At 58.2% G+C, this 72,089-nt stretch overlaps 1 long non-coding RNA gene across 1 annotated transcript; it reads right to left on the minus strand.

Moving 5' to 3' along the window:
- Nucleotides 1–21,526: 21,526 nt before the first annotated feature.
- On the minus strand, nt 21,527–49,113 carry LOC138296918 (uncharacterized). The gene is made up of 2 exons (XR_011203920.1): nt 48,903–49,113; nt 21,527–23,908 (listed from the first exon to the last, which is right to left on the minus strand). It is a non-coding gene; the product is annotated as an uncharacterized lncRNA (long non-coding RNA).
- Nucleotides 49,114–72,089: the final 22,976 nt, after the last annotated feature.

Genomic DNA, 72,089 nt, shown 5'->3' on the forward strand with positions numbered 1-72,089 from the left:
GTAAAAGTGGGATTATTTGGGTAACCCTCCCTTCTCACTACCTAATGTGCTCCAAACAAGGCTGTGGTGTACCCCAGGTTCCACCTGACCCTCCTCATTGTAGCCTAAATTTACCCTGTCTAGGATTGGAGGGTGAGTTTCTACTTGTAAGAGAGGTATGGGAGTCCGAAGTGGAGTCCCACGTCTCTGGGCTGCACAGAGCCTGAAGATCCCTTGGAGTAGGAGCAAACAAGCCTTGGTAGCTGCAAGAGTCACGGTGCTCAGGGGTACTGTCCTGCAAGGAGAGGCAAGGACTCCCTTTCTCCCAAGTTGGAAAGCTGGCAGAGAGGACCACTCCAGACCACCACCATTGATGCAGGATCCATGTAGCTCAGGATGAGAGGAGATCCACGCAGCCAGTCGTCGTTGCAGAAGGTGCCTGCAGATGCAGGTGCGTGACTCCTTCACTTCAAGGGAGATTCCTTTTTCCTTCTTGTGCGGACTGAAGACTTGCCACCCCCAGAGGATGCACAGTTGGGGAAATGTTGCAGTTGCTGGAAGGAGCTGGAGTAACAATGTTGCAAAGCGGAGTCATTGCCGAAGTTGCAGATTGTCGGTTCCTGAAGAGTCTAGTTGCGGTTCCAGTTGCTAGAAGATGAAGTAAACGATGCAGAGGACCCCTGGTGAACTCTTGCATGTCAAATCTGGGGACCCATCCTCAAGGGAGTCCCTAAATACCCCTAAAAGAGGGTTTTGTCACCTAGTAAGGTGGCCACCTATCAGGAGGGGTCTGTGACGTCAGCTGCCTAAACTGGCCACTCAGATGCTCCCAGGGGCTTCTACCCACCTTGGATTCAAAATGGCAGAATCAAGGGACCCTCTGGAGCAGCTCTGGGCACCACCTCTGGGGTGGTGATGGACAGGGGAGTGGTCACTCCCCTTTCCTTTGTCCAGTTTTGCACCAGAGCATGGACCGGGGATGGAGGTCCCTGGACTGATGCCCACCGGTTTATGCAAGGAGGGCACCAAATGTGCCCTCCAAAGCAAACCGTTGGCTTGGGGAGGCTACCCCTCCCAAGACAAGTAACACCTATTTCCAAGGGGAAGGGTGTTACCTCCCTCTCCCACAGGAAATCTTTGTTCTGCCTTCCCCTGCCTGAGCTGGCCAAGAAGCAGGAGGGCAGCAATCCATCTGAGGGGTGGCAGCAGCACAGGCTGCACAGAAAACCCCAGAAGACTGGTAGGAGCAATACAGTTGGTCCTCTAAGGAAACCCCAGAGTGCATGGAATCATACAACCAATACTGGCAACAGTATTGGGGTATATGATTCCAGCATGTTTGATACCAAACATGCCTAGGTTTGGAGTTACCATTATGTAGCTGGACACAGGTAGTGACCGGTGTCCAGTACACAGGTAAAATGGCTTCCCCACACTTACAAAGTCCTGTGTAATGTTGCTGGAGTTCGTAGGGGCACTTCTGCTCATGCAGGGGTGCCCTCACACACAGGTACCTGCACTCTGCCCTCTGGACTAGGAGGGCCTACCACAGGGGTGACTTACAATGACCTGGTGCTGTGACCTGTAGTGAAAGGGTGCATGCACCTTTTCACACAGGCTGCAGTGGCAGGCCCGCAGACACATTTTGCATGGGCTCCCATAGGTGGCACAATACATACTGCAGCCCATGGGGAACCCCAGGTGCACCAATGCCCTGGATACTGGACTACCATATACATATACTACATATACATATGCAGTGCACAAAAGTCTTAGGCAAGCAAATTTAGCGGGAGAGGGCACAACCACTGCGGTCCTGGTTAGCAGGATCCCAGTGAAAGCAGTCTAAGATACTGATAGGCAAAAAGTGGGTACAACCTCCCATCCTCTAGTCGCACACAGTTATTGTGTACAGGCTGAGTATCGCCCCAGTGGGGAGTTAGGCATCTAGGACAGAGACTCCCCGACAGATTTTTCATTCACCATTGCCTGTGGAACATGGTCAGCATTGACAAAAAGCTTGGACGACGTACTACTCCCTCCGCAGGTGTAAAAGACATCTCACAGATTCAGCTATCCTCTGTGCTGACAGGTCAGTTGACGCTAGCACTGAATCTGGCACCAAACCACCCTGAGGTCAGAAACATCAACTACTATAAAACCCCAGATCGGCACTGACAAACAACAAGAGTCCTTGGACGTTGTGTCGGTCTCACCTGAGAGCCGTGTCACTGGTTGCTTCTGAGGATTTGGACCAGCTTATACCCTTAGCATCAGAAACGCTTGACACACATCAAAGGAGTTTCTATCAACCCACAAACAGAAGGTCTCAATGAAGCAGCCACCAAAGGCACAGGACACTCTTCCAAAGAAGGAGCTGACTTTCAAGAAGCAGCTTGCCTTGGAGCCTACATCTCTTCTCTAGCATAAGAAACTCTGTTCAGGAACCCTAGCCCACTCTTAGCTCATCCTCTCTACCACCTCCGCCTTCTCCAGAGTGTTCGCTGGCAATCACTCAGGCCACATCCCAATCCATCATTTTTCACTCCCCAGGCCACCTCAGTGGCCCTGAGAGATTGCCAGTGGCTGAAATTAGTTCAAGCGTTCTTCCATCACCTTGTTCTTTTTGCATTTGCCACCCTACATGTACCGGGTATGCCCAAACGTGGGTTTTGGGCTCACTGTCCCACTGGAACCAAGCTATACCTGGCCGAAGAGCCCTAACTAGTGCAAAACTGGTCGTGGGTTGCTTGTGTTCCAGTTCAGAGAGGATCTGGCCTGGCAGTCCAAGCAGAACTGTTCCCATGAAGATCTGACTGATATGCATATGGCGGGGTCCAAACTATGAAGGCTTGGTGGGCAAAAGACCGATGAGTGGGGATGTGGCCTGAGCGATTGCCAGTGGCTGAGATTAATTCAAGTATTTCATCGATCACCTTGTTCTTTTTTGCTTTTAGAAAGTTTGCATTGTTATGTACTAACCATTTAGTGCCTGAGGCCAGTCCCTGAGCAACTTGACTAGGTGTAACTGGCAGTTGATCTTTGTGTATTTCTCTCAGACAGTAAGCCAAAGGGAGGCTAGGTGTTCACAAGATGGGCCACACTGACTTAACAAGGGAGAGGAGCCGTCTCCTACCACAATTGTACATCACAAGGACTTTGCCTGAACACAGTTACAAAGGTTTCTCACTAGTCTTTTTGTGTCTGCAGACAATCTGAGATCTGGGCAGGGAGAAAGGAGATTCCGGACACTTCAGGAGGGTTGGAATCCTACAGAATTCTCTTCTACTTCAAAATGGGCACCAGGTACAAATATTGGACCCTCTTCAGCACACATCTGGACCTGTGGAAGACTCGGAAGGAGGACTGCTGTGCCGCTTTGCTGCAGGAAGGACTGTGTAAGGAAATGCCTCCTTGGCATGGTCACCCCCCTGACTTTTTGCCTTTGCTGATGCTAAGTTATGATTTGAAAGTGTGCTGGGACCCTGCTAACCAGGCCCCAGCACCAGTGTTCTTTCCCTAAACTGTACCTTTGCTTTCACAATTGGCACAGCCCTGGCACTCAGATAAGCCGCTTGTAACTGGTACTCCTGGTACCAAGGGCCCTGATGCCAGGGAAGGTCTCTAAGGGCTACATGTCTTATGCCACCCTGGGGACCCCTCACTCAGCATATGCACACTGCCTCACAGCTTGTGTGTGCTGGTGGGGAGAAAATGACTAAGTCAACATGGCACTCCCCTCAGGGTGCCATGCCAACCTCACACTGCCTGTGGCATAGGTAAGTCACCCCTCTAGCAGGCCTTACAGCCCTAAGGCAGGGTGCACCATACCACAGATGAGGGCATATGTGCATGAGCACTATGCCCCTACATTATCTAAGCAAAACCTTAGACATTGTAAGTGCAGGGTAGCCATAAGAGTATATGGTCTGGGAGTTTGTCATACAAAGACTCCACAGTTCCATAGTGGCTACACTGAAATCTGGGAAGTTTGGTATCAAACTTCTCAGCACAATAAATGCACTGATGCCAGTCTGCAATTTATTGTAACATACACCCAGAGGGCATCTTAGAGATGCCCCCTGAATACCAACCCGACTTCTAGTGTAGGGCTGACCAGTTTTTGCCAGCCTGCCACAACCAGACGAGTTGCCGGCCACATGGGGAGAGTGCCTTTGTCACTCTGTGGCCAGGAACAAAGCCTGTACTGGGTGGAGGTGCTTCTCACCTCCCCCTGCAGGAACTGTAACACCTGGCGGTGAGCCTCAAAACTCACCCCTTTTGTTACAGTGCCCCAGGGCATCCCAGCTAGAAGAGATGCCCATCCCTCCAGCCACTGCCCCCACTTTTGGCTGCAAGGCTGGAGGAGATCATTAGAAAAACAAGGAGTCACCACCCACCAGTCACGACAGCCCCTAAGGTGCCCTGAGCTGAGGTGACCCCTGCCTTTAGAAATCCTCCATCTTAATTTTGGAGGATTCCCCCCAATAGGATTAGGGATGTGCCCCCCTCCCCACAGGGATGAGGCACAAAGAGGGTGTAGCCATCCTCCGGGACCGTAGCCATTGGCTACTGCCCTCCCAGACTTAAACACACCCCTAAATCTAGTATTTAGGGGCACCCCTGAACCCAGGAAATCAGATTCCTGCAACCTGAACTACAAAGAAGGACTGCTGACCTAAAAGCCTGCAGAGACGACGGACGACGACAACTGCTTTGGGCCCAGCCCTACCGGCCTGTCTCCAGAGTCGAAAACCTGCAACCAGCGACGCATCCAACAGGGACCAGCAACCTCTGAAGCCTCAGAGGACTGCCCTGACCCCCAGGACCAAGAAACTCCAGTGAGCAGCGGCTCTGCTCAACAACAGCTACATCTTTGCAACAAAGAAGCAGCTTCCAAAGAACACACTCTTCCCGCTGGAAGCGTGAGACTTCACACTCTGCATCCGACACCCCCGGCTCGAGATCCAGAGAACAAACACCACAGGGAGGGCTCCCTGGTGACTACGACCCCGTGAGTAGCCCGAGACGACCCCCCTGGACCACCACAGTGACGTCTGCATAGAGAATCCAGAGGCTCCCCCTGACCGCGACTGCCTGTAACAAGGGACCTGACGCCTGGACCAAGCACTGCACCCGCAGCCCCCAGGACCAGAAGGAACAAAACTTCAGTGCAGGAGTGACCCCCAGGTGACCTTCTGCCTAGCCCAGGTGGTGGCTGTCCCGAGAAGCCCCCCCTGTGCCTGCCTGCACCGCTAGAGTGACCCCTGGGTCCCTCCATTGAATCCTATCTAAAACCCGACGCCTGCATTGCACACTGCACCCAGCCACCCCTGTGCCACTGAGGGTGTGTTTTGTGTGCCTACTTGTGTCCCCCCCAGTGCTCTACAAACCCCCTGGTCTGCCCCCCGAGGACACGGGTACTTACCTGCTGGCAGACTGGAACTGGAGCACCCCTGTTGTCTATAGGCACCTATGTGTTTTGGGCACCTCTTTGACCTCTGCACCTGACCAGCCCTGAGCTGCTGGTGTGGTAACTTTGGGGTTGTCCTGAACCCCCAACGGTGGGCTGCCTATGCCCAGGAACTGAGACTTGTAAGTGTCTTACTTACCTCACAAGCTAACCTTTACTTACTTCCCCCAGGAACTGTTGATTTTTGCAGTGTCCACTTTTAAAATAGCTTATTGCCATTTAACCCCTTCGCTGCCAGGCCTTTTCCCCCTCCTGAACCAGGCCTTTTTTTGCCTATTTCGAATAGTTCTTGCTTAGGCCCTCATAACTTTTTGCCCACATAAGCTACCCACGCCAAATTTGCGTACCCAGACTTTGTGGGTTCCCCTGGAGGAGGTCAAGAAATTAGCCAAATTACAGTGAAAATTTCGTTTTTTTCAAAAAAATGGGGAAAAGGGGCTGTAGAAGAAGACTTGTGGTTTTTCCCCTGAAAATGGCATCAACAAAGGGTTTGCGGTGCTAAAATCACCAGCTTCCCAGCTTTCAGGAACAGGCAAACATGAATCAGAAAACCCAACTTTTCAACACAATTTTGGCATTTTACTGGGACATACCCCATTTTTACGATTTTTTGTGCTTTCAGCCTCCTTCCAGTCAGTGACAGAAATGGGCATGAAACCAATGCTGGATCCCAGAAACCTACACATTTCTGAAAAGTAGACACAATTCTGAATTCAGCAATGGGTAATTTGTGTAGTTCCTACAAGGGTTTCCTACAGAAAATAACAACTGAAAAAAAGAAATATTGAAATTGAGGTGAAAAAAACAGCAATTCTTCTCTACGTTTTACTCTGTAACTTTTCCCTGCAATGTCAGATTTTTGAAAGCAATATACCGTTATGTCTGCTGGACTCTTCTGGTTGTGGGGATATATAGGGCTTGTAGGTTCATCAAGAACCCTAGGTACCCAGAGCCAATAAATGAGCTGCACCCTGCAGTGGGTTTTCATTCTATACCGGGTATACAGCAATTCATTTGCTGAAATATAAAGAGTGAAAAATAGTTATCAGGAAAACCTTTGTATTTCCAAAATGGGCACAAGATAAGGTGTTGAGGAGCAGTGGTTATTTGCACATCTCTGAATTCCAGGGTGCCCATAGTAGCCTATGAATTACAGGGCATTTCTCAAATAGACGTCTTTTTTACACACAGTCTTACATTTGGAAGGAAAAAATGTAGAGAAAGACAAGGGACAATAACACTTGTTTTGCTATTCTATGTTCCCCCAAGTCTCCCGATAAAAATGATACCTCACTTGTGTGGGTAGGCCTAGCCCCTGCGACAGGAAATGCCCCAAAATACAACGTGGACTCATCCCATTTTTTGACAGAAAACAGAGGTGTTTTTTGCAAAGTGCCTACCTGTAGATTTTGGCCTCTAGCTCAGCCGGCACCTAGAGAAACCTACCAAACCTGTGCATTTTTGAAAACTAGAGACCTAGGGGAATCCAAGATGGGGTGACTTGTGGGGCTCTGGCCAGGTTCTGTTACCCAGAATCCTTTGCAAACCTCAAAATTTGGCTAAAAAAAAAAACACATTTTCCTCACATTTCGGTGACAGAAAGTTCTGGAATCTGAGAGGAGCCACAAATTTCCTTCCACCCTGCCTTCCCCCAAGTCTCCCGATAAAAATGATACCTCACTTGTGTGGGTAGGCCTAGCGCCCGCGAAAGGAAATGGCTCAAAACACAACATGGACACATCAAAATTATCAAATACAAAATGACCTGTTTTTGCAGGGGGGCGCCTGCGTTTTTGGTCCTGGGCTCAGCAGCCTTCTAGGGAAACCTCCAAACCCAGACATTTCTGAAAACTAGACACTGAGGGAGTCCAGTGAGGTGTGACATGCGTGGATCCCCCAATGTTTTCTTACCCAGAATCCTCAGCAAACCTCAAATTTAGCTGGAAAAAAAAAATCAAATTTTTCACACATTTCTGTGTGGGATCACTGCACTGGGACACATTTCCTACCACCCAATGTTCCCCTCAGTCTCCTGGTAAAAATGATACCTCATTTGTGTAGGTGGGCCAAGTGCCTGTGACAGGGAAGAGCCAAAAACATGTTGATACTGAGGGGGAACAAAGGGGGTCCAAAAGGGCAGTTTGCAAAAAAAACATTTTTAGGCTGACAAGTGCAGCAGAATTTTTATCGGTATAGATGAGACAATGCTGGGTGGTAGGAATTTTGTGGATTTCTACAGATTCCGGAAGGTTCCATCACAAAAACGTGGGAAAAATGTGTGATTTCCAGCAAAGTTTGAGGTTTGCAGGGGATTGTGGGTACAAAAATGGTGCGGGGTGCATGTGAAACACACCAGTCTGGAATCACCCAGATGCCTAGTTTTCAGATGTGTCTAGGTCTTGTGGATTTTTCTACATGGCAGCATCCCAAAGTACATAAAGTGCAGCCCTCACCATTCCAAGTGGGACGATTTTGAGAGTAAGCCAAGTTCTCATGGCCCAAATGTAAAACTAAAACCCAAAATAATCAAATGCCTTCTTGCTTGCTGTGGGATGTGTGCGCTTTGTTGTGATGCCGCATTCAACAGCATTGTTTGTCTGGCCCAGTCGTGCTTGCCTTTGAGATTTATTACTCATGCTGCAAGTACACAACTACTGGATGCAAGTGGTAAATCATTTGGCCTGCTTGTGCCCCCCTACCGTTGGCGTGCCTTCTAGGGGTGAGGAGGGACCACTTCCCTGTGGATTCTCAGGCCTACTGAGGAGTACTGCATAGCATATTTTGAATGTGTTCCCCGTCACCCCGAGAACACAGTCAGAACGCGGCCTGGTCTTCCTTGGATATGGGCGCTCAGAATGAGGACATGAAATCTCTCCTTAAGGCCATGCAAGGGAGCCTAGCCTCCATCAATAACAAGATGGATGCTCTTATGGCATGGCTGGATTCTGTTATGCACAAGATAGACTGGCAATCATGACAGTAGACTAAAGGAGGCTGAACATAAAATTTCTACTGCTGAAAAACATGGAGAAAGTACACAAGGTCATCGCTGCCAAAAATGAAGATATGAAGGCAAGATCTTGTCTCAGAAATCCCTGCATCCTGGGAATGCTGGAAACTGCCAACACCGGCAGGCTGGTGGACTATGTTGAGGGACTATTAGTGACACTGTTTAGAACTGATACCTTCTCCCACTTGCTAGTGGTGAGGACAGCCCATAGATCTCTGATTAATAGGCTACCACGGGGGGACCCCAGCTTTACCCATTACAGCGTGCTTGCTGAATTTCTGTGACAGGCATATGGCCCCCAGGATGGCGAGGGAAAAAGACTCAACTTTGAAGCCAACAAGGTCTTGCTCTCCCAGACGTCACGATTGCTGTACAGGTAGTGCAGTATAGATTCATACCGGTGAAGCAAAAACTCATCCAGGCAGGGCTGCCATATGCAATGCTGTATCTGGCATGTCTGCAGATCACACAGAGGGGAAAACAACACATTTTCCAGACGTTGCAGCACGGTCTGGAGTATCTGCTAAAGATGTGGGGGGGCCCTGGCCGGATTCTGCTTGCGATCACCTGGGTGCACACCTGGGTGGTGGATATGTGAGCAGTGTGCCCTTTAAACTGCTTTACCTTGCTCTGGCAGCCAGTACTGAATGTACTGAATGTCCTTGTTGTTTCCTCTTTCTATTTATGCCGGATTGATAGAAAGAGGAAAACGCCTCTCAGGATTGCTTTTGTGCAAGAAGGTGCCCTTTCCGGCACAAAAACAATCCTGCTGACAACGCAGCACCCTTGCATCGTAGTGCAAGGGTGCTGCATTGGCGCTAGCCAGCAATCTGTGCACCAGCGCAGGGGGACAGGACAAGTGCACCTTATCTTGTAAAACAGTGTATTTTTGCCCTTTCGAATTGGCGTAGGGCAACGCAGCAGAAAGGCTTGCGGTGCTGCCCTACAACAACTAAGGCCCATATCTGTGGGTTTTGTGGCGCAGGGGCCGTGCAGCAAGTCACCATGCTGTGCTGCCCTGCATCTCAGGGAAAGGGCAGGACTGTACCGTATTTATCCAATATGGCTCATTACTGTCCTTCCCCCCTGCGCTGGTGCCCCTTGGCAGTCAAGCACCAAAGCAGACACCCTTGCACCACGGTGCCTGCGTTGCATGCAGGATTGGTTTTGTGCAGGAAGGGAGACCTTCCTGCACAAAACCAACCACTGGAGGTGTTTTTATCTGTGCTGCAGCACACATAGAAGGAGGGGAAATAAAGATATTACTCCTCGCTACGCCTCTCCAGATGAGGTACATCAGGTCTGGTAAATTCAGAACTGTTTAAAAAACCACAGGAGTTGTGTGGGAGCGCCCATGGAATGCCTCTCCAAAGCGGAGTAAGGCAACGCAGCGATTTGCCTTGCCTCACTCTATATTTTTGAAGCCATACAAAGCCACGCAAAGTGGCTTAAAAAATATGACTTAGTGGTTTGCGCTACACATGTACCATGTTGCGTGGTGCAAGCATGCTCCAAACCCCTCAAACATGCCCTGAATGTTTACAATCCAGGCTTTTTTGGGTAGTGTTCTCTCTACTGAGCCAGAAACATTAATGGGGGAGCTACAATTGTTCCTTGCATTCCTTTGACAGTTGTATGACATAACCACACATGCCTAAACCACGCATGTCTAAACAATGCGGCCTGAACCACGACTACGTCTTTACTACGCATGCTTTGCAAAAAATTCTGTTGTAAAAAGTATGATTTCTACATGAGTAAGGATGGTAAATTGCACACCGCAGCTCCCCCCGTCTTGCGCCCTAAAATCCGATACCCCAGCCCTGCAATCGACTCCGCTCTAGCTCTTAAAACTTGTAGGAAAGAAGCCTCTTTCTAACATGGTTACCCCCCTTTTTTGGCCTGTTTTTCAGAGTGTTTGACTGTGTCTACTGGGATCCTGCTAATCAGGACCCCAGTAGTTATGACCTCTCTCCCTTAAAATATGGTTATTGCATACTGGTAACCCAGTATTTCACCCACAATTGGCAAACTGGTGCCCCCTTATAAGTCCCTAGTATATGGGACTAAGGTACGCAGGGCATTGGGTTTCCAGGGGATCCCTATGGGCTGCAGCATTTCTTTTGCCACCCATAGGGAGCCCATGCAAAGGCTTCTGCAGGACTGCCCTTGCAGCCTGCGTGAAATGGTGCATGCACCCTTTCACTGCCATTTACACTGCACCAGGTCACTTATAAGTCACCGATATAGCATACCCTCCAGCCCTGATGGCAGGGTGCAAAGTACCTGTGTGAGGGCACCCCTGCACTAGAAGAGGTGCCCCCACGACCTACAGGGCCGTTTTCCCAGACCTCGCGAGTGCGGGGATGCTATTTTACATGTGTACTGGACATAGGTCACTATCTATGTCCAGCTACGTAATGGTAACGCCGAACATAGGCATGTTTGGCACCAAACATGTTGGAATCATACCCAAGGCTTTTGCAAGCATTGGTTGTATGATTCTATGCACTCTGGGGGCTCCTTAGAGGACCCCCAGTATTGCCATTACAGCCTTCTGAGGTTTTCCAGGCAGCCCCAGCTGCTGCCACCTCACAGACAGGTTTCTGCCCTCCTGTTGCTAGAACAGCGCGAGACCCAGGAAGGCAGAACAAAGGATTTCCTTGGGAATGGGGTGTTAAACCCTTTCCCTTTGGAAATATGTATTACAGGCTTGGGAGGGGTAGTCTCCCCAGCCCACTGGAAATGTTTTGAAGGGTATATTTGGTGTCTTCCTTGCATAATTCAGTCTACACCTGTTCAGAGGGACCAAGCCATGCACCCCCCCCCTCCCCCAGTTCCCGCTCTGGCGTGAAACTGGACAAAGGAAAGGGGAGTGACCACTCCCCTGTCCATCACCACCCCAGGGGTGTTCTCAGAGCTCCTCTAGAGTGTCCCTGCATTTTGCCATCTTGGATTCCAAGGTGGTGGGGCACTCTGGGAGCATCTGAGTGGCCAGTGCCAGCAGGTAACATCAGAGCCCTCCCCTGATAGGTGTTTACCTGTTTAGCTAACTAATCCCCCTTTCAGAGCTTTTTAGGGTCTCTCTTTTCAGATTCGGACTGCAAGACTCCAGCAGGAATCCTCTGCATCCTTTACTTCACTTTCTTACGGAAGAAACTGCATCTGGACCCTCCAGGAACTCTACAAACTGCAACAAAGAAGCAAAGACGACTTCTGCAACATTGTATCTTCAGCTCCTGCCAGCAACTGCAAGTGTTTCCAGGTCGTGCATCCTCTGAGGACAGCCTGTCTTCAGCCTGCACCAGAAGAACGAAGGAATCTTCCTTGGAGTGAAGGAGTCACTCCCCTGCTTCAGCAGGCACCCCTCTGCAGTAACGACCGGTGACGTGGGTCTCCTCTCCTGACGAAGTGCGTGGATCCAGCATAACAGGTGGTGGTCTGAAGTGGTCCTGACGTTCTACCTTCCAACTTTGGTGGCGGCAAGAGCTTGCCTCCCCATGCAAGAGAGTACCCCGTTGCACTGCATGTTTTGCAGTTGCCAAGGCTTGTTGGCATACTCCCACGAAGTTCTTCGTGCACAGTGCAGCTCCGGCCACTAGCACTCTATCCTGCGATGTACAGCTTCCTGGGTGGTTCTCCGGCAGTGTGGAACCCTATGTTGTAGTGCTGCGTGGGCCTCCATTTGCACCTCCTGTGTCCCCGTGCTGTATGACTCCTGTGTGCGCTGCTTGGTCTTCTGCGGGCTCTCCGAGTTGCTCAGAGCCCCCTCTGGCTCTCCCTCCTGGGTAAAGTCCACTAGGTCGCTCCTGGTACCAGACAGCTCTTTTTCTGCTAACCACGAGCTTTGCGTGTGCCTAGGCTTGTTGGCATAATCCAGCAACGCAAACCAGACTGCAATCTTCCATCCGGCGTGGGACGACATCTGCACCAACCAGGAGCCCGCATCGGTCTTCTTGGGTGCAGCACTGACTATTGTTCTTCACGGGTGGTTCTTCTTTTGCACCTTCATCCAGGTTAGCAGTTGCTCCTGTTCTCCCTGGACTCTTCTGTGCTTCTTGGACTTGGTCCCCTTCTTCCACAGGTCTAGGAATCCATTGTTGGTGTGTTGCAGTCTCTTCTGGTTCTTGCATTATGTTCTTTCTTGTGTTCTTGTGTGTTCTAGGAAAGTTACTGTGTTTTACTCCTGCTTTCCTGGGCTCTGGGGTGGGTTCTATTACTTACCTGTGGTGTTTTCTTACACTCCCAGTGCCCCTCTGCACACTACACTTGCCTAGGTGGGAAACTGACTTTTGCATTCCACTATTTTAGTATATGGTTTGTGTTTCCCCCTAGGCCCATTGCAACCTATTGTGATTTTCACTATGTGCACAGTTTTCTAACTGTTTTTACAGCTATTTCTGCATTCTAGTGTATATACTGTATATATTACTTACCTCCTAAGGGAGTATAGTCTCTAAGGTATTTTTGGCAATTGTGTCACCAAAATAAAGTACCTTAATTTTTGTAAGACTGAGTATTTTCTTTCATGCGTGAGTACTGTGTGACTACAGTGGTATTGCAAGAGCTTTGCATGTCTCCTAGTTCAGCCTCGGCTGCTCAGCTCCAGCTACCTCTAGAGAGCCTGGCGTCTAGACACTGCCTACATTTCACTAATAAGGGATAACTGGACATGGTATAAGGTGTAAGTACCTTAGGTACCCACCACACACCAGGCCAGCCTCCTACAAAACTGCCCCCCCTCCAAGCCCTAAACCCCGGCCCTTAAAACTAAACCTTCCCCTCCATCAGGCCTAAAACCCTGTCCCGTGCCAAAAACTACTCTGACCACAGGTCCCCCCCCCCAGCCCCGAGCCCTAAAACTGACCCCTCCCCTGAAAACTGCCCCTTGCCTCCCCACTATGAGCCCTAAAACCGAGCCCCAGCCCTTAAAACTACACTAACCCCTCCCACCCTGAGCCCTAAAACCGACCCTACCTTGCCCTTTAAACTACCCCTTCCCCCCGCCCCGAGTCCTAAAAACCTGCCCTCTGAAAAATATTACCCAGACCCCAAACCCCCCGTCCCCCGCCCGAAGGCCTAATGTTGACGCCCCCCACTCCTCTCCTGGGCCATAAAAGTCAGGTCTTAAAACTACCCCTTCACCCCCGCCACCCTGGGCCCTATAATCCAAACCCTTAAAATGACCCCGACCCCCCTACCACCTTCAGCCCTAAAAGCATCCCATCCCTAAAAACTACCACCATCCAAAAAAAGTAAAAAATAAACTGCCCCCGCCCAACTTACCTGGCCACGTGCTGAGCTTCCTCTCCTCTTCCAGTCCTTCCTGTTCCTCCTCCCACCCATCTGCACAGCTAGACCGCTGTCTGCCTCAACCACGCGCATGCATGGTTAAGGCAGATGTGTGGTTTAGGCGAGCGTTCCGTTGAAACAGCATGCGTGGCTCAGCCCACGTTGTAAAGGCCGTTTCCCTCCTTTGACAGATCATGCATGGCATCCAGTGCCAGGTCGGCCACTGCTAATCACATGCAGGCAATAATGGGCAACCATTATCTGCTTGATATTTGGTGGTACGTTTCCACATGCTGCTAGTATGTGCATTGCGTGTGGGCTCGACTAGCCTACTGGGTGCTAAGGATGTGCTGCCTCGAGTGCTGGAGGTCTCACATCTAGCTCATACCCTTTGCAACCAGGCTCCTCTCCCTGGTCTTTGATGGTCCTTGGGGCTCCTCGATCCCTTTGTTTATGGCAGTTAAACCCGGACGCGCTCGTCGACACGGTCTTCACACAATAACTCTGCACAGTTATTAGATTTTTTACTTAAAGTTACTGTTGTCTTTAGTGGTTATGAGTGGGAGGCCTTCAAGGTCACCATTTGGGGGAAGCGCACGCCAAAACTTAACAGTGTGCTCCCAAAGCTCCTCAATCATTTGGGACAGAGGGAGAGAGTAAGGTACCAGAGTGATCTTTATTGTATGCAGAGACTCTAGAGCAAATCTATACTCAGCTCACCGAGTATAATGATGTAGCAGCCAGAGTGCAAATATCGAGGTAAGTGGGACAGGGCAAGAGCATATAGAAAGAGGGAATGGCCCGGCAAATCACTGGCTGCCCTGACTGGGCAGGCTTGGTGTTGGACTTGGCCCTTTTTGCAGGGCCATCCCCAAACTTTTTGCCTTCCTCCTCCTATTTTTCCGACCTCTTTTTGTTGGCTTTAGGACTCTGGGCACTTTATCACTGCTTTCCCCTCTAAACTTGGTATGATTGGCTTACACCTGATTGGCTCATTTAATTTAGCTGTAAGTCCCTTGTAAAGGTGTATACCCAGGCCGGTAAATTAGTTGCTACTACTGGGCCTGCAGCGCAGATTGCGCCGCCCACAGAAGTAACCTTTCAAACATGTCTCAGGCCGGCCACGGCAGTGCACAGTTTACTGCCACATTGACTTATCAAGTTCAACTATTTGTGAAGGCCTAAACTCCCTTTTTACTACACCTAAGTCATCCCTAACGTAGGCCCTAGATAGCCCTGTGGGCAGCGTACTGTGTATATAAAAGGTGGAACTTATGTCTTTCTGTACTACATGTCCACATGCAGACAACATGATCCTTTATAGCCAGGATCCACACTGAAGTCTGCGATTCTGCAAGAATATCTTAGATTTAGACTCCTTTCAGGAGCTATTAATTGGACAAAATCCCAGCTCCTGCTCCTAAAATGCCACGTTTCGCACAAGAATTCCCTTTAAAATGGTGTGATGACTCCCAATGATCAGGCTTGCATAGGCTGCTCGGTAACCAGGGTTGGATGAAAAAATCCTTACAGTGTCCTTTCACTTGGAAGGGGTTGAAGCCCCGGACTTTGAACTCTACCATCTCTGTTCACAGGCACACTTTGCCATTTATTGGTACAAGCCTGTACCGTTCCTGCCGCTCTTGGCAATTGAGGTTGATAGTATGTCCCTCCTTCCTGGTAAGACCCATCCCTACAACGAGATGCGATGTCTCGACTTTTGAAAGCACAATTAGAACTCAGTAAGAGTAGGACCGGGCTATATTTACTTCTCACATCTACCACTGGACTACCACCTCCTACAAGTCACCCACAAACCTAGTGCTCAGACATGTCTTCACACAAGGGGACTGTTGAAGTGGGATGATCTTTATAGGAAAGGCTCCTTTCTCATGCTGGAGGAGCTCACCCTCTACTGTCCTGGATGTGTTTATCCATTTCTGTTTACAAGGTAGCTCTAAAATCTCCCTTCCAAGCTCCCATCAGAGCGGTCTACCATGCCACCTCTGTTCTCACCTCCCCAAACACTTAATAACAGTATTATATCTTACCTCACAGGGAGGCATCTAGGCCACAGGATATTGGGAGAGCCCTCAGAACGTATTTTCAACTTCATGGCAAGCAAGCTGATGATGATGATGATGAAGATGATGATGATGATGATGATGATGCACAGGGGCCACCATGATCAGTTGGCTATTGACTGGGATACTCTCCTGGAGTCAAGCTCTTAGATCCTTAACTGGGACCCGTATGTCCCTGACATGAACCAGATTGCCTTGGCCTATCCATATTGCTTGTTTGCTGTAGCTAGCGACTGCTATCCATGTTCAATCAATCACTGCATTTGTAAAGCGTGCTACATACCCGCGAGGGTCTCAAGGCGCTGGGGAGGGGGGGGTGCTACTGGTTGAAGAGCCAGGTCTTGAGGAGTCTTCTGAAGGCCAGCAGGTCCTGGGTCTGTCGTAGGATGGTGGGGAGAGTGTTCCAGGTCTTGGCGACGAGGTAGGAGAAGGATCTGCCGGCGGCGGTGGTTTTTCAGATGCGGGGGACTGTGGCGAGGGCGAGGTTGGCTGAGCAGAGGCTTCGGTGGGGGTGTGGAAGCTGAGTCGGTTGTTGAGGTAGGTGGGTCCGGTGTTGTGCAGTGCTTAGTGTGCGTGGATCAGGAGCTTGAATGTGATCCTTTTGTTGACGGGGAGCCAGTGCAGGCCTCTCAGGTGGAGTGTGATGTGGCTGCAGCGGGGGACATCGAGGATGAGTCGGGCCGAGGCGTTCTGGATGCGTTGGAGTCGTTTCAGGAGGTTGTTTGTAATTCCTGAGTAGAGGGCGTTCCCGTAGTCGAGTCTGTTGGTGATGAGGGCCTGGGTAACGGTTTTTCTCGTGTCGAGGGGGATCCATTTGAAGATCCTGCGGAGCATACGGAGGGTGTTGAAGCAGGAAGCGGAGACGGCGTTGACTTGCCAGGTCATGGAGAGAGTGGAGTTGAGGATGACCCCCAGGTTGCGTGCGTGGTCCGTGGGTTCCGGGGCTGTGCCTAGTGACGTGGGCCACCAAGAGTCATCCCAGGCTGATGGGGTGGGTCCGAGAATGAGGACCTCCGTCTTGTCTGAGTTCAGCTTCAGTCTGCTGTCCTTCATCCAGTCGGCTATGGCCTTCATTCCTCGGTGGAGGTTAGCTTTGGCTGTGTGGGGATCTTCGGTGAGGGATATGATCACCTGGGTGTCGTCGGCGTAGGAGATGATGTTGAGGTTGTGTTGTCGTGCGACGTGGGCGAATGGGGCCATGTAGATATTGAACAGTGTCGGGCTGAGGGAGGATCCCTGTTGGACGCCGCAGATGATCTCGGAGGTTTTGGAGCGGAAGGGTGGGAGGCGGACGCTCTGGGTTCTGCCGGAAAGGAAGGATGTGGTCCAGGCCAGGGCATTCTCTTGGTTACCGGCGTCATGGAGGCGTGCTGATAGGGTGCGGTGGCAGACCGTGTCAAAGGCTGCTGATAGGTCCAGGAGGATGAGGGCGGCTGTTTCTCCTTTGTCCATCAGGGTCCGGATGTCGTCAATGGCGGCGATGAGGGCGGTCTCGGTGCGGTTGTTACTGCGAAAACCGGATTGGGAAGGGTCCAGGATGTTGTTGACTTCAAGGTAGTGGGTCAGCTGTTTGTTGACAATCTTCTCGGTCACTTTTGCCGGCAAAGGGAGCAGGGAGATGGGCCGGAAGTTCTTGAGGTCTGCCTTGGGCTTCTTCAGAAGGGCGTTGATCTCAGGGTGCTTCCAGCTTTCTGGGAAGGTTGCTGTCTCGAAAGAATAGTTGATGGTTTTCCAGAGGTGGGCAGCCATGGCTGTGCTGGCTTTGTTCAAGACGTGGTGAGGGCAGGGGTCCGATGGGGATCCGGAGTGGATGGAGTTCATGGTTTTGATGGTGTCTTCGTCACTGACGCTGGACCAGACGGTCAGGCGACTGGTGCGAGTGGTAGTCGCAGGGGTGGTGGACTTGGTGGTGGGTGCGGGGGGGGTCGGGGTTGAAGCTGTCGTGGATGTCGGTGATCTTGCGGTGGAAGAAGGTGGCCAGGGAGTCGCACAGGTCTTGAGATGGCGGGATGTCGTTGGTGATGGAGCTGGGGTTGGAGAGTTCTTTTACGATGCTGAAGAGCTCTTTGGTGTTGTGCGCGTTGTCTAGGCGGTCCTTGAAGGCGGTCCTGATGAGTTGGTGATGTCTGCGGGTGGCGCTCTTGAGGGCTGTGTGGTTGTCGTGGAGCCATTTTTTCTCCAGCTTCCGACAGGTGTGCTTGGAGATCCGGAGGTCCTCGGTGAACCAGGCGGCTTTCTTGACGGTGTGGTTGGTTGTAAAGGTCTTGAGAGGGGCGAGGGTGTTGACGCAGTCGTTGATCCACTGTGTGAGGTTGGTCGCGGCGGTGTCTGGGTCGGTGGGTGGTCTCAGGGCGAGGGCGGTAGTCAGTTGGTTCTCGGTGACCTTGCCCCAGCAGCGGCGTGGTAGCTGTTGGGTGCAGTGGTGTGTCGTGGGTTTTCTGAAGATGAAGTGGACGCATCTGTGGTCGGTCCAGTGTGGTTCGGTGGTGTGGTTGAAGGAGACGTGGGGGCTTGCGGAGAAGATGGGTTCGAGCGTGTGTCCAGCGGCGTGAGTGGGTGTCGTTACGAGCTGTTTGAGTCCGAGGTTGTCGATCAGGGCGGTGGAGTTGGCGTCGTTGTTCTCGAGGTGGAAGTTCAGGTCCCCGAGGAGGATGTAGTCCGTGGAAGCGAGGGCGTGGGTGCTGATGAGGTCGGCGATGGTGTCACTGAACTGTGGGCGGGGTCCGGGAGGTCTGTAGATGAGAGTTCCTCTGAGGGTGGTGTTGGGGTCGGTGTGGATCTGGAAGTGCATGTGCTCAGCGGTGGTGAGGGTGTCATCGGTGTTTGTTGAGATTTTGATGGAGTCTTTGTGGATGATGGCGATTCCTCCTCCCACTCCGTTGGTGCGGTCTCTGCGGGAGATCTTGTAGCCCTGTGGGATGGCTATGGCGATGTCTGGTGCTGAGGTGGCGTTCAGCCAGGTCTCCGTCAGGAAGGCGACGTCGGTGGAGTCTAGGAGGTCCCAAAGTTTGATGGCGTGCTTGCGAGCGGAGTGGGTGTTGAGGAGGGTGCAGCGGAGGTGGTTGGGTTCTCTGGCTGGTGGTGTGGAGGGTTGGATGCTGGTGAATCTGCAGTTCCGGTAGGTGAAAGGCCCATGGGTGCGTTTCGGGGTGGCCCGGTAGCAGGGGTGGTCTCGTCTGGTGTTGAGTGCGTGGAGGGTGCTTGCATCGTAGTGCAGTCTGGCGTTGCGGGGGGTGCGGGTTCCAGGGGTTCTGGTGCTGGGTGCGGTCCAGGCGCGGACGGGCTTGCCTTAGGCGTGCCCGCTTCGCTGCCTCCATATGAGGGCAGAGGGAGGGAGGAGCAGCTGGGAGGTGGGAGCGGGGCGGCCAATAGGAGTGAAGGGGGCGGGCAGCAGGGGCTCAGCAGAAAGGGAAAAACCCAGGGGAAAACGGCAGGAGAGGGACAACAGAGCACAGGGGTACAGAAAGCAATACACAGGGGCACAGAATGAAAAAACGAAGTGGCACAGAAACCAAGCGCAGGGGTACAGAAAAAAGGGAGCGAGTAGTCAGGCGGCAAAAGCGGCAACGGAGGTTCAACCCACAGGGGGCTGCGTGGCAGATGGGGGGAGCGACCTGGCTGGTGACAGTGTCAAATCTTGCCTCAATCAGGTCTCAATCTTGCTAGATTTATGCTTCCAAGGACCTGCCCTTTGCGTGATAAGAAGCCGTCTCACTGTACTATCAACATCAAGTTCTGTATCACTGCGTTGATGGAATGTAATGATGGAAAGTTAATAATATAACATAAAAAGGCTGGACATGTAGAAATTTAACATTAACAAGTCCTGACATTGACTAGCCCACTAAAGTTTTTTTCAATGTGGCATACTTTGTTGTCTTATGTAGAAAAACCGATTCCAGATTAGTGTTAATCTGGAATGGGACCAGCTAGAAAAATAAACAACTATTTTTATTCATTATTAAAAACTCAATCCAATTGTGGTCAGATGTTTAATAAATAATAAGGAAATATAACTTTTAGAAAATGACCTTTTACCTCACTGCAGTCTGTAGAGGCTAAATTTGCATTTACTCTCCAACTTCAGCACCCGCTACTTAGCATTTAAATAGGTGTGAAACGTTTTAGAGGAGCAGACAGGCCGACCTGAATGGGCAGAGATGACCCATCTGAACCTGGCCGAATATGCAGGGTTGGGGCTGTGAGCATCTTTGACATTACAGTGTCAAAACCTGCTCCGCAGGTCTGCAGGATGTACATAAATCACCTGGGGTGCAAATGAAACGTCAAGAACCGGAGGACAAAATAATTATTGTGTATCCGAAGGACGTGCTTTACTCCACCAGACTTCTCCCGCTAGGTTTTACATAAAACACTGGGGGCGCGCTTGAAAGGAAGGAGAACAGGATGCCAAAACAATTCTTGTAGAAATCTTGCCACTGTCTGGCTGCTGGAGAACCCTACTATTGTTTTACGGGTACAGTGACTGCCTCAAACTGGATTTTAGTGTTGGATGTGGAAGGGCATTGAAATTATCATAGTACGCTTCCCGCATACAGGCCCATTCCTCAGAGTCCAAGTTTGGTGTGGTCAAAGACTACTGCCTTCTTGAAAATGCCCAAAGTGTGTAAGGTTGGCCCCGGGAACTGTTACCGCATCGGTTAGAGTGTGCCTAGAAGACATTTATACCCACTAGCTCGAACCAGACATAACTGTGGCCTATCCAGGCACCCACTTCAGAACACTCCTGCACTCGGGGAAGAACAGAAGAGGATTGGACCTGCTGTCCGTGACCTGAGAGGAGCTCTGAAGGACTGGTCCTGCTCCCTCTTCTATTCAGGACAAAGACGAGAACCCCAAGGGTCATACAGCTGACCTGTTAAATCTAGAGAAACACAACAAGCTACAAGAAGCCTTCTCCTGTAACTACCCAGATGACCAGTGGCAAATGGCCTTGGATTGGACTCTGCTGTTTGCCTCTGCCCAACACCCTGTGAGTTTCTAAGTGCCTCCCCTGAGGTCTTATGGGGCATTCAAAATGCACTCCTGTGGAGGACTGAAAGGACTAAAGTCACAAAGCAAAATCTTAGGAACACAAGATGACTTCTAACATCTAGTACAAGTAGGGACTGCTTGGCACTGCTGTGAATTAGTACGAAAAAAATCTTGGCAGGTGGACTGATAATATGAAAAGGTGACACCAACTTAGGCAAAAACATAGGATTTTTATACACAATACCTCCATTTTCATAGCCTTCTTAATAAGGCTCCTGGCTGACTATATAGCTCACAACACTTACCTCACACACAATTAATAGGTACTAGAAAAAAATCCCATAAAACCTGATTTAAGGGTGGGTAAGCCCAATGATTCAAACGTTGGACCTATAAAGTGCGTAACTATGACATTTGGAATCAATGGCCTCTCTCGTGACAAAATTCATTCACCAAGTCACTCTTAACAAGGTCTGCAAGCGGAAAGTTTACTTAACATTTAAGTACAAAATACAAGTCTAATTTCATCCCATTTTTGTTAAAACTAGGTACTAAACCGGGTTGCATCGTTTTAGATAGATTTGGCTTTTCCATCTTCCCTACTCCAGCACTAAACAGCCTGTACATGAATACTGTAATAAATCAGATTCTTTCTCGACATTGTATCGCTCTTAAATCACTGTGAGGTCCGACTCTTACAATACTGTTTTATTTTATACAGCAGCTTCGTACAAACATCCAGATACAGTTTACTGGCACTATAAAAAAAAGACACAGCACAAAGTTACAATGTGAGTCTGAGAAATCAGTAGTGCAGGAGGCAGCAGGGGCAACAAGTGGAGTGAGGGCCCACAGGATGGCACAAGGGGGTGGGAACAGCTGGCGAGGCATGGAGGAGGGGAAATGTAGCGTGAAGATCCCTTGCGAAAGGTAAGATCACAGGGGGTGGAAGGACTAATAACCAGGAGGCACAGACCAGACAAGGCGGTGTGAAGGCCCCTGGAAGAGGCAACATCACAGGTTATAGGGATAAGAGGCCGTAGAGCCCGGGGGTGCGGAGGACAGGAGAAAGGAAGGGAGAGGCGTATAAGGAGGATTCCAGATGAGGAGTCTTAATGGTTATAGAAGGCGAATCACGATAGAGAGTCGGCAGCAATTAGGACAGCACATGATCAAGTCCTGGTCATTCCTCTTATGATTAGCCCTGGCTGCCGACTGGAGAATACCAACAAATCTCCACCGCTGGACCCGTTCGATGGTTGGAACCAGAAATTATGAGCGTCCAACCTGAAGTAGAATTAACCTGCCTAGTGAAGGGAGAATGCATGAAACCAGCCCACTGAATGGAGGAACCAAAGAGCTTCCCGTCTCAAGAGCATGTCTAGCAAACAAAGGATAACTTCTGCGTCTTAGTTTCTGTGACAGGTACAGCGCCAATAGCTGCGCAAGGACTTCTCTTTTTTAGATCGCTAATCATGGCTCTCCGGGAGTGGCTGACTGTCGGCTGTCAAAAACAATGTGCCCCCCCATTCTGCCTACCTGAAGGTGTGGCCAAACTGAGGGGCTAAGGTTGGAGGACCACAGTCACAAGACAGCTAGACCAGGACTGGATAAGATGGTGTCCTACGGCACATGGCTGCAGGGAACAATGTATCCTCTATGATAACTGGATGCGGCGTGTTTCGATGGTGTGGCGTTCTGGTATCTCTATAGCAGGCTAGAGACAGCTGTACGGCATCTCTAGGCAGCAGTTAAGTTACACAATGAATGTACAGCTCGGGGAGGTATGCGATCAGGAATACTGGGCCCATCTTATGAAAAAGGGTGATGGCACTTTTAGGGAAGAGATGGCAGAGGAATCTGAAGGAAGGAGAATGGGCAACTTCAGATCAAAAACAGTAGTTTACCGACAGAGAAAGGAAAACTCCCTTACAATGCCCATACAGCTAACCTGGTTCAAGAATACTGACCATTAAAGAGAGCATCAACAGAATCCACTGAGTCTACTCACAACCCGTGGCCATGTCAGCGTGTACTCCTGTTATTTAGAGTCAATATGGCTTTTAAAGCACATACTAGGCACTCTTCTTTAGAGCAACAGGGCTCACGGATATAGATCCCCATTGGGGGCCGGCAAGAAGTGACTTCTCTTAAATTCACCACATATCTGCCAATGGGCTCAGAAAGCGGTAGCTACCATCACTGAAGCCAAAGTGGACAGTCCCTGTGCCTCAGCTGCTAGCTGCCAAAGAGGGGTAGGACTGAATTCAGTTCAGCATTGCCCTGGGAGAGGGAAGCCCAGAATCAAATTGGGAGACACCGGGGACTTAAGCAAAGGTTTCATGGGTGGTCGTGAAACTTGAAGGCAAAGGCTTTAACTCTGTGAGTTGGGAAAGAAAATTCCACGTACTAAAGATGCATGTTCCTTTGGCCTTAGTCCTTTTAACTATTTTTAACACCTTTGTGGACTACTAGGTTTTGAAATTTAGGAGACTTGAGGAATAATTATGATTTCCCCAAGGTAGAGGTTCTTTAGAGGGCCAATGGGGGGGGGGGGGGTTCAGGTACAACAGGGGTAGGGAGGGGCCTCCCAGATATCAGTATCTACTCAGACTGTTGTCTCCCAGGGCTTTGATCGGCGCGGCATCTGAGAGGCAGTTGGATTCTCTTGGGTGGCGCTGATGTTCAACTTCTGGAGTCCAGGAATTTCCTGCCCAGTCTGGACCAGGTGCAGGATTTCTGAGAAAGGCACAGAAGAGTCCTCATCCCCTTCCTCACCACTGCTTCCCAGCTCCTTGGTGCCAGCAGTTTCACCACCCTTCAGCCCATCGCCTGCTGGTTCTTCTTCCCCGCCGTTCTCCCCGCATCTGGGAGAAGTTGGATCCTCTCCACTGGGCTTTATATCTTGCCTCTTGTCCCAGATCTGCACAACCTCCTCCTCCCTAGCTCCCTTCTCTTGGGCATCCATGCTTCCCGAATCAGAGGCTCAGAAGTCCTTGGCGGCTCCTAATCTTCCTTGAGAGGTCTCGGAGAGGGGGGCCAAGCTAATGACACTCTCCAGCGCTAGAAATAGACCTGAAAGAAAAAAGCAGTGTTATTATATCACTTGTACAACCATCAATAGTTTCTGTAAATGGTGAAACGTTGAACAGTAGATCAGAGTTGGAAAGGATCAGAGATTGCGGAAGGGAATTATTTCAGTACTTGTTATAGCAGGGTCCCTGCTCCAAGGAGTAGCCGAGCACTCTACAGTTTAAGTTCAAAATGTATTGTTTCAGTTTATTAAAACCATAACAATTTCTGAATAAAAGATATAAAATTACTATTTATAACATCATAAAAATGAATTATGCCTAATGTTTGCTGATGCAGAATTCCCTAAGAACCAAGTTGATCGTGTGAAGGTGGCACAGTGTTTGTGGAAATATGCAGTACCGGTGTGAGATTGTATTCAGATAATTTATTAAAGCAATAGTGAAACTCTACAGGAAACAATCTGATTGTGTAACGCAATGTGCTGCTTGTACAACAGTCCTGTGCACTGGGCTCCGACTTGTACTGGATTACAGAACACTGGTATGATGAGGAGTGGAATACATAATGAGAACAGAACCAGGCTGGTTTTAGGGTTAAACAATGTATTGAAGTACTGATACAAGCAATCCAACAAAAGACCACACCTGCCTTCATCTCTCATACTCTGGGGTACAGAGAGCAATTTACCAACTATACAACAATATACAACACTGCGCTCATTGCGGGATGCTGTACATAGACTATCCCTCAAGAGAGGCCCCATCCTCCAGCCTCAGCCTCTCTTCCCCGACTCTGACAAGGCCACTTTTGCATCCCTTCGCTCTTGTATACGTTAGAAGTAACTCCCTTTAAAAAGGTGAAGACTATCACGAATGGCTCAGACCTAGGAAGGTGCCTAGAGGCTGCGGACTTGTCTTTGGTTTCAGCAGCCGGTGCTGTGTCTGCACACGGGACAGGGTGACTCATCAAGACCTAATCCCAGTTTACATTGGACAGGTAGCTTGATCTTCCCTCTGGTAAGGAAGCTCGAGGCCCAACAGGCACCTCCCCCATCTCAGAAATACTGGGTCCTGAGGCACTGGCGTAAACTCTGGGATATATTAATAAATTAGCGTGAGGAGCAAGAAACATGGTCATGCCAAGCTTCTTGGCGTATAATCCCATGTGTGGAGGAAGATGCTCTCGACAGAACTGACCTATGCGTTTAAGGCCTGAGACATTTAAGGATTCATAGCACATCCAAGAGAGCCTACCCAAATGCCTGGTCATTACAGACTAATGTTGTGTATGCCTCCTGTGCCATCCGCAGGGTCAAGAATGATTTGCATATGGCTGGGTCCAAACTGGGGTGGCATGGTGAGCAAAAGAATTGCTGGATTAAACTCAGATCCGTGACTGGGGTGAATGTTTGATTGGCTCCGCATTCCATCCATCTTTTGAGTTTGGTTGCTTTTGTCACCACAACTGCCTGGTCATTACAAACCAATGTCTTGTAGGTCTCCTGCGTTGTCCATGACTGCCTGGTTGTAGGAAAGTTCCCTTGTTGGCATGGTTATCCCAATCCCCCCCCCTCATCCCCCCTCCCACTTTTTGCCTGATAATGATGCCAATTTGACAAAGTGGTCTGTGATCCTGCTAACCAGGTCGCTGGACCAGTGTTGTTTCCCACAACTGGCACACCCCTGGCACCCAGATTAGTCCCTTGTAAAAGGTACCCATGATAACAAGGGCACTGTGGCCAGGGAAGGTCCCCATGTAATATGCCACCCTGGGGACCCCTCACCAAACACACACACACTGCCTTTGCAGCGTGTGTGTGCTGGTGGGGAGAAAAAGTCAAATTCGACATGGCACCCCTCTCCGTACCATGCCCACAAACCACTGCCTGTGGCATAGGTAAGTCACCCCTCTAGCAGACCTTACAGCCCTAAAGCAGGGTGCACTATACCACAGGTGAGGGCATAGCTGCATGAGCAATATGCCCCTACAGTGTCTAAGTCTATTCTTAGACATTGTAAGTACAGTGTGGCCATATTAAGTATATGGTATGGGAGTTTGTTAAGATGAACTCCACAGCTCCATAATGGCTACACTGTTTACTGGGAAGTTTGGTATCAAACTTCTCAGAACAATAAACCCACACTGCCAACATGCCAGTGTTGGATTTATTGCAAAATGCACCCAGAGGGCATCTTAGAGATGCCCCCTCTATATTAGCCCAACTGCTAGTGCAGGACTGACCGGTCTGTGCCAGCCTGCCACTTCCAGACAAGTTTCTGACCCCCTGCAGTGAGAGCTTTTGTGCTCTCTGTGGCCAGAAACAAAGCCTGCACTGGGTGGAGGTGCTTCACACCTCCCCCTGCAGGAACCGTAACACCTGGTGGTGCAGGAAAGTACCCTCTTTCTTGGCATGGTTACCTCCTTTTTCTGCCGGATGTCAGTGTGTTTGATTGTGATCACTGGGATCCTGCTAACCAGGACCCCAGTGATTATGCTCTCTCCCAAAACTCTATATTTTACCCCACAATTGGCACACTGGTGCCCCATTATACATCCCTAGTATATGGTACCCAGTTTTTGTCTGATGTCAGTGTTCTTAGACTGTTTTCACTGGGATCCTGCTAATCAGGACCCCATTGATTGCGCTCTCTTCTCTACATTTGGTTATCTTGGTACTTTTACACCCCACAATTGGCATACTGGTGCACCCCTGTAAGTCCCTGGTAGATGGCACTTAGGTAACCAGGGCATTGGCACACCAGTGATCCCCCATGGGCTGCAGCATGTATTATGCCACCCATGAGATCCCATGCAAATTGTGTCTGCAGGCCTGCCATTGCCGCCTGCTTAAAAAGGTGCATGCACCCCTTTCACTGCTGGTCACTGCACCAGGTCACTATAAGTCACCCCCATGGTAAGCCCTTTCAGCCCAAAGGGCAGGGTTGGTTGCACATCCCTGTGTGTGAGGGCACTCCTGCATGGTCAGAGGTACCCCAATTCCCTGGAGTTAGTAAGTGCGGGGGAAGCCATTTTAGCCATCTACTAACAACTGGTCCTGTTACATGGTAGCTTCGAACCTGGGCATGTTTGGTATCAAACATGTTGGAATCATACCCCAATACTGATTCCAGTATTGGTGGCACGATTCCATGCACTCTGGGGGTTCCTTAGAGGATACCCCAGTTCCATTCTACCAGTCTTTCAGGGTCTGTGGGCAGCCCGTGCTGCTGCAGTCCCTCAGACACAGTTCTGCCATCCTGCTGCTTGACCAGCTCATTAAGGGGAAGGCAGAACAAAGAATTTCCTGTAGGAGAGGGGTGCAACCTCCTCTCCTTTGGAAATAGGTGCTACTGGGCAGGAAAGGCGTTGCCTCCCCACTCCACCAGCTTGCTTTGAAGGGCACATTTGGTGCCCTCCTGCATTATCCGTTTTGCACCAATCCAGGGACCACTGGTTCCTGCTCGGGCGTGAAACACACAAAGTAAAGGGGAACTTCCACTCTCCTGTCCAGCTCCACCCCTATAGTGGTGCCCAGAGCTTCTCCAGTTAACCACTTGGTTCCCCCATCTTGAAACCAAGATGGGCATAGGCCTCTGGGAGCATCTGACTGGGTAGGCCAGGTAGGTGACGTCAGAGACCCCTCCTCATAGGTGGTCACTCCAGGGAGTGACCAACCCCCCTTTTTTGGTTATTTACGAACTCCCTTGAGGGTGGGACCCCAGATTTGTTGTGCAAGACTCCACCAGGACTCCTCTGCCTTGACCTCTTCTGCTCCTGGCCTCCGGAACCGTTGCTGGGCAACACAAGACTGAGGCCAGAGAAGACTTCTCCTTGCAACATTGTTTCCGGGGCTCCTGTCAACATTCTACAACATTTCCCAGACTGTGCATCCTCTGGGGTCAGCAAGGCTTCAGCTGCAACAAAAAAGCAATCTCTCTTGGAGTTAAGAAGTTATTCCCCTGCATCTGCAAGCAGGTAAGGCAACGACATCTGGCTGGTCAGATCTTCTTTCCTCCAGATCTGCGAAGATTCTCCAACGCAGGTGGTGGGTCTGAGGGATCCCCTGGGTCCTCTTTGCCTTCTGTCCAATGCAAGAAACTGTGAGCCTTTGCCTCTGCCACTGGGACAGAATCCCTGTGCACAGCAACTGTTGCAGCATCCAAGGCTTGTTGACTGCTACTCCTATCTTCGCGCTCCAAGTAGCCCCAGCCCCCAGTACTCTACCTCTGCAAGGACAGTCACCTCTATGCTGCTCCAGTGATGTGGAACTCCTCTTCAGGTGTGCTGCCTGAGCCTCACTGTGACTTACTGTGCCTGCTGCCAGTGGGTTGCTTGTGGGGGCTCTGACTGCTTCTGCTGGCTCTCCTGTCTTCTGTGGGTCAGCCCAGACACCCCTCCAAGGGTTGAGTCCCCAGGAGCTTGCTGGTCCTCCACAGCTCTGCAAAACGTCCAACTGCTCCTCTTGCATTTGCTTGTGCTTGTGCTTGTTAGAGGCCATCTTGACCACTGACCAATCTGCAATCCGGCGACCATCAAGGGACAGCTCCTAGGTGACTTCAGGGTCCAGCTCCTGGACCTCGCAGCTGGACTTCATCCATCGCCGCCGACCGGGCTCTTTAGCTACAAAAAGGTGAGCATTGGCTCCTGCGTCATGTGGACACTGTTGCGTGGACTGGTCCTCTTACAGGTCCTCTTAATCCAGAATCTGCCCTTGGGTTCCACTGGTCCGGTCCTGCTTCTGCATTTTCCAACCACGCAGTCCCCATGATTAGACTATGGGAAAACCAGGTAAGTTACCTCTCTGCACCCAGCTGCTGGGGATCTTCTAGGTACTTACCTCTTGGGGTTCCTGTCTCTCCAAGCGCTTGTCTAACTACTCCATACACTTTAATGGGGGACATCCGCCAGCATTCCATTTTTTTAGTATATGGTTCTTCCCCCCCCACCCCAGGACTCTTGCTAATTTATGCTTTCCCTGATTACTTACCTGTGTATATCTTGTGTGTTCACACATCCAGAGTTAGGTATACCAATGGTAGTCTAGTCTGCTGTGCCTGTAATAAAGTACTGTTATTTTTGCAACACTGTGTGGTTCTTTTCATGTGTGATAAGTTGGTGTGTGACTACTGTGGCATTGTGAGTGCTTCGCATGCCTTCTAGATACGTCTTGGCTGCTAGTCTAGAACCTTAGAGTAGGTAGGTGCACTCACTCTACTCTAGGTAACTTGCCTTCAGCGGAGGACACAACCCAGGCCCAAGAAAATAAGTATGAGGGGCCTCACTGTTCAGGAACTGAGGATTTATGCACCTCAAGGAAGTTAAGACGGGGGAAATCCCAATAGAGCTCTATTCCTGGGAGTGCTAATGCAATCGGACCTCCAACACACAGAGTGCCCGGAAGAGCAGGAAGTAGAGCATGACCCTCAAGTGGTAGACCGGTTATACTTCGATCCTACTAGGGAGGGTCAGGAAGATACTGGGGAACACCATAGTCCTCTTGGGAGCACTCGTTAGTGAAAGGGGGTGAGGGTGGGAGGACACAAGCAGGCTCACTTTTTCTCCCAGGGGGTTGGTACTAAGGGTCCTCAAAAGGAGGTATAAATCCTCCTCATCTGTCCACACCCAAGTCTCAGAAGTGTCTGACGAGACTGACCATTCTAGCTCAAGGGGGAGTCCCTTGATAGGGAATTCAGTAGACAGACTAGAAGAGGCCAGACTGAGGCTGCAGCAGCAACAGTTTGCCCTAGAGAGGGAGGCCTTCGCAGTGGAGAGTGAGAGGCAGATGTAGGAAGCTGGCCTGGTGTGTGGGGAGCACCTGTGGTGTTATCACCTTATACCACGTCTATGTATCCCCTATTAGTGAAGTGTAGTCAGTGTCTAGGAAGCCAGGGATTGTCGGAGGTAGCTGTGGATGAGCAGCCAAGACGTATCTAGGAGATATGCAAAGTTTATGCAATACCACTACAGTCACAGCACTTACACACACAAAAGAAACACACAGTTACAATAATAAAGGCACTTTATTATGGTAACACATAAAATACTGTGTGGGCAATACTCCACTAGAAGGTGAGTAAACAGACTAGTATATACACATTTAAAGTCACCGATTGGCATAGAAAACAATAGAAAATAGCGAAATAGCAGAAAATAGGGGGGAGGCCCAACCATATACTAAGTAAGTGTAATGCGAAAGTCAGTCCCCCACCCAAGGAAGTGGAATCTGTAGAGGGGAGCTGGGGAAACTAGGAACCCCATAAGGTAAGTACCAGGCTACTCCTCCTTCCCCCAGTGACCAGGAGAGAAGAGGTAAGTACCTGTTTTTTCACCAAACCCACAGGTAAGCTTTGGAAAAGGGCTCTGCAAGAGCCAAGCACGACTGGAAGAAACCAAAAGGTGGATCCTGACAGAAGAGGACCTGCAAAAGAAGGGGACCAAGTCCAGATCCAGTTGGAGTGTCCTGTTGGGGCAGGATCCACTACCCACCCTTCTGGAGTTGAAGAATCAGGTCGACGGTGAGGACAAGGAGTCAGCTATGCAGCACTGGAGCAGGAGAGGAGTCCTAAAAGTGATGCAGACGACGTTCCACAACGGAAGAAGATTTGCGGTCAGTGGAAAAACCAACAACAAACCTTGGCAAAGGCAAGAGTTGCAGATGGAGTTGCAGAGCTGCCGGGGACCAGGAAGGTCCGGGGGACTCAACTCAAGGAGGGGAGTCCCAAGTGGTCCTCAGCAGTACGGGGCTTCCGAGGACAAGGATGCAGCCCCCACAGGCAACTCACAGGCACAGGAGTCGCACTGAGGCCCACTCAGCACACCTGGAAAGGAGTCCCACGTCGCTGGAGCAGCAGGCAGAGGTTGCAGGGAAGAGGCCGGAACTACACGGACCCTTGGAAGAAGAGCCAACAAGCCTTGGTAGGACAAAGACGCAGTGCACAGGGGTACTGTCCTGCAAGAGTAGGCAAGGGCTTGCCGTCTCCCAAGTTAGACAGCTGGTAGAGAGGACCAGGGGGACCACTCCAGACCACCACCTGTAATGCAGGATCCACACAGTTCCGGAGTAGAAAGGATACAGGTAGCCGGTCGTCGTTGCAGTTGGTGCCTGTGGATGCAGGGGAGTGACTCCTTCACACCAAGGGAGATTCCTTCCTGTGCAGGCTGAAGACTCGTCACCCTCAGAGGATGTGCAACCAGGGAAATGTTGCAGTTGCTGGAAGGAGCTGGAGAAGCAATGTTGCAAAGATGAGCCTTCGCTGGAAATCCTTTGTTCCGCCTTCCTCTGCTTGAGCAGGCTAAGCAGCAGGAGGGCAGAAACCTGTCTGAGGGCTGGCTGCAGCGCGGGCTGGCTGGAAAACCCCAGAAAACTGGTAGGAGCAATACCTGTGGGTCCTCTAAGGAGCCCCAAGAGTGCATGGAATCATACAACTAATACTGGCAACAGTATTGGGGTATGATTCAGACATGTTTGATACCAAAAATGCCTAGGTTCGGAGTTACCATTATGTAGCTGTATCCAGTACACAGGTAAAATAGCTTCCACTGCACTTACAAAGTCCAGGAAAATGGAGCTCGAGTTCGTAGGGGCACTTCTGCTCATGCAGGGGTACCCTCACACACAGGTACCTGCACCCTGCCCTCTGGGCTAGGAGGGCCTGTCATAGGGGTGGCTTACAGTGAAAGGGTGCATGCACCTTTTCACACAGACTGCAATGGCAGGCCTGCAGACACATTTTGCATGGGCCCCCATGGGTGGCATAATACATGCTGCAGCCCATGGGGAACCCCTGGTGCCCCAATGCCCAGGGTACCTAAGTACCATATACTGGGGACTTACATAGGGGCATCAGTATGCAATTGTGGGGTGTGCTAAATCCTGGTTAGCAGGATCCTAGTGAACAGTCAAAACACACTCACAGCAGGCACAAAGTGGGGGTAACCATGCCAAAAAGAGGGTACTTTCCTACAGCAGAATTTGGGGTTGACACCCCATGGTGGCAGCAACAACAGCTATAGAGAGACCAGGGTCAGGGAGGACTCCTATGACTCCAGGAATCTTAGCAAAATAGCCCCACCTTTTGAGGCTGGGGACGAAATCCACAAGTGGATCACTGTTTTGGAGAGGGCCTGTAGAGTGCAGAAGGTCCCTTGAGGCAGTGGGCAGCCGTCTTGTGGCTTTCCTTTACTGACAAGGGTCGGGACAAACTCCTGACTGTCGGGGGGGAAAATGCAGACAATTACCAGCTTCCTAAGGACGCTCTCATTGATGGGTTGTGTTGACCACAGATAATATAGGATCTACTTTAGGGCGACACAGAGTACTCCCAAGACTAGGTAGATATTGTGGACAGCTATGTCAAGGCTCTGGAAGGATGGTTACTTGAAAGTAATGTGCATGACCAGGGTTCGAAAAATCCACTCGACCACTCGCATTGGCGAGTCTTATTTGATCAGGTCGAGCTATTTTTAATACTTACTCGTCCCACTGAACAGGTGTTCTGTTCATTTGAAAAGTGGCCGGGCAGTAAAAGATGCCTTTAAATCTTGTTCTTATGTCACATTTGCTCTGTGTTCACAGTCAGAGGTCAAAAGTCCGTTTTTCTTACAATTTATTTTCCTTTTAACTGCAGAGTTCCAGGACTTTGTAAGGTGAACTGTGTGACCTGCTGCTTAGAATGTAAAATAAAAGGATATAGGGTGTCAGGTTTTTCCTAACACACAATTAAAAGACTAAGTCAACTGTGCAAACATTTCAACATATATTTCAGTAGTTGTGAAAGCCCTTTTTTTTTTTTTTAGTATTTCTGTGTGATGAAAAAATATTTTAATAGGATGAAAACAAATCAGAATACTTTACATGTTGATGTGCAAAGGATATGTTTTCTGAAACCCAATTTTCACGGATTGTTAATACAGCATATAGTTTTGCAAATTAGTGGAGAGGTTATTGGACATTTCTTGGAAAGTTACTGTGTGTAGATGACAATATGTTACCACATCATGGTTTAGTAATATATTTATTAAAATTGAGTGTTTAAACAAACTGAGAAACACTCCTGCCCTGATGACAATGCTGTTAGTAAACTAAAAGAAGTCCTAGATTATGTGGGCTGGGTGTCATGGGTATGTGGGCCAGATTCTTGTGATGTATGCAGCAAACTTTAGTCTACTTAATCAAACAAAAGAGGTTTTTGTACTGCAGAAATGCTGAGCTCACATATTTGAAAGTGCAATCATATGTGAGAAAAAGGTGACTGTAAACTATTTGCCTAGGATCACACAATTTGAGACACGTTTACGGGTCAAGTACATTACAGTTAGGTTGAGTAGATTAAAGTTACTTGACCTACAGGTCTAGGAACATTTTTATGATTTTTCGATCCCTGATGACTATCCGGGCTTGTATAATCTTATCATGAGGGAGCACATTCTTAACTGCTGTTCTGACAAGCTGCATCAGTATCTGGTGGACTCCGATCTGACCACTCGCTCAGGAATTAGGAAAGACGGCAGACAAATGGGTTCACACCAGAGTGCGTAAGAAAACTCTCACTCTGGGTGACCAGAGAAGAAAGATTCTAGAATCAGGAGAAAGGTGGGGACAAATCCAAAGATAAAAAGGAGGAGTCTTCATCAGGCCCACAAAACTCTTCTGGGGGTGGGTCTAAGTCCTCTTCTTCCTCATCCCAACATAAGAAACCTTGGTGATACATTTGTAAACAAAAAGGCCACAGGGCAGGTGACAACACTGCCCTAAAAAGAGCACCACGCCTGCTACTACCACTTCTATCCCTATTGCCCATGGCATTAGCAATAGCAATGGTTGTAGTAGTCAGTCCAAGAGTGTAGCTGGGCTCACCCAGGTATAGTAGTGGGCTCTGGGTCAGTCAGGGAGACCACTGAGGCACTGTTGGTCTCTGAGGGTGGCACTGACCTTGCCACCCTAGCTGCTTGTCCTCTTATTATGGATAAGTACAGGCATCATCCCTTGATAAAAGGTGTTGAGGCTTAGACTGGCAGGGACACATGTGCCAGTGTCACAATGGTGACTGAAGAACTGGTGTACCCTGAACAACACCTACTTGGACACACGTACCGAGTCACTGACGCTCACAACAACACTAAGTGTCACCCCATGGCAGCTGATGACCATCGTCCACAAGAACACCCTCAGGATCACGACCAGCACCGAAGACACCCTCAGCACCGCCGAAAACCTTCACTTCCAGATCCACACTGACCCTGACTGACGGATCCAAACACCACCCTCCGACGGAACCTCATCTACAGACCCCCGGCCCCTGACAGCAGTCCAGCGACTCCATCACCGACGTCATCAGCACACACGCTCTCACATCCACAGACTACATACTTCTCTGGGACTTTAACTTCCACGTACCTTATTTTCTCCAGCAGCAATCACGTCTCCTTCAGCCACACCACCGAACTCCACTGGACAGACCACTGCTACACCCACTTCTTCAAGAAACCCACAACACACCACCACCCACAATGTATCCCCCACCGCAGTTGGAACAAGGTCACCAAAGACCAACTAATCGTGACCCTCTCCTGGAACCCACCCATCAACACCACAGACACTGATGCGGCAGCCTGCAACTTCAGGCAATGGGTCAACACCTGTGTCAATACTCTTGCCCCAATCAAGAGTCCCTCCAAAAGATGCACCAACAGAAAGGCCTTCTGGTTTACCACCGACCTCCACGAATCTAAGCAAACCTGCCGAAGACTCGAAAGAAAGTGGCGCCAAGATCAGACTCTGTACAACCACACAGTCTTAAAAAATGCTATCCGCAGACACCACCAACTCATCCGAGCCACCAAGAGAACCGCCTTCAAAGACCAAATCAACAACAACGCACACAGCCACGAGGAGCTCTTCAACATCGTGAAGGAACTCTCCAATCCCACCTCCGACATTCCGCCATCCCAAGACCTCTGCGACTCCCTAGCCTCCTACTTCCACCGCAAGATTGCAGACATCCACAACAGCTTCAGCACCCAGACCCCCCCAGCAGCCACCAACACCACAGATTCACCTCCAATCAAACGCCTGCTCTCCTGGACCCCCCTCAACGACAATGACACCATCGAAATCATGACCACCATCCACTTCGGCTCTCCATCTGACCCCTGCCCTCACCACATCCTCAACAAAGCAAGCTCCGTCATCGCACCCCGACTACAGAAGATCATCAAAAGCTCCTTCGAGTCCGCCACCTTCCCAGAAAGCTGGAAACATGCCAAGATCAATGCCCTCCTCAAAAAACCCAAGGCGGACCCAAAGAACCTCAAGAACTTCCGGCCTATCTCCCTGCTCCCCTTCCCGGCAAAAGTCATTGAGAAGGCTGTCAACGACAACTAACCCGTTTCCTCGAGAAGAACCGCACCGTGGACCCTTCCTAATCCGGATTCCACAGCAACCACAGTACCAAAACCACCCTCATCGCCGCCACTGACAACATCAGAACCGTACTGGACAACAGCGAAACCGCGACCCTCACCCTCCTGGACCTCTCAGCCACGTTAGACACAGTCTGCCACCACACCCTACGCCAACGCCTCAGCAATGCAGGAATCCACGACAGAGCCCTGGACTGGGTCACCTCCTATCTCACCGGCAGAACCCAGAGACTCCACCTCCCCCCATTCTGCCCAGAGGCCACCAAAATCATCTGTGGTGTACCCCAGGGTTCGTCCCTCCACCCAACCCTCTTCATCGTCTACATGGCCGCTCGCTAACATCGCCCGATCCCACAACCTCAACATCATCTCGTATGCTGACACCCAATGATCCTCTCCCTCACCAAGGACTCCGCCAAGACCTACCTCTACGAAGGAATGAAGGCCATCGCCGAATGGATGTAGAGCAGCTGCCTCAAACTCAATTCCAACAAGACGGAAGTCCTCATCTTCGGCTCCACCCCTCGCCATGGGATGACTCCTGGTGGCCTGCCACTTTCAGAGCCACACTGACTCTCACCGACCACGCATGCAACCTAGGATTCATCTTGGACTCATTATCCATGACCCAGCAAGTCAATGCCATCTCCTCCTTCTGCTTCAACACCCTCCGCAAGCTCCAAAAGATCTACAAATGGATCCCCACCGAAACCAGAAGAACAGTCACCCAAGCCCTCGTAAGCAGCAAACTGGACTACGGCAAAGCCCTCTATGCAGGAACCACGGCCAAACTCCAGAAGAGGCTGCAACGCATCCAGAATGCCTCCGCACGCTCATCCTGGACATCCCCCACCACAGCCACATCACAGACCACCTGAGAAACCTGCACTGACTCCCAGTCAACAAGAGAATCACCTTCAAACTCCTCGCCCATCACGCTCACAAAGCACTGCACAACACCGGACCAGAATACCTCAGACAGCTCTCCTTCTACACCCGACCCAGCACCTCTAATCCGCCAACCTCGCAACCGTCTGCAGAACTACAACCGGCGGTAGATCATTCTCGCACCTCGCCGCCAAAACCTGGAACACTCTTCCCACCCACCTGCGCCAGACCAAAGACCTCCTTACCTTCAGGAAACTTCTCAAGACCTGGCTGTTCGAGCAGTACCAGCAACCCACCACTTAGTGCCTTGAGACGCTCACGGGTGAGTAGTGCACTTTAAAAATTCCTGATTGATTGATTGATTGATTTATTTAGCTAGGGGAGGGGGGTTACTGGCCCTAGGAAAGTTGTGGTATCCTCTGACCTGCCTGTGGAGTGTTTACTGGGAAATGATTTGGCAACTTCAGCCTGGGCTGAAATGGAGTTGGAAGCCCATGCAGGGCATATCTTTGCACTGACAAGAGCACAAGCCAAGAGACCTGAGAGCAGGGAACACTGGAGCCTGGAAAAATGGCCCAATAGATTCCCAAAAAGAGAGGAGGGCAGGGTAAATTGCCCCCTGTCCAGACTTCAGGTGAGGATCACACTCCTTAGGGAGAGGAGTCTGCCCCTTGTGTGGAACCTAAACCAGAGGAGCTTAAAGCTGATACTTCTGAGCTCTTAGGTGCAGGAGGACCCACCAGGGAGGAACTAAGCCTAGAACAAAAGACCTGTTCTCTTGAGACCCTGAGACAGCAAGCTGCAGAGTGTGCCAGTGGGGCCTGTAAGGTCTACTGGGACAACAACCTCCTTTACTCTGAGGCGAGGGACCTCAAGCCTGGTGCCACCAGGAGGTTGGTCATCCCTCAAAAGTTTAGGGAGTTCCTACTGGCACAGGATTTTCCCCTTGCAGGCCATATGAGGCAAAACAAGACTTAGGACAGACTTTCCCTTCACTTTCACTAGCCTCATACGTCTGAGGACACCAAGATTTTTGTCGCTCCTTTGTCACCGGTCATGTAAGTGGTAAGAAAGGTGGCACCCAAAGGCCCCCTTAATTCCACTCCCTGTGGTTGGGGTACCCTTTGGGAGGGTGGATAGACATTGTTGTCTCCCTACACCCTCCAACTGAATCTGGGAACAGATTTATACAGGTGGTAGTGGCCCATGCTACTGAAACCCAGAGACAATTCCCCGTATGACCACTACAGAACCCGCAGTGGCCTAGTCCTTCCTGGGAATCTTCTCCAGGGTGGGTTTTCTTAAGGAGGTGGTATCAGACAGAGGTGCAAACTTTGTGTCTGCATCCTGAAAGCAATGTAGAAGGAGTGTGGTGTAACATATAAATTGACCGCCCCTCACCATCCACAAGGAAATGGTTTAGATGAAAGGTTCAACAAAACCTTAAAAGGCATGATCATGGGACTCTGAAAAACTCATAAGGAGACGGGATGTCCTACTACCTTGTCTCCTCTTCACTTACATAGAACTTCCACAGAAGCCCATTTGAGCTTCTGGCTGGACATCCAGCTAGGGGTCCACTTGCTCGTGTAAGGGAGGGTTGGGAACAAACGCCCAAACAAGATATAGTGGATTATGTAGTAGGCCTAAGATCTAGAAAGGCAGAGTACATGAAGAGGGCAACCAAGACCCTTGAGTCCAGCCATGATCTGCAAAAGCAATGGCATGACCAAAAGTCTGTGCCAACTGTTTACCAGCCAGGACAGAAGGTGTGGGTCTTAGAGCCTATGGCTGCCAGGGCACTCCATGATAAGTGGAGTGGCCCATACATCATTGTGCAAAAGAAAGGTGAGGTCACCTATTTGGTGGACCTGGGCACTCCTAGAAACCCCCACAGGATGCTTCATGTGAATTGCCTAAAGACTTACAATGACAGGGCTGACATGACACTGCTCATGGCCACTGATGAAGGTCAGGAAGAAGAGAGTGACCCTCTCCCTGACCTCCCACAACCCAGTAGATGGCCAAGCAGAGGGAGTAGTTCTTGCCGATTGCCTCTATGACCAACAACAATCTGACTGTCCTCCAGCGCTTATCTAACTACTCCATACACACTGGTGGGGGACACACGTTCGCATTCCATTTTGCTAATTTATGCTTTTCCTGAATACTTACCTGTGTATATCTTGTGTGTTCACACATCCAGAGGGAGGTACACCAATGGTAGTCTAGTTTGGTGTGCCTATAATAAAGAACCTTTATTTTTGCAACACTGTTTGGTTCCTTTCAGTGTGATAAGTTACTGTGTGACTGCTGTGGTATTGCAAGTAATTTACACTCCTCCTGGATAAGTCTGGGCTGCTCATTCACAGCTACCACTGGACACCAGGCTTCCTAGACACTAACACTAATAGCGGTCTCCTGGTCCTGGAATAAGGTGCCAACACCACAGGTGTCCACCACACACTGGGCCAGCCTCCTACAAGGTGGACTCAGGGATTGAGTGATTAGCGAGTCATCACACAGAGGTTAAGAGGACATGTGGACTCAGTGTCTGATAAGTGACTGATAAGTGACTGATCACAAAGAGGGACATGCGGGCTCAGGGAGTGACTGATTGCACAGAGGTAGAGAGACATGTGGACTCAGGTAATGATCACACAGAGGTAGAGTGGACATGTGGACTCGGGGAGTGACTGATCGGTGAGTTATCGCACAGAGGTAGGGAGAAACATTTGGGCTCAGGATGTGACTGACCAGTGAGCGATTGCAGAGGTGGAGAGGACATGTGGGCACAGGGCTGAGCAGGCGGACCATGTAAAGTATACACTGCAGTGAAGATGGACAGAGGAAGTCTGGAAACAGAGGACTGACTGGGTAAGTCAGTCAGGCTGGTACAGCAGTGAGTGGGCACCGGTGTTTGGGAGAAGCAATGGGACACATTTATAGGGAGACCAAAGTGAGTGGTTTTATAGGTTCAAAGGAAACGAGGGGGGTGTCTGACGAGAATGGCAAGTAGGTGGGGGTGGTAAGAGGAGAGAATGCTTAGATAAACACAAAGATGTTGAGCTGTTGCTCCGGGGGGCCAGGGCTGTGTCCAGGACTCCAGGCAGCTGCAGCATCACTCTAGGGAGGGCACATGCTCCACAGCACTGTAGTTACACCCTGGTGGTCTGTATGAAGCCAGGGGCGGGTGGCTGTAGGGGTCCAGGATTGGGCTACAGTTCACTCTGATGATGCACTGGCTCAGATCCACCCTCCTGAAGTGCGTCTTTAGCCCTGGGATCACTTGTGGTGCTTGGACAGCCGTACAACGTCAGTCGCAGCTCACACCACTATAACGTCACTTAATAATGTATTTTCTAAAGCACATAGCTACCCAAATGAGGCGTCTCAGCCTTAGCTGTAGGTATCTGCAGGCCTAAATGCAACTGTTAAGCCCCCATAGATCCCGAACTACAGAACCAGGGACGATGAGGTGGGTCTTTGATCGTTCCATAACTCCCGATTGTCCCAGTAAAGTTAGATTTCAAGTGAGGCCATACCCCAGGCAACAGCAGCCCAGATCCAGGGAGGTGAAGGCTCTGCTTCGTGGAAGTGACATGGAGGTGCACAGCTTATGTCCTGAAGCCTCCTCATGCCTGCCTCAACATGGACCAAAGATGCACGGCGTAGCCCTTGATGCCTCCTCATGTCTGCCTCAACATGGACCAAAGGTGCACTGCGTAGCCCTTGATGCCTCATGTCTGCCTCAACATGGACCAAAGATGCACGGCGTAGCCCTTGATGCCTCCTCATGTCTGCCTCAACATGGACCAAAGGTGCACGGCGTAGCCCTTGATGCCTCATGCCTGCCTCAACATGGACCAAAGGTGCACGGTGTAGCCCTTGATGCCTCATGTCTGCCTCAACATGGACCAAAGATGCACCGCATAGCCCTTGGTGCCTCCTCATGCCTGCCTCAACAAGGACCAAAGATGCACTGCATAGCCCTTGATGCCTCCTCGTGTCTGCCTCAACATGGACCAAAGATGCCCCCGCGTAGCCCTTGATGCCTCATGCCTGCCTCAACATGGACCAAAGATGCACGGCGTAGCCCTTGATGCCTCCTCATGCCTGCCTCAACATGGACCAAAGATGCACGGCGTAGCCCTTGATGCCTCCTCATGCCTTCCTCAACATGGACCAAAGGTGCACGGCGTAGCCCTTGATGCCTCCTCGTGCCTTCCTCAACATGGACCAAAGGTGCACGGCGTAGCCCTAGATGCCTCCTCGTGCCTTCCTCAACATGGACCAAAGGTGCACGGCGTAGCCCTTGATGCCTCCTCGTGCCTGCCTCAACAAGGACCAAAGATGCACTGCATAGCCCTTTATGCCTCCTCGTGTCTGCCTCAACATGGACCAAAGATGCACGGCGTAGCCCTTGATGCCTCCTCATGCCTGCCTCAACAAGGACCAAAGATGCACTGCGTAGCCCTGATGCCTCCTCATGCCTGCCTCAACAAGGACCAAAGATGCACCGCATAGCCCTTGATGCCTCCTCATGCCTGCCTCAACAAAGACCAAAGATGCACCGCATAGCCCTTGACGCCTCTGCATGCCTGCCTCAACATGGACCAAAGATGCACCCTGTAGTCCTTGATGCCTCCTCATGCCTGCCTCCACATGGACCAAAGGTGCACGCCGTAGCCCTTGATGCATTAATGTCTGCCTCAACATGGACCAAAGATGCCCCGCATAGCCCTTGATGCCTCCTCATGCCTGCCTCAACATGGACCAAAGATGCACTGCGTAGCCCTTGATGCCTCCTCATGCCTGCCTCAACATGGACCAAAGATGCACTGCGTAGCCCTTGATGCCTCCTCATGCCTGCCTCCACATGGACCAAAGGTGCACAGTGTAGCCCTTGATGCCTCATGCCTGCCTCAACATGGACCAAAGATGCCCCGCATAGCCCTTGATGCCTCCTCATGCCTGCCTCAACATGGACCAAAGATGCACGGCGTAGCCCTTGATGCCTCCTCATGCCTTCCTCAACATGGACCAAAGGTGCACGGCGTAGCCCTTGATGCCTCGTGTCTGCCTCAACATGGACCAAAGATGCCCTGCATAGCCCTTGATGCCTCCTCGTGCCTGCCTCAACAAGGACCAAAGATGCACCGCGTAGCCCTTTATGCCTCCTCATGTCTGCCTGAACATGGACCAAAGATGCACGGCGTAGCCCTTGATGCCTCCTCATGCCTGCCTCAACAAGGACCAAAGATGCACCGCATAGCCCTTGATGCCTCCTCATGCCTGCCTCAACAAGGACCAAAGATGCACTGCATAGCCCTTGATGCCTCCTCATGCCTGCCTCCACATGGACCAAAGGTGCACGGCGTAGCCCTTGATGCCTCGTGTCTGCCTCAACATGGACCAAAGATGCACTGCGTAGCCCTGATGCCTCCTCATGCCTGCCTCAACATGGACCAAAGATGCACACCGTAGCTCTTGATGCCTCCTCATGCCTGCCTCAACATGGACCAAAGATGCACGCCGTAGCCCTGGATGCCTCATGGCTGCCTCAACATGGACCCAAGGTGCACCGCATAGGTCTTGATGCCTCCTCATGCCTGCCTCAACATGGACCAAAGATGCACCCTGTAGCCCTTGATGCCTCCTCATGCCTGCCTCAACATGAACCTAAGGTGCACCGCATAGGTCTTGATGCCTCCTCATGCCTGCCTCAACATGGACCAAAGATGCACCACGTAGTCCTTGATGCCTCCCCATGCCTGCCTCAACATGGACCAAAGATGTACGGCGTAGCTCTGATGCCCCCACATGCCTGGCTCAACATGGACCAAAGATGCACGGCATAGCCATTGATGCCTCATATCTGCCTCAACATGGACCAGAGGTGCACAGCATTGGTCTTGGTGCCGCCTCATGTCTGCCTCAACATTGACCAAAGTTGCATCATCCAATCCTCCACTCATGCTCCCTGTCCTCCCAATCATGCCTCCTGCCCTCCCAATCCCCCAGTCATGCTTCCCGGCCTCCCACTCCCGCATCCCGGCCTCCCGCTCCCCCCACTCACGCGTCCCGGCCTCCCGCTCCCCCCACTCACGCGTCCCGGCCTCCCGCTCCCCCCACTCACGCGTCCCGGCCTCCCGCTCCCCCCACTCACGCGTCCCGGCCTCCCGCTCCCCCCACTCACGCGTCCCGGCCTCCCGCTCCCCCCACTCACGCGTCCCGGCCTCCCGCTCCCCCCACTCACGCGTCCCGGCCTCCCGCTCCCCCCACTCACGCGTCCCGGCCTCCCGCTCCCCCCACTCACGCGTCCCGGCCTCCCGCTCCCCCCACTCACGCGTCCCGGCCTCCCGCTCCCCCCACTCACGCGTCCCGGCCTCCCGCTCCCCCCACTCACGCGTCCCGGCCTCCCGCTCCCCCCACTCACGCGTCCCGGCCTCCCGCTCCCCCCACTCACGCCCCCTGTCCTCCCGCTCCCCCCACTCACGCCCCCTGTCCTCCCGCTCCCCCCACTCACGCCCCCTGTCCTCCCGCTCCCCCCACTCACGCCCCCTGTCCTCCCGCTCCCCCCACTCACGCCCCCTGTCCTCCCACTCCTCCACTCACGCCCCCCGCCCTCCCACTCCTCCACTGTCCTCCTATTCCTCCAATCATGCTTCCTACCTACTTATCCTCACATGCTTCCTGCCCCCCACTCATGTCCTCCCACTCCTGCATCCTGTCCTCCCACTCCTGCATCCTGTCCTCCCACTCCTCCACTCCTGCATCCTGTCCTCCCACTCCTCCATCCTGTCCTCCCACTCCTCCACTCCTGCATCCTGTCCTCCCACTCCTCCATCCTGTCCTCCCACTCCTCCACTCCTGCATCCTGTCCTCCCACTCCTCCTTCTTGCCCTGCCACTCATGCTTCCTGCCCCCTGCTCCCCCACTCATGCTTCTTGCCCTCACACTCCTCCACTCATGCTTCCTATCCCTTCATCCCTCCACAATGCCTTCTATTCACCACTTCACTCATTCTTCTTATCCCTCCAGTCATGCTTTCTATTCTCACTCCTCCACTCATGCTTCCTATCATCCCATTCCTCCACTTGTGCCTCCTGTCCCCCACTCGTCTGCTCATGCTTCCTGCCCTCCCACTCTGCTCATGCTTCTTGCCCCCAATCCACCGCTCATGCTTCTTGCCCCCACTCCACCGCTCATGCTTCCTGCCCCCCCCCACTCCTCCGCTCATGCTTCCTGCCCCCCCCCACTCCTCCGCTCATGCTTCCTGCCCCCCCCGCTCCTCCGCTCATGCTTCCTGCCCCCCCCCGCTCCTCCGCTCATGCTTCCTGCCCCCCCCCGCTCCTCCGCTCATGCTTCCTGCCCCCCCGCTCCTCCGCCCATGCTTCCTGCCCCCCCGCTCCTCCGCCCATGCTTCCTGCCCCCCCGCTCCTCCGCCCATGCTTCCTGCCCCCCCGCTCCTCCGCCCATGCTTCCTGCCCTCCCGCTCCTCCGCCCATGCTTCCTGCCCTCCCGCTCCTCCGCCCATGCTTCCTGCCCTCCCGCTCCTCCGCCCATGCTTCCTGCCCTCCCGCTCCTCCGCCCATGCTTCCTGCCCTCCCGCTCCTCCGCCCATGCTTCCTGCCCTCCCGCTCCTCCGCCCATGCTTCCTGCCCTCCCGCTCCTCCGCCCATGCTTCCTGCCCTCCCGCTCCTCCGCCCATGCTTCCTGCCCTCCCGCTCCTCCGCCCATGCTTCCTGCCCTCCCGCTCCTCCGCTCATGCTTCCTGCCCCCCCACTCCTCCGCTCATGTTTACAGTTCCCCACTCCTCTGCTCATGTTTACAGTTCCCCACTCATGCTATCCTCACTCTTCCACCCATGCTTCCTCCCCCACCCCTCCTCTCATGTTCCGCCCTCCCACTCCTTTGCATGTCCTTCCTGCCATCCCACTCCTCCAGTAGCTCCTCCCACTCATCCACTCATGCTTCCTCCCTCGTCTCCACTCATGCTTCCTGTCCTCCCACTCCTCCGCTCATGCCTCCTGTCCCCCCCACTCCTCCGCTCATGCCTCCTGTCCCCCCCACTCCTCCGCTCATGCCTCCTGTCCCCCCCCACTCCTCCGCTCATGCCTCCTGTCCCCCCCCCACTCCTCCGCTCATGCCTCCTGTCCCCCCTTCTCCCCAGCTCATGCCTCCTGTCCCCCCCTTCTCCCCAGCTCATGCCTCCTGTCCCCCCCTTCTCCCCAGCTCATGCCTCCTGTCCCCCCCTTCTCCCCAGCTCATGCCTCCTGTCCCCCCCTTCTCCCCAGCTCATGCCTCCTGTCCCCCCCTTCTCCCCAGCTCATGCCTCCTGTCCCCCCCTTCTCCCCAGCTCATGCCTCCTGTCCCCCCCTTCTCCCCAGCTCATGCCTCCTGTCCCCCCCTTCTCCCCAGCTCATGCCTCCTGCCCCCTTCTCCCAAGCTCATGCTTTCTGTCCTCCACTCCTCCGCTCCTGCTTACTGGCCTCCCACTCCAGCTTCCTGCCCTCCCATTCCTCCACTCATGCTTACTGCCCTCTGACTCATGCTTCCTGTCCACCCACTTCTCTGCTCCTGCTTACTGGCCTCCCACTCCTGCTTCCCGCCCTCCCCACTCCTCCACTCAAGCTTCCCGCCCTCCCCACTCCTCCACTCAAGCTTCCCGCCCTCCCCACTCCTCCACTCAAGCTTCCCGCCCTCCCCACTCCTCCACTCAAGCCTCTTCCCACTCCTCCACTCAAGCCTCTTCCCACTCCTCCACTCAAGCCTCTTCCCACTCCTCCACTCAAGCCTCTTCCCACTCCTCCACTCAAGCCTCTTCCCACTCCTCCACTCAAGCCTCTTCCCACTCCTCCACTCAAGCCTCTTCCCACTCCTCCACTCAAGCCTCTTCCCACTCCTCCACTCAAGCCTCTTCCCACTCCTCCACTCAAGCCTAGCTCATACCCCTCCAATACTTGCCTCACATCTTTACTCCTCTACAGCCCCTCTCACTGGGACCGGTCATACCCCTACCCCCACCTTTCATAGCACCCGTCCCTCCACTCACCCCTTTACCCATCACCCCCCTTCCATGCTCCGATCCCCTCACCTCTAATACCACCTCCTCACCCCCAGACACACGTGTACGCATCTCACGTCCTCTTACTCCTTCCCCAGCCACCCTCCCCCTCACATCTCTAACAGCCCCTGATATTTATCCTTCACCCCCCCTCCTAGCCTGAGCTGCCTCCCACCCCCCTCCAGGACCTGTCCCCCCCTTCACACCTCCACCCATCACCCTCCCTCCTAATCTGAGCTGCCTCCCACCCCCCTCCAGGACCTGTCCCCCCCTTCACACCTCCACCCATCACCCTCCCTCCTAGTGTGAGCTGCCTCCCACCCCCCTCGAGGACCTGTCCCCCCTTTCACACCTCCACCAATCACCCTCCCTCCTAGTCTGAGCTGCCTCCCACCCCCCTCGAGGAACTGTCCCACCCTTCACACCTCCACCCATCACCCTCCCTCCTAGTCTGATCTGCCTCCCACCCGTCCAGGACCTGTCCCACCCTTCACACCTCCACCCATCACCCTCCCTCCTAGTACGAGCTCCCTCCCACCCCCTCCAGGACCTGTCCCACCCTTCACAACTCCACCCATCACCCTCCCTCCTAGTACGAGCTCCCTCCCACCCCCTCCAGGACCTGTCCCACCCTTCACACCTCCACCCATCACCCTCCCTCCTAGTCTGATCTGCCTCCCACCAGTCCAGGACCTGTCCCACCCTTCACACCTCCACCCATCACCCTCCCTCCTAGTACGAGCTCCCTCCCACCCCCTCCAGGACCTGTCCCACCCTTCACACCTCCACCCATCACCCTCCCTCCTAGTACGAGCTCCCTCCCACCCCCTCCAGGACCTGTCCCACCCTTCACACCTCCACCCATCACCCTCCCTCCTAGTCTGAGCTGCCAGGCTCTGATCCCCTTCACTCTAATACCCCCCACCAAGTCACATCTTTCACCCATCATGCTCTTCTCAGTCCCCCATTCCTGTCCTACCCCCCTTGTATCTTCAACAGTCCCTGACCCTCTCACATTTATCATTTACCCTCCCTCCAATTCTGAGCAGTCCCCTACCCCCGCCACCTGCCCCTCCCCTCACACCTCCACCCATCTCATGGCCTCTTCCTACCCCAGCTCCCACCCTCCCTTTCTGCTGATGCCGCCGCCTCTTCGGACTAATGTCTCCCCCGACACCCTTGTTACTCTCGGCCATCTGAGACCCCCAACCCTCTCCCACCAACCTCTGCTCTGTCACCTGAACCCCCGCACGTCCACTCATCTAACACTCTCCTCTCTCACACCTCTCTCACCTGCCCCCACCCTCCTCTCACACACCTCTCTAACCTCCTCTCTCACACCTCTCTAACCTCCTCTCTCACACCTCTCTAACCTCCTCTCTCACACCTCTCTAACCTCCTCTCTCACACCTCTCTAACCTCCTCTCTCACACCTCTCTAACCTCCTCTCTCACACCTCTCTAACCTCCTCTCACACACCTCCTCTCTAACCCTCCTCTCACACACCTCCTCTCTAACCTCCTCTCACACACCTCCTCTCTAACCTCCTCTCACACACCTCCTCTCTAACCTCCTCTCACACACCTCCTCTCTAACCCTCCTCTCACACACCTCCTCTCTAACCCTCCTCTCTCACACCTCTCTAACCTCCTCTCACACACCTCCTCTCTAACCTCCTCTCACACACCTCCTCTCTAACCCTCCTCTCTCACACCTCTCTAACCTCCTCTCACACACCTCCTCTCACACACCTCCTCTCTCACACCTCCTCTCTCACACCTCCTCTCTCACACCTCCTCTCTCACACCTCCTCTCTCACACCTCCTCTCTCACACCTCCTCTCTCACACCTCTCTAACCTGTCCCACCCTCCTCTCCACACCTCTCCATTCAGCCCGGATCCTTCTCTCACACCTCTAACCCGCCCTCACCCTCTTCTCTCACATCTCTGCTAATACCCCCCTCTCTCTCACTCTAGTGTGGTCGTCACCTACTCTCCCACCTGTCTCACCCCAGGCTTCAAGCCCCCTCCTGCCCCCCCCCACATCCCTCCATCCGCCTGCCCTAGGCCTCGCCCCCATCACATCCCCTCCCCCTCGCTTCTCCTCATTCCTTTCACCCACGGAGGAGCCCTCCTCCCTCTCACTCACCCTTATCCAGTGCTTTATCCTCCAGCCCCCCATCCCCGTCACCCTCCTCCCTCACCCTCATTCAGTGCTGCATCCTCCATCCCCGTCACCCTCCTACCTCTCCCTCACCCTCATTCACTGCTCCATCCTCCATCCCCGTCACCCTCCTACCTCTCACTCACCCTCATTCAGTGCTCCATCCTCCATCCCCCCCATCCTCCTACCTCTCACTCACCCTTTTACATTACCCTCATTCAGTGCTCCCTCCTCCTCCAGCCCCCCATTCCCGTCACCCTCCTCCCTCACCCTCATTCAGTGCTGCATCCTCCATCCCCGTCACCCTCCGGCCTCTCACTCACCCTCACTCAGTGCTCCCTCCTCCAGCCCCCCCATCCCCGTCACCCTCCGGCCTCTCACTCACCCTCACTCAGTGCTCCCTCCTCCAGCCCCCCCCATCCCCGTCACCCTCCGGCCTCTCACTCACCCTCACTCAGTGCTCCCTCCTCCAGCCCCCCCATTCCCGTCACCCTCCTCCCTCACCCTCATTCAGTGCTGCATCCTCCATCCCCGTCACCCTCCTCCCTCTCACTCACCCTCATTCAGTGCTCCATCCTCCATCCCCCCCATCCTCCTACCTCTCACTCACCCTTTTACATTACCCTCATTCAGTGCTCCCTCCTCCTCCAGCCCCCCATTCCCGTCACCCTCCTCCCTCACCCTCATTCAGTGCTCCATCCTCCATCCCCGTCACCCTCCTCCCTCTCACTCACCCTCATTCAGTGCTCCATCCTCCATCCCCCCCATCCTCCTACCTCTCACTCACCCTCATTCAGTGCTCCATCCTCCATCCCCCCATCCTCCTACCTCTCACTCACCCTTTTACATTACCCTCATTCAGTGCTCCCTCCTCCTCCAGCCCCCCATTCCCGTCACCCTCCTCCCTCACCCTCATTCAGTGCTCCATCCTCCATCCCCGTCACCCTCCTCCCTCTCACTCACCCTCATTCAGTGCTCCATCCTCCATCCCCCCCATCCTCCTACCTCTCACTCACCCTCATTCAGTGCTCCATCCTCCATCCCCCCATCCTCCTACCTCTCACTCACCCTCATTCAGTGCTCCATCCTCCATCCCCCCATCCTCCTACCTCTCACTCACCCTCATTCAGTGCTCCATCCTCCATCCCCCCATCCTCCTACCTCTCACTCACCCTTTTACATTACCCTCATTCAGTGCTCCCTCCTCCTCCAGCCCCCCATTCCCGTCACCCTCCTCCCTCACCCTCATTCAGTGCTGCATCCTCCATCCCCGTCACCCTCCTACCTCTCACTCACCCTCATTCAGTGCTCCATCCTCCATCCCCCCCATCCTCCTACCTCTCACTCACCCTTTTACATTACCCTCATTCAGTGCTCCCTCCTCCTCCACCCCCTCCATCCCCGTCCCCCGCCTCCCTCTCGGGCCCCCTCATTCAGTGGTCAGAGCCCCCCGATCCAGCCCCTCATACCCCACACCTGTTACACCTCACCCGGCTCCGGTGACCGCCCCCGCTCCTCGCGCCGGTGATCGCTCCCGCAGCCCGAGCCCCGCACCGCGTCCAGCAGACAATGGAGATGGAGGAGCACCAGGGAGAGACCACCGCGGCCGGGGAGGGGGCGGACCGTACCACTGCGGCGGCGTGAGTCACCGCGCTGGCGACACTGAAGAGGGACTAGTGGCAGGGCACCGGCAGGCGGCCATCTTACCACTACACAGGTAACCGAGAGACAACACCGGACACTGAAGAGGGACTAGTGGCAGGGCACCGGCAGGCGGCCATCTTACCACTGTAGAGGTAACCAAGAGGCAGGAGCGGACACTGAAGAGGGACTAGTGTCGGAGCACCGGCAGGCGTCCATCTTACCACTACACAGGTAACCGAGAGGCAGGAGCGGACACTGAAGAGGGACTAGTGGCAGGGCACCGGCAGGCGGCCATCTTAGCACTGTAGAGGTAACCAAGAGACAACACCGGACACTGAAGAGGGACTAATGTCAGAGCACCGGCAGGCGTCCATCTTACCACTACACAGGTAACCGAGAGACAACACCGGACACTGAAGAGGGACTAGTGGCAGGGCACCGGCAGGCGGCCATCTTACCACTACACAGGTAACCAAGAGACAACACCGGACACTGAAGAGGGACTAATGTCAGAGCACCGGCAGGCGTCCATCTTACCACTACACAGGTAACCGAGAGACAACACCGGACACTGAAGAGGGACTAGTGGCAGGGCACCGGCAGGCGGCCATCTTACCACTACACAGGTAACCGAGAGACAACACCGGACACTGAAGAGGGACTAATGTCAGAGCACCGGCAGGCGTCCATCTTACCACTACACAGGTAACCGAGAGACAACACCGGACACTGAAGAGGGACTAATGTCAGAGCACCGGCAGGCGGCCATCTTACCACTACACAGGTAACCAAGAGACAACACCGGACACTGAAGAGGGACTAATGTCAGAGCACCGGCAGGCGTCCATCTTACCACTACACAGGTAACCGAGAGACAACACCGGACACTGAAGAGGGACTAGTGGCAGGGCACCGGCAGGCGGCCATCTTACCACTACACAGGTAACCGAGAGACAACACCGGACACTGAAGAGGGACTAGTGGCAGGGCACCGGCAGGCGGCCATCTTACCACTGTAGAGGTAACCAAGAGGCAGGAGCGGACACTGAAGAGGGACTAGTGTCGGAGCACCGGCAGGCGTCCATCTTACCACTACACAGGTAACCGAGAGGCAGGAGCGGACACTGAAGAGGGACTAGTGGCAGGGCACCGGCAGGCGGCCATCTTACCACTGTAGAGGTAACCGAGAGGCAGCAGCTGACACTGAAGAGGGACTAGTGTCGGAGCACCGGCAGGCGGCCATCTTACCGCTACAGAGGTAACCGAGAGTCAGCTGCTGACACTGAAGAGGGACTACTGTGTGAGCAACGGCAGGCGGCCATCTTACCAGTATAGACGTAACCGTGAGGCAGCAGCTGACACTGAAGAGGGACTAGTGTGTGAGCACCTGCAGGCGGCCATTTTACCACTATAGAGGCAACCAAGAGGCAGCAGCTGACACTGAAGAAGAACTAAGCCCATATTTATACTTTTTTAGCGCCGCATTTGGGCAGCTTTTTAACGCAAAAGCGGCGCAAACTTACAAAATACAATTGTATTTCGTAAGTTTGCGCCGCTTTTGCGTCAAAAAAACGACGCAAATGCGGCGCTAAAAAGGTATAAATATCGGCCCTAGTGTTTGAGCAGCTGCAGGTGGCCATCTTACCACTACAGATGTGTAGCAGTACTGGACACTGAAGAAGGACTAGTGTGTGAGCACCGGCAGGAGGCCATCTTACCACTGCAGAGGCAACCGAGAGGCAGCTGCCGACAGTGAGGAGGGACTAGTGTGTGAGCACCGGCAGGCGGCCATCTTACCACTACAGAGGTAACTGAGGGTCAGGGCCGGACACTGAAGAGGGACTACTGAGTGAACACCATTAGGCAGACATCTTACCAGTATAGAGGTAACAGAGAGGCAGCACAGGACACTGAAGAGGGACTACTGTGTGAGCACCGGCAGGCGGCCATCTTACCAGTATAGAGGTAACCGAGAGGCAGCACCTGACACTGAAGAGGGACTAGTGTGTGAGCACCAAAAGGCGGCCATCTTAGCACTACAGAGGTAACTGAGAGTCAGGGCCTGACACTGAAGAGGGACTACTGTGTGAGCACCGGCAGGCGGCCATCTTACCAGTATAGAGGTAACCGAGAGGCAGCACCTGACACTGAAGAGGGACTAGTGTGTAAGCACCAAAAGGCGGCCATCTTAGCACTGCGGAGGTAACAGAGAGTGAAACATTTTCTAGCTATTGCGTCAAGAATTTTAGATTCTATTAAGGACACGGAGGTGAGGATTATGCTTCTCTTTACTGACAAACACAGCAGCCAATAAAAGTATAACAAATTGAAAACTATACCGCCAGCCAAGCGCCACCCCACGCACACCGCCAGCCAAGCGCCACCCCACGTACACACCGCCAGCCAAGCGCCACCCACCCACACCGCCAGCCAAGCGCCACCCCACCCACACCGCCAGCCAAGCGCCACCCCACGCACACCGCCAGCCAAGCGCCACCCCAAGCACACACCGCCAGCCAAGCGCCACCCCAAGCACACCGCCAGCCAAGCCCCACCCCACGCACACACCGCCAGCCAAGCCCCACCCCATGCACACCGCCAGCCAAGCGCCACCCCACGCACACACCGCCAGCCAAGCCCCACCCCACGCACACCGCCAGCCAAGCGCCACCCCAAGCACACCGCCAGCCAAGCGCCACCCCAAGCACACCGCCAGCCAAGCGCCACCCCAAGCACACCGCCAGCCAAGCCCCACCCCACGCACACACCGCCAGCCAAGCCCCACCCCATGCACACCGCCAGCCAAGCGCCACCCCACGCACACCGCCAGCCAAGCCCCACCCCAAGCACACACCGCCAGCCAAGCCCCACCCCACGCACACCGCCAGCCAAGCGCCACCCCAAGCACACCGCCAGCCAAGCCCCACCCCACGCACACCGCCAGCCAAGCGCCACCCCAAGCACACCGCCAGCCAAGCCCCACCCCACGCACACCGCCAGCCAAGCACCACCCCACGCACACCGCCAGACAAGCGCCACCCCACGCACACACCGCCAGACAAGCGCCACCCCAAGCACACACCGCCAGCCAAGCCCCACCCCACGCACACACCGCCAGCCAAGCCCCACCCCAAGCACACCGCCAGCCAAGCGCCACCCCACGCACACACCGCCAGCCAAGCCCCACCCCAAGCACACCGCCAGCCAAGCGCCACCCCAAGCACACCGCCAGCCAAGCGCCACCCCACGCACACCGCCAGCCAAGCGCCACCCCACGCACACCGCCAGCCAAGCCCCACCCCACGCACACCGCCATCCAAGCGCCACCCCACGCACAACGCCAGCCAAGCGCCACCCCACGCACAACGCCAGCCAAGCGCCACCCCAAGCACACCGCCAGCCAAGCGCCACCCCACGCACACCGCCAGCCAAGCGCCACCCCACGCACACCGCCAGCCAAGCGCCACCCCACGCACACCGACAGCCAAGCCCCACCCCACGCACACCGACAGCCAAGCGCCACCCCAAGCACACCGCCAGCCAAGCGCCACCCCACGCACACCGCCAGCCAAGCGCCACCCCAAGCACACCGCCAGCCAAGCGCCACCCCAAGCACACCGCCAGCCAAGCGCCACCCCACGCACACCGCCAGCCAAGCGCCACCCCACGCACACCGCCAGCCAAGCGCCACCCCAAGCACACCGCCAGCCAAGCGCCACCCCACGCACACCGTCAGCCAAGCGCCACCCCACGCACACCGCCAGCCAAGCGCCACCCCACGCACACCGCCAGCCAAGCACCACCCCACGCACACCGCCAGCCAAGCGCCACCCCATGCACACAGCCAGCCAAGCGCCACCCCACGTACACCGCCAGCCAAGCCCCACCCCACGTACACCGCCAGCCAAGCCCCACCCCACGCACACCGCCAGCCAAGCCCCACCCCAAGCACACCGCCAGCCAAGCCCCACCCCAAGCACACCGCCAGCCAAGCGCCACCCCAAGCACGCCACCCCAAGCACACCGCAAGCCAAGCGCCACCCCACGCACACCGCCAGCCAAGCCCCACCCCAAGCACACCGCCAGCCAAGTCCCACCCCAAGCACACCGCCAGCCAAGCGCCACCCCAAGCACACCGCCAGCCAAGCGCCACCCCACGTACACCGCCAGCCAAGCGCCACCCCACGTACACCGCCAGCCAAGCCCCACCCCACGCACACCGCCAGCCAAGCCCCACCCCAAGCACACCGCCAGCCAAGCCCCACCCCACGCACACCGCCAGCAAAGCGCCACCCCAAGCACGCCACCCCAAGCACACCGCCAGCCAAGCGCCACCCCACGCACACCGCCAGCCAAGCCCCACCCCAAGCACACCGCCAGCCAAGCCCCACCCCAAGCACACCGCCAGCCAAGCGCCACCACAAGCACAGCGCCAGCCAAGCGCCACCCCACGCACACCGCCAGCCAAGCGCCACCCCACGCACACCGCCAGCCAAGCCCCACCCCACGCACACCGCCAGCCAAGCGCCACCCCACGCACACCGCCAGCCAAGCCCCACCCCACGCACACCGCCAGCCAAGCGCCTCCCCACCCACACCGCCAGCGAAGCGCCACACCTCGCACACACCGCCAGCCAAGCGCCACCCCACGCACACACCGCCAGCCAAGCCCCACCCCACGCACACCGCCAGCCAAGCGCCACCCCACGCACAGCGCCATCCAAGCCCCACCCCAAGCACACCGCCAGCCAAGCGCCACCCCACGCACACCGCCAGCCAAGCGCCACCCCACGCACACACCGCCAGCCAAGCGCCACCCCAAGCACACCGCCAGCCAAGCCCCACCCCACGCACACACCGCCAGCCAAGCCCCACCCCACGCACACACCGCCAGCCAAGCGCCACCCCACGCACACACCGCCAGCCAAGCGCCACCCCACGCACACACCGCCAGTCAAGCGCCACCCCACGCACACCGCCAGCCAAGCGCCACCTCAAGCACACCGCCAGCCAAGCACCACCCCACGCACACCGCCAGCCAAGCGCCACCCCACGCACACCGCCAGCCAAGCGCCACCCCACGCACACCGCCAGCCAAGCACCACCCCACGCACACCGCCAGCCAAGCGCCACCCCACGCACACACCGCCAGCCAAGCGCCACCCCACGCACACACCGCCAGCCAAGCGCCACCCCACGCACACCGCCAGCCAAGCGCCACCCCAAGCACACCTCCAGCCAAGCACCACCCCACGCACACCGCCAGCCAAGCGCCACCCCACGCACACCGCCAGCCAAGCGCCACCCCACGCACACCGCCAGCCAAGCGCCACCCCACGCACACCGCCAGCCAAGCACCACCCCACGCACACCGCCAGCCAAGCGCCACCCCAAGCACACCGCCAGCCACCCCACACATACCGCCAGCGAAGCCCCACCCCACGCACACCGCCAGCCAAGCGCCACCCCACGTACACCGCCAGCCAAGCACCACCCCAAGCACACCGCCAGCCAAGCGCCACCCCACGCACACCGCCAGCGAAGCACCACCCCAAGCACACCGCCAGCCAAGCGCCACCCCACGCACACCGCCAGCCAAGCCCCACCCCAAGCACACCGCCAGCCAAGCCCCACCCCAAGCACACCGCCAGCCAAGCGCCACCCCACGTACACCGCCAGCCAAGCGCCACCCCACGTACACCGCCAGCCAAGCCCCACCCCACGCACACCGCCAGCCAAGCCCCACCCCAAGCACACCGCCAGCCAAGCCCCACCCCACGCACACCGCCAGCCAAGCGCCACCCCACGCACACCGCCAGCCAAGCGCCACCCCACGCACACCCCCAGCCAAGCGCCACCCCAAGCACACCGCCAGCCAAGCGCCACCCAACGCACACCGCCAGCCAAGCGCCACCCCACGCACACCGCCAGCCAAGCCCCACCCCACGCACACCGCCAGCCAAGCGCCACCCCACGCACACCGCCAGCCAAGCCCCACCCCACGCACACCGTCAGCCAAGCACCACCCCACGCACACCGCCATCCAAGCCCCACCCCAAGCACACCGCCAGCCAAGCGCCACCCCACGCACACCGCCAGCCAAGCGCCACCCCACGCACACACCGCCACCCAAGCGCCACCCCACGCACACACCGCCACCCAAGCGCCACCCCAAGCACACCGCCAGCCAAGCCCCACCCCACGCACACCGCCAGCCAAGCGCCACCCCACGCACACTGCCAGCCAAGCGCCACCCCACGCACACCGCCAGCCAAGCACCACCCCAAGCACACCGCCAGCCAAGCGCCACCCCACGCACACTGCCAGCCAAGCCCCACCCCATGCACACCGCCAGCCAAGCCCCACCCCAAGCACACCGCCAGCAAAGCCCCACCCCAAGCACACCGCCAGCTAAGCCCCACCCCACGCACACCGCCAGCCAAGCGCCACCCCAAGCACGCCACCCCAAGCACACCGCCAGCCAAGTGCCACCCCACGCACACCGCCAGCCAAGCCCCACCCCAAGCACACCGCCAGCCAAGCCCCACCCCAAGCACACCGCCAGCCAAGCGCCACCCCAAGTACACCGCCAGCCAAGCGCCACCCCACGCACACCGCCAGCCAAGCGCCACCCCACGCACACCGCCAGCCAAGCCCCACCCCACGCACACCGCCAGCCAAGCGCCACCCCACGCACACCGCCAGCCAAGCGCCACCCCACCCACACCGCCAGCCAAGCGCCACACCACGCACACACCGCCAGCCAAGTGTCACCCCACGCACACACTGCCAGCCAAGCCCCACCCCACGCACACCGCCAGCCAAGCGCCACCCCACGCACACCGCCATCCAAGCGCCACCCCAAGCACACCGTCAGCCAAGCGCCACCCCACGCACACCGCCAGCCAAGCGCCACCCCAACCTACACACCGCCACCCACGCACACCGCCAGCCAAGCGCCACCCCAAGCACACCGCCAGCCACCCCACACACACCGCCAGCCAAGCCCCACCCCACGCACACCGCCAGCCAAGCGCCACCCCACGCACACCGGCAGCCAAGCGCCACCCCACGCACACCGGCAGCCAAGCGCCACCCCACGCACACCGGCAGCCAAGCGCCACCCCACGCACACCGCCAGCCAAGCCCCACCCCACGCACACCGCCAGCCAAGCGCCACCCCACGCACACCGCCAGCCAAGCGCCACCCCACGCACACCGCCAGCCAAGCGCCACCCCACGCACACCGCCAGCTAAGCGCCACCCCACGCATACGCCAGCCAAGCGCCACCCCAGGCACACCGCCAGCCAAGCGCCACCCCAGGCACACCGCCAGCCAAGCGCCACCCCACGCACACCGCCAGCCAAGCGCCACCCCCGCACACCGTCAGCCAAGCGCCACCCCACGCACACACCGCCAGCCAAGCACCACCCCACGCACACCGCCAGCCAAGCGCCACCCCACGCACACCGCCAGCCAAGCGCCACCCCACGCACACCGCCAGCCAAGCGCCACCCCACACACACCGCCAGCCAAGCGCCACCCCACGCACACTGCCAGCCAAGCGCCACCCCACGTACACCGCCAGCCAAGCGCCACCCCACGTACACCGCCAGCCAAGCCCCACCCCACGCACACCGCCAGCCAAGCCCCACCCCAAGCACACCGCCAGCCAAGCCCCACCCCAAGCACACCGCCAGCCAAGCGCCACCCCACGCACACACCGCCAGCCAAGCGCCACCCCACGCACACCGCCAGCCAAGCGCCAACCCACGCACACCGCCAGCCAAGCGCCACCCCACGCACACCGCCTGCCAAGCACCACCCCACGCACACCGCCATCCAAGCCCCACCCCAAGCACACCGCCAGCCAAGCGACACCCCACGCATACCGCCAGCCAAGCACCACCCCAAGCACACCGCCAGCCAAGCGCCACCCCACGCACACCGCCAGCCAAGCACCACCCCACGCACACCGCCAGCCAAGCGCCACCCCACGCACACCGCCAGCCAAGCACCCACGCACACCGCCAGCCAAGCACCACCCCACGCACGCACACACCGCCAGCCAAGCGCCACCCCACGTACACACCGCCAGCCAAGCGCCACCCCAAGCACACCGCCAGCCAAGCGCCACACCACGCACACCGCCAGCCAAGCGCCACCCCACGCACACCGCCAGCCAAGCGCCACCCCACGCACACCACCAGCCAGCCAAGCGCCACCCCACGCACACCGCCAGCCAAGCGCCACCCCACGCACATCCCCAGCCAAGCGCCACCCCACGCACACCGCCAGCCAAGCACCACCCCATGCACACTGCCAGCCAAGCGCCACCCCAAGCACACCGCCAGCCACCCCACACACACCGCCAGCCAAGCCCCACCCCACGCACACCGCCAGCCAAGCGCCACCCCACGCACACCGCCAGCCAAGCGCCACCCCACGCACACCGCCAGCCAAGCGCCACCCCATGCACACCGCCAGCCAAGCCCCACCCCACGCACACCGCCAGCCAAGCACTACCCCACCCACACCGCCAGCCAAGCACCACCCCACGCACACCGCCAGCCAAGCGCCACCCCACGCACACCGCCAGCCAAGCGCCACCCCACGCACATCCCCAGCCAAGCGCCACCCCACGCACACCGCCAGCCAAGCACCACCCCATGCACACTGCCAGCCAAGCGCCACCCCAAGCACACCGCCAGCCACCCCACACACACCGCCAGCCAAGCCCCACCCCACGCACACCGCCAGCCAAGCGCCACCCCACGCACACCGCCAGCCAAGCGCCACCCCACGCACACCGCCAGCCAAGCGCCACCCCATGCACACCGCCAGCCAAGCCCCACCCCACGCACACCGCCAGCCAAGCACTACCCCACCCACACCGCCAGCCAAGCACCACCCCACGCACACCGCCAGCCAAGCACCACCCCACGCACACCGTCAGCCAAGCGCCACCCCACGCACACCGCCAGCCAAGCCCCACCCCACGCACACCGCCAGCCAAGCACCACCCCATGCACACTGCAAGCCAAGCGCCACCCCAAGCACACCGCCAGCCACCCCACACACACCGCCAGCCAAGCCCCACCCCACGCACACCGCCAGCCAAGCGCCACCCCACGCACACCGCCAGCCAAGCGCCACCCCACGCACACCGCCAGCCAAGCGCCACCCCATGCACACCGCCAGCCAAGCCCCACCCCACGCACACCGCCAGCCAAGCACTACCCCACCCACACCGCCAGCCAAGCACCACCCCACGCACACCGCCAGCCAAGCACTACCCCACGCACACCGTCAGCCAAGCGCCACCCCACGCACACCGCCAGCCAAGCCCCACCCCACGCACACCGCCAGCCAAGCCCCACCCCAAGCACACTGCCAGCCAAGCCCCACCCCAAGCACACCGCCAGCCAAGCGCCACCCCACGCACACACCGCCAGCCAAGCGCCACCCCACGCACACCGCCAGCCAAGCGCCAACCCACGCACACCGCCAGCCAAGCGCCACCCCACGCACACCGCCTGCCAAGCACCACCCCACGCACACCGCCATCCAAGCCCCACCCCAAGCACACCGCCAGCCAAGCGACACCCCACGCATACCGCCAGCCAAGCACCACCCCAAGCACACCGCCAGCCAAGCGCCACCCCACGCACACCGCCAGCCAAGCACCACCCCACGCACACCGCCAGCCAAGCGCCACCCCACGCACACCGCCAGCCAAGCACCCACGCACACGCCAGCCAAGCACCACCCCACGCACGCACACACCGCCAGCCAAGCGCCACCCCACGTACACACCGCCAGCCAAGCGCCACCCCAAGCACACCGCCAGCCAAGCGCCACACCACGCACACCGCCAGCCAAGCGCCACCCCACGCACACCGCCAGCCAAGCGCCACCCCACGCACACCGCCAGCCAAGCGCCACCCCACGCACACCACCAGCCAAGCGCCACCCCACGCACACACCGCCAGCCAAGCGCTACCCCACGCACACACCGCCAGCCAAGCGCCACCCCACGCACACCGCCAGCCAAGCGCCACCCCACGCACATCCCCAGCCAAGCGCCACCCCACGCACACCGCCAGCCAAGCACCACCCCATGCACACCGCCAGCCAAGCGCCACCCCAAGCACACCGCCAGCCACCCCACACACACCGCCAGCCAAGCCCCACCCCACGCACACCGCCTGCCAAGCACCACCCCACGCACACCGCCATCCAAGCCCCACCCCAAGCACACCGCCAGCCAAGCGACACCCCACGCATACCGCCAGCCAAGCACCACCCCAAGCACACCGCCAGCCAAGCGCCACCCCACGCACACCGCCAGCCAAGCACCACCCCACGCACACCGCCAGCCAAGCGCCACCCCACGCACACCGCCAGCCAAGCACCCACGCACACGCCAGCCAAGCACCACCCCACGCACGCCGCCTGCCAAGCACCACCCCACGCACACCGCCATCCAAGCCCCACCCCAAGCACACCGCCAGCCAAGCGACACCCCACGCATACCGCCAGCCAAGCACCACCCCAAGCACACCGCCAGCCAAGCGCCACCCCACGCACACCGCCAGCCAAGCACCACCCCACGCACACCGCCAGCCAAGCGCCACCCCACGCACACCGCCAGCCAAGCACCCACGCACACCGCCAGCCAAGCACCCACGCACACGCCAGCCAAGCGCCACCCCAAGCACACCGCCAGCCAAGCGCCACCCCACGCACACCGCCAGCCAAGCGCCACCCCAACCTACACACCGCCAGCCAAGTGCCACCCCAAGCACACCGCCAGCCAAGCCCCACCCCACGCACACACCGCCAGCCAAGCGCCACCCCACGCACACACCGCCAGCCAAGCGCCACCCCACGCACACCGCCAGCCAAGCGCCACCCCACGCACACCGCCAGCCAAGCGCCACCCCAAGCACACCGCCAGCCAAGCACCACCCCACGCACACCAGCAGCCAAGCGCCACCCCACGCACACCGCCAGCTAAGCGCCACCCCACGCACACCGCCAGCCAAGCGCCACCCCACGCACACCGCCAGCCAAGCGCCACCCCACGCACACCGCCAGCCAAGCGCCACCCCACGTACACCGCCAGCCAAGCGCCACACCACGTACACCGCCAGCCAAGCGCCACCCCAAGCACACCGCCAGCCAAGCGCCACCCCACGCACACCGCCAGCCAAGCGCCACCCCACGTACACACCGCCAGCCAAGCGCCACCCACCCACACGCCAGCCAAGCGCCACCCCACGCACACCGCCAGCCAAGCGCCACCCCAAGCACACCGCCAGCCAAGCCCCACCCCACGCACACCGCCAGCCAAGCCCCACCCCATGCACACCGCCAGCCAAGCGCCACCCCACGCACACCGCCTGCCAAGCGCCACCCCACGCACACCGCCAGCCAAGCGCCACCCCACGCACACCGCCAGCCAAGCGCCACCCCACGCACACCGCCTGCCAAGCGCCACCCCACGCACACCGCCAGCCAAGCCCCACCCCACGCACACCGTCAGCCAAGCACCACCCCACGCACACCGCCAGCCAAGCGCCACCCCACGTACACCGCCAGCCAAGCGCCACACCACGTACACCGCCAGCCAAGCGCCACTCCACGTACACCGCCAGCCAAGCCCCACCCCACGCACACCGCCATCCAAGCCCCACCCCAAGCACACCGCCAGCCAAGCCCCACCCCACGCACACCGCCAGCCAAGCGACACCCCAAGCACGCCACCCCAAGCACACCGCCAGCCAAGCGCCACCCCACGCACACCGCCAGCCAAGCGCCACCCCACGTACACCGCCAGCCAAGCCGCACCCCACGCACACCGCCATCCAAGCCCCACCCCAAGCACACCGCCAGCCAAGCCCCACCCCACGCACACCGCCAGCCAAGCGACACCCCAAGCACGCCGCCAGCCAAGCGACACCCCAAGCACGCCACCCCAAGCACACCGCCAGCCAAGCGCCACCCCACGCACACCGCCAGCCAAGCCCCACCCCAAGCACACCGCCAGCCAAGCCCCACCCCACGCACACCGCCAGCCAAGCGACACCCCAAGCACGCCACCCCAAGCACACCGCCAGCCAAGCGCCACCCCACGCACACCGCCAGCCAAGCCCCACCCCAAGCACACCGCCAGCCAAGCCCCACCCCAAGCACACCGCCAGCCAAGCGCCACCCCAAGCACACCGCCAGCCAAGCGCCACCCCACGCACACCGCCAGCCAAGCGCCACCCCACGCACACCGCCAGCCAAGCCCCACCCCACGCACACCGTCAGCCAAGCACCACCCCACGCACACCGCCAGCCAAGCGCCACCCCACGCACACCGCCAGCCAAGCCCCACCCCATGCACACCGTCAGCCAAGCACCACCCCACGCACACCGCCAGCCAAGCGCCACCCCACGCACACCGCCAGCCAAGCGCCACCCCACCCACACCGCCAGCCAAGCGCCACCCCACGCACACACCGCCAGCCAAGCCCCACCCCACGCACACCGCCAGCCAAGCGCCACCCCACGCACACCGCCAGCCAAGCCCCACCCCAAGCACACCGCCAGCCAAGCCCCACCCCACGCACACCGCCAGCCAAGCGCCACCCCACGCACACCGCCAGCCAAGCGCCACCCCAAGCACACCGCCAGCCAAGCGCCACCCCACGCACACCGTCAGCCAAGCGCCACCCCACGCACACCGTCAGCCAAGCGCCACCCCACGCACACCGCCAGCCAAGCACCACCCCACGCACACCGCCAGCCAAGCACCACCCCACGCACACCGCCAGCCAAGCGCCACCCCATGCACACAGCCAGCCAAGCGCCACCCCACGTACACCGCCAGCCAAGCCCCACCCCACGTACACCGCCAGCCAAGCCCCACCCCACGCACACCGCCAGCCAAGCCCCACCCCAAGCACACCGCCAGCCAAGCCCCACCCCAAGCACACCGCCAGCCAAGCGCCACCCCAAGCACGCCACCCCAAGCACACCGCCAGCCAAGCGCCACCCCACGCACACCGCCAGCCAAGCCCCACCCCAAGCACACCGCCAGCCAAGTCCCACCCCAAGCACACCGCCAGCCAAGCGCCACCCCAAGCACACCGCCAGCCAAGCGCCACCCCACGTACACCGCCAGCCAAGCGCCACCCCACGTACACCGCCAGCCAAGCCCCACCCCACGCACACCGCCAGCCAAGCCCCACCCCAAGCACACCGCCAGCCAAGCCCCACCCCACGCACACCGCCAGCAAAGCGCCACCCCAAGCACGCCACCCCAAGCACACCGCCAGCCAAGCGCCACCCCACGCACACCGCCAGCCAAGCCCCACCCCAAGCACACCGCCAGCCAAGCCCCACCCCAAGCACACCGCCAGCCAAGCGCCACCACAAGCACAGCGCCAGCCAAGTGCCACCCCACGCACACCGCCAGCCAAGCGCCACCCCACGCACACCGCCAGCCAAGCCCCACCCCACGCACACCGCCAGCCAAGCGCCACCCCACGCACACCGCCAGCCAAGCCCCACCCCACGCACACCGCCAGCCAAGCGCCTCCCCACCCACACCGCCAGCGAAGCGCCACACCTCGCACACACCGCCAGCCAAGCGCCACCCCACGCACACACCGCCAGCCAAGCCCCACCCCACGCACACCGCCAGCCAAGCGCCACCCCACGCACAGCGCCATCCAAGCCCCACCCCAAGCACACCGCCAGCCAAGCGCCACCCCACGCACACCGCCAGCCAAGCGCCACCCCACGCACACACCGCCAGCCAAGCGCCACCCCAAGCACACCGCCAGCCAAGCCCCACCCCACGCACACACCGCCAGCCAAGCCCCACCCCACGCACACACCACCGCCAGCCAAGCGCCACCCGCACGCACACCGCCAGCCAAGCGCCACCCCACGCACACACCGCCAGTCAAGCGCCACCCCCACGCACACCGCAGCCAAGCGCCACCCCCACGCACACCGCCAGCCAAGCGCCACCCCACGCACACCGCAGCCAACGCACCACCACCCACGCCACACCCGCCAGCCAAGCGCCACCCCACGCACACCGCCAGCCAAGCGCCACCCCACGCACACCGCCAGCCAAGCACCACCCCACGCACACCGCCAGCCAAGCGCCACCCCACGCACACCGCCAGCCAAGCGCCACCCCACGCACACACCGCCAGCCAAGCACCACCCCACGCACACACCGCCAGCCAAGCGCCACCCCACGCACACCGCCAGCCAAGCGCCACCCCACGCACACCGCCAGCCAAGCGCCACCCCACGCACACCGCCAGCCAAGCGCCACCCCACGCACACCGCCAGCCAAGCGCCACCCCACGCACACCGCCAGCCAAGCACCACCCCACGCACACCGCCAGCCAAGCGCCACCCCAAGCACACCGCCAGCCACCCCACACATACCGCCAGCGAAGCCCCACCCCACGCACACCGCCAGCCAAGCGCCACCCCACTAACACCGCCAGCCAAGCACCACCCCAAGCACACCGCCAGCCAAGCGCCACCCCACGCACACCGCCAGCGAAGCACCACCCCAAGCACACCGCCAGCCAAGCGCCACCCCACGCACACCGCCAGCCAAGCCCCACCCCAAGCACACCGCCAGCCAAGCCCCACCCCAAGCACACCGCCAGCCAAGCGCCACCCCACGTACACCGCCAGCCAAGCGCCACCCCACGTACACCGCCAGCCAAGCCCCACCCCACGCACACCGCCAGCCAAGCCCCACCCCAAGCACACCGCCAGCCAAGCCCCACCCCACGCACACCGCCAGCCAAGCGCCACCCCACGCACACCGCCAGCCAAGCGCCACCCCACGCACACCCCCAGCCAAGCGCCACCCCAAGCACACCGCCAGCCAAGCGCCACCCAACGCACACCGCCAGCCAAGCGCCACCCCACGCACACCGCCAGCCAAGCCCCACCCCACGCACACCGCCAGCCAAGCGCCACCCCACGCACACTGCCAGCCAAGCCCCACCCCACGCACACCGTCAGCCAAGCACCACCCCACGCACACCGCCATCCAAGCCCCACCCCAAGCACACCGCCAGCCAAGCGCCACCCCACGCACACCGCCAGCCAAGCGCCACCCCACGCACACACCGCCACCCAAGCGCCACCCCACGCACACACCGCCACCCAAGCGCCACCCCAAGCACACCGCCAGCCAAGCCCCACCCCACGCACACCGCCAGCCAAGCGCCACCCCACGCACACTGCCAGCCAAGCGCCACCCCACGCACACCGCCAGCCAAGCACCACCCCAAGCACACCGCCAGCCAAGCGCCACCCCACGCACACCGCCAGCCAAGCCCCACCCCATGCACACCGCCAGCCAAGCCCCACCCCAAGCACACCGCCAGCAAAGCCCCACCCCAAGCACACCGCCAGCTAAGCCCCACCCCACGCACACCGCCAGCCAAGCGCCACCCCAAGCACGCCACCCCAAGCACACCGCCAGCCAAGCGCCACCCCACGCACACCGCCAGCCAAGCCCCACCCCAAGCACACCGCCAGCCAAGCCCCACCCCAAGCACACCGCCAGCCAAGCGCCACCCCAAGTACACCGCCAGCCAAGCGCCACCCCACGCACACCGCCAGCCAAGCGCCACCCCACGCACACCGCCAGCCAAGCCCCACCCCACGCACACCGCCAGCCAAGCGCCACCCCACGCACACCGCCAGCCAAGCGCCACCCCACCCACACCGCCAGCCAAGCGCCACACCACGCACACACCGCCAGCCAAGTGTCACCCCACGCACACACCGCCAGCCAAGCCCCACCCCACGCACACCGCCAGCCAAGCGCCACCCCACGCACACCGCCATCCAAGCGCCACCCCAAGCACACCGTCAGCCAAGCGCCACCCCACGCACACCGCCAGCCAAGCACCACCCCAACCTACACACCGCCACCCACGCACACCGCCAGCCAAGCGCCACCCCAAGCACACCGCCAGCCACCCCACACACACCGCCAGCCAAGCCCCACCCCACGCACACCGCCAGCCAAGCGCCACCCCACGCACACCGGCAGCCAAGCGCCACCCCACTTCACCGGCAGCCAAGCGCCACCCCACGCACACCGGCAGCCAAGCGCCACCCCACGCACACCGCCAGCCAAGCCCCACCCCACGCACACCGCCAGCCAAGCGCCACCCCACGCACACCGCCAGCCAAGCGCCACCCCACGCACACCGCCAGCCAAGCGCCACCCCACGCACACCGCCAGCTAAGCGCCACCCCACGCATACGCCAGCCAAGCGCCACCCCAGGCACACCGCCAGCCAAGCGCCACCCCAGGCACACCGCCAGCCAAGCGCCACCCCACGCACACCGCCAGCCAAGCGCCACCCCCGCACACCGTCAGCCAAGCGCCACCCCACGCACACACCGCCAGCCAAGCGCCACCCCACGCACACCGCCAGCCAAGCGCCACCCCACGCACACCGCCAGCCAAGCGCCACCCCACGCACACCGCCAGCCAAGCGCCACCCCACGCACACCGCCAGCCAAGCGCCACCCCACGCACACCGCCAGCCAAGCGCCACCCCACACACACCGCCAGCCAAGCGCCACCCCACGCACACCGCCAGCCAAGCGCCACCCCACGTACACCGCCAGCCAAGCGCCACCCCACGCACACCGCCAGCCAAGCGCCACCCCACGCACACCGCCAGCCAAGCGCCACCCCACGCACACCGCCAGCCAAGCGCCACCCCACGCACACCGCCAGCCAAGCGCCACCCCACGCACACCGCCAGCCAAGCGCCACCCCACACACACCGCCAGCCAAGCGCCACCCCACGCACACCGCCAGCCAAGCGCCACCCCACGTACACCGCCAGCCAAGCGCCACCCCACGTACACCGCCAGCCAAGCCCCACCCCACGCACACCGCCAGCCAAGCCCCACCCCAAGCACACCGCCAGCCAAGCCCCACCCCAAGCACACCGCCAGCCAAGCGCCACCCCACGCACACACCGCCAGCCAAGCGCCACCCCACGCACACCGCCAGCCAAGCGCCAACCCACGCACACCGCCAGCCAAGCGCCACCCCACGCACACCGCCTGCCAAGCACCACCCCACGCACACCGCCATCCAAGCCCCACCCCAAGCACACCGCCAGCCAAGCGACACCCCACGCATACCGCCAGCCAAGCACCACCCCAAGCACACCGCCAGCCAAGCGCCACCCCACGCACACCGCCAGCCAAGCACCACCCCACGCACACCGCCAGCCAAGCGCCACCCCACGCACACCGCCAGCCAAGCACCCACGCACACCGCCAGCCAAGCACCACCCCACGCACGCACACACCGCCAGCCAAGCGCCACCCCACGTACACACCGCCAGCCAAGCGCCACCCCAAGCACACCGCCAGCCAAGCGCCACACCACGCACACCGCCAGCCAAGCGCCACCCCACGCACACCGCCAGCCAAGCGCCACCCCACGCACACCACCAGCCAGCCAAGCGCCACCCCACGCACACCGCCAGCCAAGCGCCACCCCACGCACATCCCCAGCCAAGCGCCACCACACGCACACCGCCAGCCAAGCACCACCCCATGCACACTGCCAGCCAAGCGCCACCCCAAGCACACCGCCAGCCACCCCACACACACCGCCAGCCAAGCCCCACCCCACGCACACCGCCAGCCAAGCGCCACCCCACGCACACCGCCAGCCAAGCGCCACCCCACGCACACCGCCAGCCAAGCGCCACCCCATGCACACCGCCAGCCAAGCCCCACCCCACGCACACCGCCAGCCAAGCACTACCCCACCCACACCGCCAGCCAAGCACCACCCCACGCACACCGCCAGCCAAGCACCACCCCACGCACACCGCCAGCCAAGCACTACCCCACCCACACCGCCAGCCAAGCGCCACCCCACGCACACCGCCAGCCAAGCCCCACCCCACGCACACCGCCAGCCAAGCACCACCCCATGCACACTGCAAGCCAAGCGCCACCCCAAGCACACCGCCAGCCACCCCACACACACCGCCAGCCAAGCCCCACCCCACGCACACCGCCAGCCAAGCGCCACCCCACGCACACCGCCAGCCAAGCGCCACCCCACGCACACCGCCAGCCAAGCGCCACCCCATGCACACCGCCAGCCAAGCCCCACCCCACGCACACCGCCAGCCAAGCACTACCCCACCCACACCGCCAGCCAAGCACCACCCCACGCACACCGCCAGCCAAGCACTACCCCACGCACACCGTCAGCCAAGCGCCACCCCACGCACACCGCCAGCCAAGCCCCACCCCACGCACACCGCCAGCCAAGCCCCACCCCAAGCACACCGCCAGCCAAGCCCCACCCCAAGCACACCGCCAGCCAAGCGCCACCCCACGCACACACCGCCAGCCAAGCGCCACCCCACGCACACCGCCAGCCAAGCGCCAACCCACGCACACCGCCAGCCAAGCGCCACCCCACGCACACCGCCTGCCAAGCACCACCCCACGCACACCGCCATCCAAGCCCCACCCCAAGCACACCGCCAGCCAAGCGACACCCCACGCATACCGCCAGCCAAGCACCACCCCAAGCACACCGCCAGCCAAGCGCCACCCCACGCACACCGCCAGCCAAGCACCACCCCACGCACACCGCCAGCCAAGCGCCACCCCACGCACACCGCCAGCCAAGCACCCACGCACACGCCAGCCAAGCACCACCCCACGCACGCACACACCGCCAGCCAAGCGCCACCCCACGTACACACCGCCAGCCAAGCGCCACCCCAAGCACACCGCCAGCCAAGCGCCACACCACGCACACCGCCAGCCAAGCGCCACCCCACGCACACCGCCAGCCAAGCGCCACCCCACGCACACCGCCAGCCAAGCGCCACCCCACGCACACCACCAGCCAAGCGCCACCCCACGCACACACCGCCAGCCAAGCGCTACCCCACGCACACACCGCCAGCCAAGCGCCACCCCACGCACACCGCCAGCCAAGCGCCACCCCACGCACATCCCCAGCCAAGCGCCACCCCACGCACACCGCCAGCCAAGCACCACCCCATGCACACCGCCAGCCAAGCGCCACCCCAAGCACACCGCCAGCCACCCCACACACACCGCCAGCCAAGCCCCACCCCACGCACACCGCCTGCCAAGCACCACCCCACGCACACCGCCATCCAAGCCCCACCCCAAGCACACCGCCAGCCAAGCGACACCCCACGCATACCAGCAGCCAAGCGCCACCCCACGCACACCGCCAGCTAAGCGCCACCCCACGCACACCGCCAGCCAAGCGCCACCCCACGCACACCGCCAGCCAAGCGCCACCCCACGCACACCGCCAGCCAAGCACCACCCCACGCACACCGCCAGCCAAGCGCCACCCCAAGCACACCGCCAGCCACCCCACACACACTGCCAGCCAAGCCCCACCCCACGCACACACTGCCAGCCAAGCCCCACCCCACGCACACCGCCAGCCAAGCGCCACCCCACGCACACCGGCAGCCAAGCGCCACCCCACGCACACCGGCAGCCAAGCGCCAGCCCACGCACACCGGCAGCCAAGCGCCACCCCACGCACACCGCCAGCCAAGCCCCACCCCACGCACACCGCCAGCCAAGCGCCACCCCACGCACACCGTCAGCCAAGCGCCACCCCACGCACACCGCCAGCCAAGCGCCACCCCACGCACACCGCCAGCCAAGCGCCACCCCACGCATACGCCAGCCAAGCGCCACCCCACGCACACCGCCAGCCAAGCGCCACCCCAGGCACACCGCCAGCCAAGCACCACCCCACGCACACCGCCAGCCAAGCGCCACCCCACGCACACCGCCAGCCAAGCGCCACCCCACGCACACCGCCAGCCAAGCGCCACCCCACGCACACCGCCAGCCAAGCGCCACCCCACGTACACCGCCAGCCAAGCGCCACCCCACGTACACCGCCAGCCAAGCCCCACCCCACGCACACCCCCAGCCAAGCCCCACCCCAAGCACACCGCCAGCCAAGCCCCACCCCAAGCACACCGCCAGCCAAGCGCCACCCCACGCACACACCACCAGCCAAGCGCCACCCCACGCACACCGCCAGCCAAGCACCAACCCACGCACACCGCCAGCCAAGCGCCACCCTACGCACACCGCCTGCCAAGCACCACCCCACGCACACCGCCATCCAAGCCCCACCCCAAGCACACCGCCAGCCAAGCGACACCCCACGCATACCGCCAGCCAAGCACCACCCCAAGCACACCGCCAGCCAAGCGCCACCCCAAGCACACCGCCAGCCAAGCGCCACACCACGCACACCGCCAGCCAAGCGCCACCCCACGCACACCGCCAGCCAAGCGCCACCCCACGCACACCACCAGCCAGCCAAGCGCCACCCCACGCACACCGCCAGCCAAGCGCCACCCCACGCACATCCCCAGCCAAGCGCCACCCCACGCACACCGCCAGCCAAGCACCACCCCATGCACACTGCCAGCCAAGCGCCACCCCAAGCACACCGCCAGCCACCCCACACACACCGCCAGCCAAGCCCCACCCCACGCACACCGCCAGCCAAGCGCCACCCCACGCACACCGCCAGCCAAGCGCCACCCCACGCACACCGCCAGCCAAGCGCCACCCCATGCACACCGCCAGCCAAGCCCCATCCCACGCACACCGCCAGCCAAGCACTACCCCACCCACACCGCCAGCCAAGCACCACCCCACGCACACCGCCAGCCAAGCACCACCCCACGCACACCGTCAGCCAAGCGCCACCCCACGCACACCGCCAGCCAAGCCCCACCCCACGCACACCGCCAGCCAAGCACCACCCCATGCACACTGCAAGCCAAGCGCCACCCCAAGCACACCGCCAGCCACCCCACACACACCGCCAGCCAAGCCCCACCCCACGCACACCGCCAGCCAAGCGCCACCCCACGCACACCGCCAGCCAAGCGCCACCCCACGCACACTGCCAGCCAAGCGCCACCCCACGCACACCGCCAGCCAAGCCCCACCCCACGCACACCGCCAGCCAAGCACTACCCCACCCACACCGCCAGCCAAGCACCACCCCACGCACACCGCCAGCCAAGCACTACCCCACGCACACCGTCAGCCAAGCGCCACCCCACGCACACCGCCAGCCAAGCCCCACCCCACGCACACCGCCAGCCAAGCCCCACCCCAAGCACACCGCCAGCCAAGCCCCACCCCAAGCACACCGCCAGGCAAGCGCCACCCCACGCACACACCGCCAGCCAAGCGCCACCCCACGCACACCGCCAGCCAAGCGCCACCCCACGCACACCGCCAGCCAAGCGCCACCCCACGCACACCGCCTGCCAAGCACCACCCCACGCACACCGCCATCCAAGCCCCACCCCAAGCACACCGCCAGCCAAGCGACACCCCACGCATACCGCCAGCCAAGCACCACCCCAAGCACACCGCCAGCCAAGCGCCACCCCACGCACACCGCCAGCCAAGCACCACCCCACGCACACCGCCAGCCAAGCGCCACCCCACGCACACCGCCAGCCAAGCACCCACGCACACGCCAGCCAAGCACCACCCCACGCACGCACACACCGCCAGCCAAGCGCCACCCCACGTACACACCGCCAGCCAAGCGCCACCCCAAGCACACCGCCAGCCAAGCGCCACACCACGCACACCGCCAGCCAAGCGCCACCCCACGCACACCGCCAGCCAAGCGCCACCCCACGCACACCGCCAGCCAAGCGCCACCCCACGCACACCACCAGCCAAGCGCCACCCCACGCACACACCGCCAGCCAAGCGCTACCCCACGCACACACCGCCAGCCAAGCACCACCCCACGCACACCGCCAGCCAAGCGCCACCCCACGCACATCCCCAGCCAAGCGCCACCCCACGCACACCGCCAACCAAGCACCACCCCATGCACACCGCCAGCCAAGCGCCACCCCAAGCACACCGCCAGCCACCCCACACACACCGCCAGCCAAGCCCCACCCCACGCACACCGCCAGCCAAGCGCCACCCCACGCACACCGCCAGCCAAGCGCCACCCCACGCACACCGCCAGCCAAGCCCCACCCCACGCACACCGCCAGCCAAGCACTACCCCACCCACACCGCCAGCCAAGCACCACCCCACGCACACCGCCAGCCAAGCACCACCCCACGCACACCGCCAGCCAAGCACCACCCCACGCACACAGTCAGCCAAGCGCCACCCCACGCACACACCGCCAGCCAAGCACCACCCCACGCACACCGCCAGCCAAGCGCCACCCCACGCACACCGCCAGCCAAGCGCCACCCCACGCACACCGCCAGCCAAGCGCCACCCCACGTACACCGCCAGCCAAGCGCCACCCCACGTACACCGCCAGCCAAGCCCCACCCCACGCACACCGCCAGCCAAGCCCCACCCCAAGCACACCGCCAGCCAAGCCCCACCCCAAGCACACCGCCAGCCAAGCGCCACCCCACGCACACACCGCCAGCCAAGCTCCACCCCACGCACACACCGCCAGCCAAGCGCCACCCCACGCACACCGCCAGCCAAGCGCCACCCCACGCACGCCGCCAGCCAAGCGCCACCCCACGCACACCGCCAGCCAAGCGCCACCCCACGCACACCGCCAGCCAAGCGCCACCCCACGCACACCGCCAGCCAAGCGCCACCCCACGCACACCGCCAGCCAAGCACCACCCCATGCACACCGCCAGCCAAGCCCCACCCCAAGCACACCGCCAGCCAAGCGCCACCCCACGCACACACCGCCAGCCAAGCACCACCCCACGCACAACGCCAGCCAAGCGCCACCCCACGCACACAACGCCAGCCAAGCGCCACACCACGCACACCGCCAGCCAAGTGCCACCCCACGCACACCGCCAGCCAAGCGCCACCCCAAGCACACCGCCAGCCAAGCGCCACCCCACGCACACCGCCAGCCAAGCGCCACCCCACGCACACCGC

This window comes from Pleurodeles waltl, chromosome 5 (genome assembly GCF_031143425.1).
Source record: "Pleurodeles waltl isolate 20211129_DDA chromosome 5, aPleWal1.hap1.20221129, whole genome shotgun sequence".
Lineage (NCBI taxonomy): Eukaryota > Metazoa > Chordata > Amphibia > Caudata > Salamandridae > Pleurodeles > Pleurodeles waltl.